Source organism: Halictus rubicundus, unplaced genomic scaffold (assembly GCF_050948215.1).
Source record: "Halictus rubicundus isolate RS-2024b unplaced genomic scaffold, iyHalRubi1_principal scaffold0033, whole genome shotgun sequence".
Lineage (NCBI taxonomy): Eukaryota > Metazoa > Arthropoda > Insecta > Hymenoptera > Halictidae > Halictus > Halictus rubicundus.
Window position 1 is genome coordinate 938,143 of NW_027488574.1, and position 72,089 is coordinate 1,010,231.

Below are 72,089 nucleotides of genomic sequence, written 5' to 3' on the forward strand. Positions count from 1 at the left end.
GATAAGATAGAGGATAGGATATAGGATAGGGTAGGATAGAGGATAGGATAGGATATGATAGGATAGAGGATAGGATAGGATAGGGTAGAGGATAGGATATGATAGAGGATAGTATAGGATAGCGGATAGGATAGGATGGAGTATAGGATAGGATTGAGGATAGGATAGGATGGTGGATAGGATAGGATAGAGCAGGCGATAGAGGATAGGATAGGATTGAGGATAGGATAGGATAGTAGATAGGATAGGATATAGCAGACGATAGTTGATAGGATAGGATAGAGGATAGGATATAGCAGACGATAGTCGATGGGATAGGATAGAGGATAGGATAGGATAGAGAATAGGATAGGATTAGATGATATTATAGGATAGAGGATAGAATATGATAGAGGATACGATATTATAAAGGATAGGATAGGATAGAGGATAGGATAGGAGAGAGGATAGGATAGAGAATAGGATAGGATGGAGGATGGGATAGGATAGAGGATAGGAGACGATAGAGGATAGGATAGGATGGAGGATAGGGTAGGATAGAGAATAGGAAGGGATAGATGATATTATAGGATAGAGGATAGGATAGGATAGCGGATACGATATTATAGAGGATACCATATTATAGAGGACACGATAGGATTGAGGATAGGATAGCAAAGAGGATAGGATAGGATGGGGGATACGATATTATAGAGGATACGATAATAGATAGGATAGGATAGGATAGAGGATAGAATAGGATAGAGGATAGGATAGGATAGAGGATAGGATAGGATAGAGGATAGGATAGGATAGGATAGAGGATAGGATAGGAAAGAGGATAGGATACGATGGAGGATACGATATTATAGAGAATACGATCTTATAGAGGATAGGATAGGATAGAAGATAGGATAGAGGATAGGATAGAGGATTGGAGAGGATTTGAGGATATTATAGGATAGAGGATTGGATAGGATAGCGGATAGGAAAGGATGGAGTAGAGGATAGGAATGAGGATAGGATAGGTTTGAGGATAGGATATGATAGAAGATCGGATAGGATAGAGGATAGGATAGGGGATTGGGTAGGATAGAGGACAGGAGACGATAGACGATAGGATAGGATAGATGATAGGATGGGATTGAGGATAGGATATAGGATTGGATATGATAGAGGATAGGATATGATAGAGGATAGGATAGGGTATTGGATAGGATAGAGGATAGGATAGGGTAGAGGATACGATATTATAGATGATAGAATACGATCGAGTATTGGATAGGACAGAGAATAGGATAGAGGATAGGATACGATAGAGGATAGGATAGGATAGGATAGAGAATAGGATAGGATAGATGATATTATAGTATAGAGGACATTATAGGACAGAGGAAACGATATTATAGAGGATAGGATAGGATAAAGGATAGGATCGGATAGAGGATAAGATAGGGGATTGGATAGGATAGAGGATAGGATTCGATAGAGGACAGGATTGGATAGGATGGCGGAAAGGATAGGATAGAGTATAGAATAGGACAGAGGATAAGATAGGATAGAGGATAGGATAAGTTAGAGGATAGGATAGGATAGAGGATAGGATAGAGGATTGGATAGGATAGAGGATACGATAGGATAGAGGATAGGATAGAGAATAGGATAGGATAGAGGATACGATAGGGGATTGGATCGGATACAGGATAGGATACGGTAGAGGATAGGATAGGATACGATAGAGAATAGGATAGGATAGAGGATAGGATAGGATAGAGGATAGGATAGGATAGAGGATAGAATAGGATAGAAGATAGGATAGGATAGGGGATAGGATACGATAGAGGATAGTATAGGATAGAGGATAGGGTAGGATAGAGGATAGGATAGGATAGAGGATAGGATAGGATAGGATAGAGGATAGGATAGGATAGAGGATAGGATAGGGGATTGGATAGGATAGAGGATAGGATAGGATAGGGGATTGGATAGGATAGAGGATAGGATATGATAGAGGATACGATATTTAGAGGATAAGATAGGATAGAGGATCGGATAGGATAGAGGATTGGATAGGATAGAGGATAGGACACGATAGATGATATAATACGATTTAGGATACGATAGGATAGTGGACAGGATAGGATACAGGATACGATATTATAGAGGATAGGATAGGATAGAGAAGAGGATAGGATAGATGATGTTATAGGATAGAGGATAGGATAGGATAGAGGATACGATATTATAGATGATAGAATAAAATCGAATATTGGATAGGATAGAGAATAGGATAGGGGATTGGATAGGATAGAGGATAGGATAAGATTGAGGATAGGATACAGGATAGGATATAGGAATGGATAGGATAGAAGATAGGATGGGATTGAGGATAGGATATCGGATTGGATATGATAGAGGATAGGATATGATAGAGGATAGGATAGGGTATTGGATAGGATAGAGGATAGGATAGGATAGAGGATACGATATTATAGATGATAGAATAGGATCGAGTATTGGATAGGATAGAGAATAGGATAGGGGATTGGATAGGATAGAGGATAGGATAGGATAGGGGATTGGATAGGATAGAGGATAGGATAGGATAGAGGATACGATATTATAGATGATAGAATAAAATCGAATATTGGATAGGATAGAGAATAGGATAGGGGATTGGATAGGATTGAGAATAGGATAGGATAGAGGATTGGATAGGATAGAGTATACGATAGGATAGATAGAGGACAGGATAGAGGATAGGAGACGACAGAGGATAGGATTGGATAGAGAATAGGATAGAGGATAGGATAGAGGATTGGATAGGATAGAGGATATTATAAGATAGAGGATAGGATAGGATAGGATAGAGGATAGGATACAATAGATGATATTGTAGGATAGAGGAAGGCTAGGACAGAGGATACGATATTATAGAGGATAGGATAGCATAGCGGAAAGGGTAGGATAGAGGATAGGATCGGGGATTGGATAGGATAGGGGATAGGATATAATACAGGATATGGTAGGATAGAGGATAGGATAGGATAGAGGATACGATATTATAGATGATAGAATAGGATCGAGTATTGGATAGGATAGAGAATAGGGTAGGGGATTGGATAGGATAGAGGATAGGATACGATAGAGGATAGGATAGGGGATTGGATAGGATAGAGGATAGGATAGGATTGAAGATAGGATAGGTTAGAGGTTAGGATAGGATAGGATAGAGGATGGGATATAAAACAGGATATGATAGGATAGAGGATAGGATAAGATTGAGGAATGGATAGAGGATAGGATAGAGAATAGGATAGGATAGATGATATTATAGTATAGAGGACATTATAGGACAGAGGAAACGATATTATAGAGGATAGGATAGGATAAAGGATAGGATCGGATAGAGGATAAGATAGGAGATTGGATAGGATAGAGGATAGGATACGATAGAGGACAGGATTGGATAGGATGGCGGAAAGGATAGGATAAGTTAGAGGATAGGATAGGATAGAGGATAGGATAGGATAGCGGATAGGATAGGATGGAGTATAGGATAGGATTGAGGATAGGATAGGATGGTGGATAGGATAGGATAGAGCAGAAGATAGAGGATAGGATAGGATTGAGGATAGGATAGGATAGTAGATAGGATAGGATATAGCAGACGATAGTTGATAGGATAGGATAGAGGATAGGATAGGATAGAGAATAGGATAGGATTAGATGATATTATAGGATAGAGGATAGGATAGGATAGAGGATACGATATTATAGAGGATACGATAGGATTGAGGATAGGATAGCAAAGAGGATAGGATAGGATGGATGATACGATATTATAGAGGATACGATAATAGATGGGATAGGATAGGACAGAAGATAGGATAGGATAGAAGATAGGATAGGATAGGGGTTTAGATAGGATAGAGGATAGGATAGGATAGAGGATCCGATATTATAGACGATAGGATAGGATAGAGGATAGGATAGGATAGAGGATAGGATAGGATAGGATAGAGGATAGGATATAGGATGGGATAGGAAAGGATAGAGGATAGGATAGGATAGCGGATAGGATAGGATGGAGTAGAGGATAGGAATGAGGATAGGATAGGTTTGAGGATAGGATAGCATAGAGGATATTATAGGAAAGAGGATAGGATATGATAGAGGATCGGATAGGATAGAGGATAGGATAAGATAAGATAGACGATAGGATAGGGGATTGGGTAGGATAGAGGACAGGAGACGATAGACGATAGGATAGGATAGAGGATAGGATAGTGGATAGGATAGGATAGAGGATCGGATAGGATAGAGGATAGGATAGGATAGAGGATAGGATAGGATAAGATAGAGGATAGGATATAGGATAGGGTAGGATAGAGGATAGGATAGGATATGATAGGATAGAGGATAGGATAGGATAGGGTAGAGGATAGGATATGATAGAGGATAGTATAGGATAGCGGATAGGATAGGATGGAGTATAGGATAGGATTGAGGATAGGATAGGATGGTGGATAGGATAGGATAGAGCAGGCGATAGAGGATAGGATAGGATTGAGGATAGGATAGGATAGTAGATAGGATAGGATATAGCAGACGATAGTTGATAGGATAGGATAGAGGATAGGATATAGCAGACGATAGTCGATGGGATAGGATAGAGGATAGGATAGGATAGAGAATAGGATAGGATTAGATGATATTATAGGATAGAGGATAGAATATGATAGAGGATACGATATTATAAAGGATAGGATAGGATAGAGGATAGGATAGGAGAGAGGATAGGATAGAGAATAGGATAGGATGGAGGATGGGATAGGATAGAGGATAGGAGACGATAGAGGATAGGATAGGATGGAGGATAGGGTAGGATAGAGAATAGGAAGGGATAGATGATATTATAGGATAGAGGATAGGATAGGATAGCGGATACGATATTATAGAGGATACCATATTATAGAGGACACGATAGGATTGAGGATAGGATAGCAAAGAGGATAGGATAGGATGGGGGATACGATATTATAGAGGATACGATAATAGATAGGATAGGATAGGATAGAGGATAGAATAGGATAGAGGATAGGATAGGATAGAGGATAGGATAGGATAGAGGATAGGATAGGATAGGATAGAGAATAGGATAGGAAAGAGGATAGGATACGATGGAGGATACGATATTATAGAGAATACGATCTTATAGAGGATAGGATAGGATAGAAGATAGGATAGAGGATAGGATAGAGGATTGGAGAGGATTTGAGGATATTATAGGATAGAGGATTGGATAGGATAGCGGATAGGAAAGGATGGAGTAGAGGATAGGAATGAGGATAGGATAGGTTTGAGGATAGGATATGATAGAAGATCGGATAGGATAGAGGATAGGATAGGGGATTGGGTAGGATAGAGGACAGGAGACGATAGACGATAGGATAGGATAGATGATAGGATGGGATTGAGGATAGGATATAGGATTGGATATGATAGAGGATAGGATATGATAGAGGATAGGATAGGGTATTGGATAGGATAGAGGATAGGATAGGGTAGAGGATACGATATTATAGATGATAGAATACGATCGAGTATTGGATAGGACAGAGAATAGGATAGAGGATAGGATACGATAGAGGATAGGATAGGATAGGATAGAGAATAGGATAGGATAGATGATATTATAGTATAGAGGACATTATAGGACAGAGGAAACGATATTATAGAGGATAGGATAGGATAAAGGATAGGATCGGATAGAGGATAAGATAGGGGATTGGATAGGATAGAGGATAGGATTCGATAGAGGACAGGATTGGATAGGATGGCGGAAAGGATAGGATAGAGTATAGAATAGGACAGAGGATAAGATAGGATAGAGGATAGGATAAGTTAGAGGATAGGATAGGATAGAGGATAGGATAGAGGATTGGATAGGATAGAGGATACGATAGGATAGAGGATAGGATAGAGAATAGGATAGGATAGAGGATACGATAGGGGATTGGATCGGATACAGGATAGGATACGGTAGAGGATAGGATAGGATACGATAGAGAATAGGATAGGATAGAGGATAGGATAGGATAGAGGATAGGATAGGATAGAGGATAGAATAGGATAGAAGATAGGATAGGATAGGGGATAGGATACGATAGAGGATAGTATAGGATAGAGGATAGGGTAGGATAGAGGATAGGATAGGATAGAGGATAGGATAGGATAGGATAGAGGATAGGATAGGATAGAGGATAGGATAGGGGATTGGATAGGATAGAGGATAGGATAGGATAGGGGATTGGATAGGATAGAGGATAGGATATGATAGAGGATACGATATTTAGAGGATAAGATAGGATAGAGGATCGGATAGGATAGAGGATTGGATAGGATAGAGGATAGGACACGATAGATGATATAATACGATTTAGGATACGATAGGATAGTGGACAGGATAGGATACAGGATACGATATTATAGAGGATAGGATAGGATAGAGAAGAGGATAGGATAGATGATGTTATAGGATAGAGGATAGGATAGGATAGAGGATACGATATTATAGATGATAGAATAAAATCGAATATTGGATAGGATAGAGAATAGGATAGGGGATTGGATAGGATAGAGGATAGGATAAGATTGAGGATAGGATACAGGATAGGATATAGGAATGGATAGGATAGAAGATAGGATGGGATTGAGGATAGGATATCGGATTGGATATGATAGAGGATAGGATATGATAGAGGATAGGATAGGGTATTGGATAGGATAGAGGATAGGATAGGATAGAGGATACGATATTATAGATGATAGAATAGGATCGAGTATTGGATAGGATAGAGAATAGGATAGGGGATTGGATAGGATAGAGGATAGGATAGGATAGGGGATTGGATAGGATAGAGGATAGGATAGGATAGAGGATACGATATTATAGATGATAGAATAAAATCGAATATTGGATAGGATAGAGAATAGGATAGGGGATTGGATAGGATTGAGAATAGGATAGGATAGAGGATTGGATAGGATAGAGTATACGATAGGATAGATAGAGGACAGGATAGAGGATAGGAGACGACAGAGGATAGGATTGGATAGAGAATAGGATAGAGGATAGGATAGAGGATTGGATAGGATAGAGGATATTATAAGATAGAGGATAGGATAGGATAGGATAGAGGATAGGATACAATAGATGATATTGTAGGATAGAGGAAGGCTAGGACAGAGGATACGATATTATAGAGGATAGGATAGCATAGCGGAAAGGGTAGGATAGAGGATAGGATCGGGGATTGGATAGGATAGGGGATAGGATATAATACAGGATATGGTAGGATAGAGGATAGGATAGGATAGAGGATACGATATTATAGATGATAGAATAGGATCGAGTATTGGATAGGATAGAGAATAGGGTAGGGGATTGGATAGGATAGAGGATAGGATACGATAGAGGATAGGATAGGGGATTGGATAGAATAGAGGATAGGATAGGATAAAGGATAGGATCGGATAGAGGATAAGATAGGGGATTGGATAGGATAGAGGATAGGATTCGATAGAGGACAGGATTGGATAGGATGGCGGAAAGGATAGGATAGAGTATAGAATAGGACAGAGGATAAGATAGGATAGAGGATAGGATAAGTTAGAGGATAGGATAGGATAGAGGATAGGATAGAGGATTGGATAGGATAGAGGATACGATAGGATAGAGGATAGGATAGAGAATAGGATAGGATAGAGGATACGATAGGGGATTGGATCGGATACAGGATAGGATACGGTAGAGGATAGGATAGGATAGGATAGAGAATAGGATAGGATAGAGGATAGGATAGGATAGAGGATAGAATAGGATAGAAGATAGGATAGGATAGGGGATAGGATACGATAGAGGATAGTATAGGATAGAGGATAGGGTAGGATAGAGGATAGGATAGGATAGGCGATTGTATCGGATACAGGATAGGATACGATAGAGGATAGGATAGGATAGAGGATAGAATAGGATAGAGGATCGGATAGGATAGAGGATAGGATAAGATAAGATAGAGGATAGGATAGGGGATTGGGTAGGATAGAGGACAGGAGACGATAGACGATAGGATAGGATAGAGGATAGGATAGTGGATAGGATAGGATAGAGGATCGGATAGGATAGAGGATAGGATAGGATAGAGGATAGGATAGGATAAGATAGAGGATAGGATATAGGATAGGGTAGGATAGAGGATAGGATAGGATATGATAGGATAGAGGATAGGATAGGATAGGGTAGAGGATAGGATATGATAGAGGATAGTATAGGATAGCGGATAGGATAGGATGGAGTATAGGATAGGATTGAGGATAGGATAGGATGGTGGATAGGATAGGATAGAGCAGGCGATAGAGGATAGGATAGGATTGAGGATAGGATAGGATAGTAGATAGGATAGGATATAGCAGACGATAGTTGATAGGATAGGATAGAGGATAGGATATAGCAGACGATAGTCGATGGGATAGGATAGAGGATAGGATAGGATAGAGAATAGGATAGGATTAGATGATATTATAGGATAGAGGATAGAATATGATAGAGGATACGATATTATAAAGGATAGGATAGGATAGAGGATAGGATAGGAGAGAGGATAGGATAGAGAATAGGATAGGATGGAGGATGGGATAGGATAGAGGATAGGAGACGATAGAGGATAGGATAGGATGGAGGATAGGGTAGGATAGAGAATAGGAAGGGATAGATGATATTATAGGATAGAGGATAGGATAGGATAGCGGATACGATATTATAGAGGATACCATATTATAGAGGACACGATAGGATTGAGGATAGGATAGCAAAGAGGATAGGATAGGATGGGGGATACGATATTATAGAGGATACGATAATAGATAGGATAGGATAGGATAGAGGATAGAATAGGATAGAGGATAGGATAGGATAGAGGATAGGATAGGATAGAGGATAGGATAGGATAGGATAGAGAATAGGATAGGAAAGAGGATAGGATACGATGGAGGATACGATATTATAGAGAATACGATCTTATAGAGGATAGGATAGGATAGAAGATAGGATAGAGGATAGGATAGAGGATTGGAGAGGATTTGAGGATATTATAGGATAGAGGATTGGATAGGATAGCGGATAGGAAAGGATGGAGTAGAGGATAGGAATGAGGATAGGATAGGTTTGAGGATAGGATATGATAGAAGATCGGATAGGATAGAGGATAGGATAGGGGATTGGGTAGGATAGAGGACAGGAGACGATAGACGATAGGATAGGATAGATGATAGGATGGGATTGAGGATAGGATATAGGATTGGATATGATAGAGGATAGGATATGATAGAGGATAGGATAGGGTATTGGATAGGATAGAGGATAGGATAGGGTAGAGGATACGATATTATAGATGATAGAATACGATCGAGTATTGGATAGGACAGAGAATAGGATAGAGGATAGGATACGATAGAGGATAGGATAGGATAGGATAGAGAATAGGATAGGATAGATGATATTATAGTATAGAGGACATTATAGGACAGAGGAAACGATATTATAGAGGATAGGATAGGATAAAGGATAGGATCGGATAGAGGATAAGATAGGGGATTGGATAGGATAGAGGATAGGATTCGATAGAGGACAGGATTGGATAGGATGGCGGAAAGGATAGGATAGAGTATAGAATAGGACAGAGGATAAGATAGGATAGAGGATAGGATAAGTTAGAGGATAGGATAGGATAGAGGATAGGATAGAGGATTGGATAGGATAGAGGATACGATAGGATAGAGGATAGGATAGAGAATAGGATAGGATAGAGGATACGATAGGGGATTGGATCGGATACAGGATAGGATACGGTAGAGGATAGGATAGGATACGATAGAGAATAGGATAGGATAGAGGATAGGATAGGATAGAGGATAGGATAGGATAGAGGATAGAATAGGATAGAAGATAGGATAGGATAGGGGATAGGATACGATAGAGGATAGTATAGGATAGAGGATAGGGTAGGATAGAGGATAGGATAGGATAGAGGATAGGATAGGATAGGATAGAGGATAGGATAGGATAGAGGATAGGATAGGGGATTGGATAGGATAGAGGATAGGATAGGATAGGGGATTGGATAGGATAGAGGATAGGATATGATAGAGGATACGATATTTAGAGGATAAGATAGGATAGAGGATCGGATAGGATAGAGGATTGGATAGGATAGAGGATAGGACACGATAGATGATATAATACGATTTAGGATACGATAGGATAGTGGACAGGATAGGATACAGGATACGATATTATAGAGGATAGGATAGGATAGAGAAGAGGATAGGATAGATGATGTTATAGGATAGAGGATAGGATAGGATAGAGGATACGATATTATAGATGATAGAATAAAATCGAATATTGGATAGGATAGAGAATAGGATAGGGGATTGGATAGGATAGAGGATAGGATAAGATTGAGGATAGGATACAGGATAGGATATAGGAATGGATAGGATAGAAGATAGGATGGGATTGAGGATAGGATATCGGATTGGATATGATAGAGGATAGGATATGATAGAGGATAGGATAGGGTATTGGATAGGATAGAGGATAGGATAGGATAGAGGATACGATATTATAGATGATAGAATAGGATCGAGTATTGGATAGGATAGAGAATAGGATAGGGGATTGGATAGGATAGAGGATAGGATAGGATAGGGGATTGGATAGGATAGAGGATAGGATAGGATAGAGGATACGATATTATAGATGATAGAATAAAATCGAATATTGGATAGGATAGAGAATAGGATAGGGGATTGGATAGGATTGAGAATAGGATAGGATAGAGGATTGGATAGGATAGAGTATACGATAGGATAGATAGAGGACAGGATAGAGGATAGGAGACGACAGAGGATAGGATTGGATAGAGAATAGGATAGAGGATAGGATAGAGGATTGGATAGGATAGAGGATATTATAAGATAGAGGATAGGATAGGATAGGATAGAGGATAGGATACAATAGATGATATTGTAGGATAGAGGAAGGCTAGGACAGAGGATACGATATTATAGAGGATAGGATAGCATAGCGGAAAGGGTAGGATAGAGGATAGGATCGGGGATTGGATAGGATAGGGGATAGGATATAATACAGGATATGGTAGGATAGAGGATAGGATAGGATAGAGGATACGATATTATAGATGATAGAATAGGATCGAGTATTGGATAGGATAGAGAATAGGGTAGGGGATTGGATAGGATAGAGGATAGGATACGATAGAGGATAGGATAGGGGATTGGATAGAATAGAGGATAGGATAGGATAAAGGATAGGATCGGATAGAGGATAAGATAGGGGATTGGATAGGATAGAGGATAGGATTCGATAGAGGACAGGATTGGATAGGATGGCGGAAAGGATAGGATAGAGTATAGAATAGGACAGAGGATAAGATAGGATAGAGGATAGGATAAGTTAGAGGATAGGATAGGATAGAGGATAGGATAGAGGATTGGATAGGATAGAGGATACGATAGGATAGAGGATAGGATAGAGAATAGGATAGGATAGAGGATACGATAGGGGATTGGATCGGATACAGGATAGGATACGGTAGAGGATAGGATAGGATAGGATAGAGAATAGGATAGGATAGAGGATAGGATAGGATAGAGGATAGAATAGGATAGAAGATAGGATAGGATAGGGGATAGGATACGATAGAGGATAGTATAGGATAGAGGATAGGGTAGGATAGAGGATAGGATAGGATAGGCGATTGTATCGGATACAGGATAGGATACGATAGAGGATAGGATAGGATAGAGGATAGAATAGGATAGAGGATAGGATAGGATAGAGGATAGGATAGGATAGGATAGAGGATAGGATAGGATAGAGGATAGGATAGGATAGAGGATAGGATAGGGTATTGGATAGGATAGAGGATAGTATAGGGTAGAGGATACGATATTATAGATGATAGAATAGGATCGAGTATTGGATAGGATAGAGAATAGGATAGGGGATTGGATAGGATAGAGGATAGGATAGGATAGGGGATTGGATAGGATAGAGGATAGGATATGATAGAGGATACGATATTTAGAGGATAGGATAGGATAGAGGATCGGATAGGATAGAGGATTGGATAGGACAGAGGATAGGACACGATAGATGATATAATACGATTTAGGATACGATAGGATAGTGGACAGGATAGGATACAGGATACGATATTATAGAGGATAGGATAGGATAGAGAAGAGGATAGGATAGATGATGTTATAGGATAGAGGATAGGATAGGATAGAGGATACGATATTATAGATGATAGAATAAAATCGAATATTGGATAGGATAGAGAATAGGATAGGGGATTGGATAGGATAGAGGATAGGATAAGATTGAGGATAGGATAGAGGATAGGATATAGGAATGGATAGGATAGAAGATAGGATGGGATTGAGGATAGGATATCGGATTGGATATGATAGAGGATAGGATATGATAGAGGATAGGATAGGGTATTGGATAGGATAGAGGATAGGATAGGATAGAGGATACGATATTATAGATGATAGAATAGGATCGAGTATTGGATAGGATAGAGAATAGGATAGGGGATTGGATAGGATAGAGGATAGGATAGGATAGGGGATTGGATAGGATAGAGGATAGGATAGGATAGAGGATACGATATTATAGATGATAGAATAAAATCGAATATTGGATAGGATAGAGAATAGGATAGGGGATTGGATAGGATTGAGAATAGGATAGGATAGAGGATTGGATAGGATAGAGTATACGATAGGATAGATAGAGGACAGGATAGAGGATAGGAGACGATAGAGGATAGGATTGGATAGAGAATAGGATAGAGGATAGGATAGAGGATTGGATAGGATAGAGGATATTATAAGATAGAGGATAGGATAGGATAGGATAGACGATAGGATACAATAGATGATATTGTAGGATAGAGGAAGGCTAGGACAGAGGATACGATATTATAGAGGATAGGATAGCATAGCGGAAAGGGTAGGATAGAGGATAGGATCGGGGATTGGATAGGATAGGGGATAGGATATAATACAGGATATGGTAGGATAGAGGATAGGATAGGATAGAGGATACGATATTATAGATGATAGAATAGGATCGAGTATTGGATAGGATAGAGAATAGCTTAGGGGATTGGATAGGATAGAGGATAGGATACGATAGAGGATAGGATAGGGGATTGGATAGGATAGAGGATAGGATAGGATAGAGGATAGGATAGGATAGAGGATAGAATAGGATAGAAGATAGGATAGGATAGGGGATAGGATACGATAGAGGATAGGATAGGATAGAGAATAGGATATAGGATTGGATAGGATAGAGGATAGGATGCGATAGAGGATAGGATAGGATAGGATAGAGAATAGGATAGGATAGATGATATTATAGGATAGAGGACATTATAGGACTGAGGAAACGATATTATAGAGGATAGGATAGGATAGAGGATAGGATCGGATAGAGGATAGGATAGGGGATTGGATAGGATAGATCATAGGATTCGATAGAGGACAGGATAGGATAGGATGGCGGAAAGGATAGGATAGAGTGTAGAATAGGACAGAGGATAAGATAGGATAGAGGATAGGATAAGTTAGAGGATAGGATAGGATAGAGGATAGGATAGAGGATTGGATAGGATAGAAGACACGATAGGATATAGGATAGGATAGAGAATAGGATAGGATAGAGGATACGATAGGGGATTGGATCGGATACAGGATAGGATACGGTAGAGGATAGGATAGGATAGGATAGAGAATAGGATAGGATAGAGGATAGGATAGGATAGGATAGAGAATAGGATAGGATAGATGATATTATAGGATAGATGACAGGATGGGATAGACGATAGGATATGATAGAGGATAGGATAGGATAGAGGATAGGATAGGATAGAGGATAGCATAGGATAGAGGATAGGATAGGATAGGATAGAGGATAGGATAGGATTGAGGATAGGATAGGATAGAGGATAGGATAGGATAGAGGATAGGATAGGATAGAGGATAGGATAGGATAGAGGATAGGATAGGATAGAGGATAGGATAGGATACAGGATAGGATAGGATAGAGGATAGGATAGGATAGAGGAGAGGATAGAGGATAGGATAGGATAGAGGATAGGATAGGATAGAGGATAGGATAGGATACAGGATAGATGATACGATAGGATAGAGGATAGGATAGAGAATAGGAAAGGATAGAGGAGACGATAGGGGATTGGATCGGATACAGGATAGGATACGGTAGAGGATAGGATAGGATAGGATAGAGAATAGGATAGGATAGATGATATTATAGGATAGAGGACAGGATGGGATAGAGGATAGGATAGGATAGAGGATAGGATAGGATAGAGGATAGGATAGGATAGAGGATAGCATAGGAGAGAGGATAGGATAGGATAGAGGATAGGATAGGATAGAGGATAGGATAGGATAGAGGATAGTATAGGATAGGGGATAGGATAGGATAGAGGATAGGATAGGATAAAGGTTTGGATAGGATAGAGGATAGGGTAGGATAGAGGATAGGATAGGATAGAGGATAGGATAGGATAGAGGATAGGATAGGATAGGGGATAGGATAGGATAGAGGATAGGATAGGATAAAGGTTTGGATAGGATAGAGGATAGGATAGGAAAGAGGATAGGATAGGATAGAGAATGGGATAGGATAGAGGATAGGATAGGATAGAGGATATGATAAGATAGAGGATAGGATAGCATAGAGGATAGGATAGGATAGAGGATAGGATAGGATAGAGGATAGGATATTATAGAGGATAGGATAGGATAGAGGATAGGATAGGATAGAGGAAAGGATAGGATAGAGGATAGGATAGGATAGAGGATAGGATAGGATAGAGGATAGGATAGGATAGATGATATTGTAGGATAGAGGAAGGATAGGACAGAGGATACGATATTATAGAGGATAGGATAGCATAGCGGAAAGGGTAGGATAGAGGATAGGATAGGGGATTGGATAGTATAGAGGACAGGAGACGATAGAGGATAGGATAGGATAGAGGATAGAATAGGATAGAGGATAGGATAGGATAGGGGATAGGATACGATAGAGGATAGAATAGGATAGAGGATAGGATAGGATAGGGGATAGGATACGATAGAGGATAGGATAGGATAGAGAATAGGATATTGGATTGGATAAGATAGAGGATAGGATACGATAGAGGATAGGATAGGATAGGATAGAGAATAGGATAGGATAGATGATATTATAGGATAGACGACATTATAGGACAGAGGAAACGATATTATAGAGGATAGGATAGGATAGAGGATAGGATAGGATAGAGGATAGGATAGGATAGAGGATAGGATAGGATAGAGGATAGGATAGGATAGAGGATATAATAGGATAGAGGATAGGATAGGATAGAGGATAGGATAGGATAGAGGATAAGATAGGATAGAGGATAGGATAGGATAGAGGATAGGATAGGATAGAGTATAGGATAGAGGATTGGATAGGATAGAGGATACGATAGGATAGAGGATAGGATAGAGAATAGGATAGGATAGAGGAGACGATAGGGGATTGGATCGGATACAGGATAGGATACGGTAGAGGATAGGATAGGATAGGATAGAGAATAGGATAGGATAGATGATATTATAGGATAGAGGACAGGATGGGATAGAGGATAGGATAGGATAGAGGATAAGATAGGATAGAGGATAGCATAGGATAGACGATAGGATAGGATAGAGGATAGGATAGGATAGAGGATAGGATAGGATAGAGGATAGGATAGGATAGGGGAAAGGATAGGATAGAGGATAGGATAGGATAAAGGTTTGGGTAGGATAGAGGATAGGATAGGATAGAGGATAGGATAGGATAGAGGATAGGATAGGATAGAGGATAGGATAAGATAGAGGATAGGATAGGATAGAGGACAGGATAGGATAGAGGATAGGATAGGTTAGAGGATAGGGTAGGATAGAGGATAGGATAGGATAGGGGATAGGATAGGATAGAGGATAGGATAGGATAAAGGTTTGGATAGGATAGAGGATAGGATAGGATAGAGGATACGATATAGGATTGGATAGGATAGAGGATAGGATAGGAAAGAGGATAGGATAGGATAGAGAATGTGATAGGATAGAGGATAGGATAGGATAGAGGATAGGATAAGATAGAGGATAGGATAGGATAGAGGATAGGATAGGATAGAGGATAGGATAGGATAGAGGATAGGATAGGATAGAGGATAGGATGGGATAAAGGATACGATATTATAGAGGATAGGATAGGATAGGATAGAGGATATGATCGGATAGAGGATAGGATAGGTTTGAGGATATTATACGATAGAATATAATAGAGGATACGATATTATAGGGGATACAATACGGTAGAGGATAGGATAGGGAATTCTATAGGATAGAGGATAGGATCGGATAGAGGATAGGATAGGGGATTGGATAGAATAGAGGATAGGATCGGATATAGGATAGGATAGGATAGAGGATAGGATAGGATAGAGGATAGGATAGGATAGAGGATAGGAAATAGGATTGAATAGGATAGAGGATAGGATATAATACAGGATATTATAGGATAGTCGATAGGATAGGATTGAGGATAGGACGGGATAGAGGAGAGGATAGAGAATAGGATAGGATAGATGATAGGATAGGCGATTGGATAGGATAGCGGATAGGAGACGATAGAGGATATGATAGGATAGAGTATAGGATAGGATGCAGAATAGGATAGGATAGGTGATAGGATAGGATAGAGGATAGGGGATTGGATAGGATAGAGGATAGGATATAATACAGGATATGATAGGATACAGGATAGGATAGGATAGAGGATAGGATAGGATAGAGGATAGGATGGGATAGAGGATAGGATAGGATAGAGGATAGGATAGGATAGAGGATAGGATAGGATACAGGATAGGATAGGATAGAGGATAGGATAGGCTAGAGGATAGGATAGGATAGAGGATAGGATAGGATAGAGGATAGTATAGGATAGAGGATAGGATAGGATAGAGGATAGGGTAGGATAGAGGATAGGATATAATAGAGGATAGGATAGGATAGACGATAGGATATGATAGACGATAGGATAGGATAGAGGATAGGATAGGATAGAGGATAGGATAGGATAGAGGATAGGATGGGATAAAGGATACGATATTATAGAGGATAGGATACGATAGGATAGAGGATATGATCGGATAGAGGATAGGATAGGTTTGAGGATAGCATACGATAGAATATGATAGAGGATACGATATTATAGAGGATACAATACGGTAGAGGAGAGGATAGGGGATTCTATAGGATAGAGGATAGGATAGGATAGAGCAGACTATAGGGGATAGGATAGGATAGAGGATAGGATAGTATAGATGATATTATAGGATAGAGGATAGGATAGGATAGATGATATTATAGGATAGAGGATAGGATAGGATAGAGGATACGATATTATAGAGGATAGGATAGTATAGACGATAGGATCGAATAGAGAATAGGACAGGGCATTGGATAGGTAAGAGGATAGGATAGGATAGAGGATAGGATAGGATAGAGGATAGGATAGGATAGAGGATAGGATAGGATAGAGGATAGGATAGGATAGAGGATAGTATAGAGGATAGGATATAGGATAGGATAGAGAAGAGGATAGAGGATAGGATAGAGGATATTATAGGAAAGAGTATAGGATATGATAGAGGATACGATATTATAGACGGTAGGATAGGATAGAGGATCGGATAGGATAGGATAGGATAGAGGATAGGATAGGGGATTGGTTAGGATAGCTGATGGATAGGATAGAGGATAGGAGACGATAGAGGATAGGATAGGGGATTGGATAGGATACAGGACAGGAGACGATAGAGGATAGGATAGGATAGATTATAGGATAGGATAGAGCATAGGATAGGATAGAGGATAAGATGGGATAGAGGATAGGATAGGATAGAGGATAGGATAGGATAGAGGATAGGATAGGATAGAGGATAGGAAGGGTAGGATAGGGGATAGGATAGGATAGGATAGAGGATAGGATAGGATACCGGATAGGATAGGATAGAGGATAGGAAAGGATAGAGGATAGGATATAGGATATAGGATAGTATAGAATTGAGGATAGGATTGGATAGAGGATAGGATAGCATAGATGATTGGATAGGATAGAGGATAGGATGGAGGATAGGGTAGGATAGAGGATAGGATAGGATAGAATAGAGCATAGTATAGGATAGAGGATAGGATAGGACAGAGGATAGGATAGAGTATAGGATAGAGGATAGGATAGGACAGAGGATAAGATAGAGTATAGGATAGAGGATGCAGGATAGGATAGGATAGAGTATAGGATAGGATACAGAATAGGATAGGATATAGGATAGAGAATAGGATATGATATAGGATAGAGAGTAGGATAGGATATGGGATATTATAGGATAGAGGATAGTATAGGATAGAGGATAGGATAGGATATTGAATACGATAGGATTGGGGATAGGATAGGATGGAGGATAGGATAGGATAGAGGATAGGATAGGATTGAGGATAGGATAGGATTGAGGATAGGATAGGATAGAGGATAGGATAGGATAGAAGATAGGAAAGGATACAGGATAGGGTAGAGGATTGGATGGGGTACAGGACAGGATACGATAGAGGATAGGATAGGATAGAGGATAGGATAGGATAGAGAATAGGATAGGAAAGAGGATAGGATAGGATAGAGGATAGGATAGGACTGAGGATGGGATAGGATTGAGGATAGGATAGGATAGAGGATAGGATAGAGGATTGGATAGGATAGAGGATAGGATAGAGTATAGGATAGAGGATGGAGAATATTATTGGATAGACGATAGGATAGGATACTGGATAGGAAAGGATAGAGGATAGGATAGAATAGAGGATAGGATAGGATAGAGGATAGGATAGAGGATGGGATAGAGTATAGGACAGGATAGGATAGAGGATAAGATAGGTTAGAGGATAGGATAGGACGGATGATAGGATTGGATAGAGAATAGGATGGGATATAGGATAGATAATAGGATAGGATAGAGGATAGGATAAGATAGAGGATAAGATATGATAGAGGATAGGATAGGATGGATGATAGGATATGACAGAGGATAGGATAGGATAGAGGATAGGATAGGATAGAGGATAGGATAGAGGATAGGATAGGATAGAGGATAGGATAGTGGATAGGATAGGATAGAGAATAGGATAGGATAGAGGATAGGATAGGATAGAGGATAGGATAGGATTGAGGATAGGATAGGGTAGAGGATTGGATAGGGTACAGGACAGGATACGATAGAGGATAGGATAGGATAGAGGATAGGATAGGATAGAGAATAGGATAGGAAAGAGGATAGGATAGGATAGAGGATAGGATAGGACTGAGGATGGGATAGCATTGAGGATAGGATAGGATAGGGGATAGGATAGAGGATTGGATAGGATAGAGGACAGGATACGATAGAGGATAGGATAGGATACAGGATAAGATAGGATAGAGAATAGGACAGGAAAGAGGATAGGATAGGATTGAGGATAGGATAGGATAGAGGATAGGATAGGATAGAAGATAGGATAGGATAGAGGATAGAGAATAGGATAGGATATAGGACAGAGAATAGGATATAGGATATAGGATAGGATAGGATAGAGGATAGGACAGGATAGAGGATATGATAGGATAGAGGATAGGATGGAGGATAGGATAGGATAAAGGATAGAGAATAGGATGGATGATAGGATATGATAGAGGATAGGATAGGATAGTGAATAGGATAGGATTGAGGATAGTATAGGATGGAGGATATTATAGGATTGAGGGTAGGATTGGATAGAGGATAGGATAGGATGGAGGATAGGATAGGATAGAGGATAGGATAGGATAGAGGATAGGATAGGATAGAGGATAGGATAGGATAGAGGATGCGTTAGTATAGATTATAGGATAGGATACAGAATAGAATAGGATATAGGATAGAGAATAGGATAGGATATAGGATAGAGAATAGGATAGGATATAGGATAGGATAAGATAGAGGATAGGACAGGATAGAGGATAGGATAGGATAGAGGATAGGATGGAGGATAGGATAGGATAAAGAATAGAGGATAGGATGGATGATAGGATATGATAGAGGATAGGATAGTGAATACGATAGGATTGAGGATAGGATAGGATGGGTAGGATAGGATAGGATTGAGGGTAGGATTGGATAGAGGATAGGATAGGATGGAGGGTAGGATAGGATAGAGGATAGGATAGGATAGACGATAGGATAGGATTGAGGATAGGATAGGATAGAGGATAGGATAGGATAGAAGATAGGATAGGATAGAGGATAGGATAGGATAGAGGATAGGATAGGATAGAAGATACGATATTATAGAGGATAGGATAGGATAGAGGATAGGATAGCATAGAGTATAGGGTAGAGGATATTATAGGATAGTGGATAGGACAGGTTTAAGGATAGGATAGTGTAGAAGATAGGATAGAATATAGGATAGGATAGTGGATAGGATAGGATAGAGGATAGAGAATAGGATAGGATATAGGATAGAGAATAGGATAGGATATAGGATAGGATAGAGGATAGGACAGGATAGAGGATATGATAGGATAGAGGATAGGATGGAGGATAGGATAGGATAAAGGATAGAGAATAGGATGGATGATAGGATATGATAGAGGATAGGATAGGATAGTGAATAGGATAGGATTGAGGATAGTATAGGATGGAGGATATTATAGGATTGAGGGTAGGATTGGATAGAGGATAGGATAGGATGGAGGATAGGATAGTATAGAGGATAGGATAGGATAGAGGATAGGATAGAATAGAGGATAGGATAGGATAGAGGATAGGATAGGATAGAGGATAGGATGGTGGATAGGATAGGATAAAGGATAGGATAGGATAGAGGATAGGATAGAATAGAGGATAGGGTAGGATAGAGGATAGGATAGAATAGAGGATAGGATAGAGTATAGGATAGAGGATGGAGGATAGGATAGGATAGAGGATGGGATAGGATAAATGACAAGATAGGATAGAGGATAGGATAGGATAGAGGGTAGTATAGGATAGAGGATAGGATAGGATAGTTGATACGATATGATAGAGGATAGGATAGGATAGAGGGTAGTATAGGATAGAGGATAGGATAGGATAGAGGATAGGATAGAATAGAGGATAGGGTAGGATAGAGGATAGGATAGAATAGAGGATAGGATAGAGTATAGGATAGAGGATGGAGGATAGGATAGGATAGAGGATGGAGGATACGATAGGATAGAGGATAAGATAGGATAAAGGATAGGATAGGATGGATGATAGGATATGACAGAGGATAAGATAGTATAGAGTATAGGTTTGGATAGAGAATAGGATAGGATATAGGATAGATAATAGGATATTATAGGATAGAGTATAGGATTGGATAGAGAATAGGATAGGATATAGGATAGATAATAGGATAGGATATAGGATATTATAGGATAGAGGATAGGATAGGATAGAGGATACGATATGACAGAGGATAGGATAGGATAGACGATAGAGGATGCGATGGATGATAGGATAGGATAGAGGATAGGATAGGATAGAGGATAGGATAGGATAGAGGATAGGATAGAATGGAGGATAGGATAGGATAGAGGATAGGATAGGATAGAGGATAGGATAGGATAGAGGATAGGATAGGATACAGGATAGGAAAGGATAGAGGATAGGATGGATGATAGGATATGATAGAGGATAGAATAGGATTGAGGATACGATTGGAAAGAGGATAGGATAGGATGGAGGATAGGATAGATGGTACGATAGAAGATGGAGGGTAGCGTAGGATAGAGGATAGGATAGGATAGGATGGAGGATAATACAGGATAGACGATAGAGGAAAGATGGATGATAGGATAGGATAGAGGATAGGATAGGATAGATTATAGGATAGGATAGAGGATAGGATAGGATAGAGGATAGAATAGGATTGAGGATACGATTGGTTAGAGGATAGGATAGGATGGAGAATAGGATAGGATAGAGTATAGGATAGATGATACGATAGAAGATGGAGGGTAGCGTAGGATGGAGGATAGTATAGGATAGGATGGAGGATAGTATAGGATAGGATGGAGGATAGTATAGGATAGACGATAGAGGAAAGGATGGATGATAGGATAGGATAGAGTATAGGATAGGATAGAGGATAAGCTAGGATAGAACATAGGATAGGATAGAGGATAGGATAGGATTGAGGACAGGGTTGGATAGCGGATAGGATAGGATGGAGAATATTATTCGATAGAGGATAGGATGTGATAAAGGATAGGAAAGGATAGAGGATAGGATAGAATAGAGGATATGATAGGAAAGAGGATAGGATAGGATAGAGGATAGGATAGAGTATAGGATAGAGGATGGAGGATAGGATAGGATAGAGGATAAGATAGGATATACGATAGAGGATGGGATGGATGATAGGTTATGATAGAGGATAGGATAGCATAGAGGATATGATAGTATAGGGGACAGGATAGGATAGAGGATAGGATAGGATAGAGGATAGTATAGGATAGAGGATAGTGTAGGATAGGATAGAGGATACGATAGAGGATATTATGGAGGAGTGGATAAAAGAGAGGATAGGATTGGATAGAGTATAGGATAGAGGATGGAGGATAGGATAGGATAGAGGATAACATAGGATAAAGGATAGGGTAGGTTGGATGATAGGATATGTCAGAGGATAGGATAGTATAGAGTATAGGATTGGATAGAGAATAGGATAGGATATAGGATAGATAATTGGATAGATAATAGAGTATAGGATTGGATAGAGAATAGGATAGGATATAGGATAGATAATAGGATAGGATATAGGATATTATAGGATAGAGGATAGGATAGGATAGAGGATACGATATGACAGAGGATAGGATAGGATAGACGATAGAGGATGCGATGGATGATAGGATAGGATAGAGGATACGATATGATAGAGGATAGGGTAGGTTGGAGGATAGGATAGTATAGAGGATAGCATAGGATAGAGGATAGGATAGGATGGAGGATAGGATAGGATAGAGGATAGGATAGGATAGAGGATAGGATAGAATAGAGGATAGGATAGGATAGAGGATAGGATAGGATAGAGGATAGGATAGGATTGAGCCTAGGATAGGATAGAGGATAGGATAGAATAGAGGATAGGATAGGATAGAGGATAGGATAGCATAGAGTATGGGGTAGAGGATATTATAGGATAGTGGATAGGATAGGATTGAGGATAGGTTAGGATAGAAGGTAGGATAGAGGATAGGATAGGATAGTGGATAGGATAGGATAGAGGATAGGGTAGGATAGAGGATAGGATGTAGGATAGAGAATAGGATAGGATATAGGATAGGATAGGATAGAGGATAGGACAGGATAAAGGATAGGATAGGATAGAGGATAGGATGGAGGATAGGATAGGATAAAGGATAGAGGATAGGATGGATGATAGGATATGATAGAGGATAGGATAGGATAGTGAATACGATAGGATTGAGGATAGGATAGGATGGAGGATAGGATAGGATTGAGGGTAGGATTGGATAGAGGATAAAATAGGATAGAAGATGGGGTAGGATGGATGATAGGACATGACAGAGGATAGGATAGGATAGACGATAGAGGATGCGATGGATGATAGGATAGGATAGAGGATAGGATAGGATAGAGGATAGGATAGAATGGAGGATAGGATAGGATAGAGGATAGGATAGGATAGAGGATAGGATAGGATAGAGGATAGGATAGGATAGAGGATAGGATGGAGGATAGGATAGGATAGAGGATAGGATAGGATTGAGCCTAGGATAGGAAAGAGGATAGTATAGAATAGAGGATAGGATAGGATAGAGGATAGGATAGCATAGAGTATGGGGTAGAGGATATTATAGGATAGTGGTTAGGATAGGATTGAGGATAGGTTAGGATACAAGGTAGGATGGAGGATAGGATAGGATAGTGGATAGGATAGGATAGAGGATGGGGTAGGATAGAGGATAGGATAGGATAGAGGATAGGATAGGATAGAGGATAGGATAGTATAGAGTATAGGATAGGATACAGAATAGGATAGGATATAGGATAGAGAATAGGATAGAACGTAGGATAGAGAATAGGATACGATATAGGATAGGATAGGATAGAGGATAGGACAGGATAAAGGATAGGATAGGATAGAGGATAGGATGGAGGATAGGATAGGATAAAGGATAGAGGATAGGATGGAATATAGGATATGATAGAGGATAGGATAGGATAGTGAATACGATAGGATTGAGGATAGGATAGGATGGAGGATAGGATAGGATTGAGGGTAGGATTGGATAGAGGATAAAATAGGATAGAGGATGGGGTAGGATGGATGATAGGTCATGACAGAGGATAGGATAGTATAGAGTATAGGATTGGATAGAGAATAGGATAGGATATAGGATAGATAATAGGATAGGATATAGGACGTTATAGGATAGAGGATAGGATAGGATAGAGGATACGATATGATGGAGGATAGGGTAGGATGGAGGATAGGAGAGGATAGAGGATAGGATAGGATAGAGGATAGGATAGAGTATAGGATAAAGGATGGAGGATAGGATAGGATAGAGGATAAGATAGGATATACGATAGAGGGTGCGATGGATGATAGGTTATGATAGACGATAGGATAGCATAGAGGATAGGATAGTATAGGGGATAGGATAGGATAGAGGATAGGATAGGATAGAGGATAGTATAGGATAGAGGATAGAGTAGGATAGGATAGAGGATACGATAGAGGATAGGATGGAGGAGTGGATAGTTTAGAGGATAGGATAGGATAGACGATAGGATAGAATGGAGGATAGGATAGGATAGGATAGATGATACGATAGAAGATGCAGGGTAGCGTGGGATAGAGGATAGGATAGAGGCTGGAGAATAGGATAGGATAGAGGATAAGATAGGATAGAGGATAGGATAGGATGGAAGATAGGATATGACAGAGGATAGGATAGTATAGGGTATAGGATTGGATAGAGAATAGGATGGGATATAGGATAGATAAGAGGATAGGATAGAGGACAGGATAAGATAGAGGATAAGATAGGATGGAGGATAGGATGAATGATAGGATATGATAGAGGATAGGATAGGAAAGAGGATAGGATAGGATAAATGACAAGATAGGATAGAGGATAGGATAGGATAGAGGGTAGTATAGGATAGAGGATAGGATAGGATAGTTGATACGATATGATAGAGGATAGGATAGGATAGAGGGTAGTATAGGATAGAGGATAGGATAGGATAGAGGATACGATATGACAGAGGATAGGATAGGATAGACGATAGAGGATGCGATGGATGATAGAATAGGATTGAGGATACGATTGGATAGAGGATAGGATAGGATGGAGGATAGGATAGATGATACGATAGAAGATGGAGGGTAGCGTAGGATAGAGGATAGGATAGGATAGGATGGAGGATAGTATAGGATAGACGATAGAGGAAAGGATGGATGATAGGATATGATAGAGTATAGGATAGGATAGAGGATAAGCTAGGATAGAACATAGGATAGGATAGAGGATACGATATGATAGAGGATAGGGTAGGTTGGAGGATAGGATAGTATAGAGGATAGCATAGGATAGAGGATAGGATAGGATGGAGGATAGGATAGGATAGAGGATAGGATAGGATAGAGGATAGGATAGAATAGAGGATAGGATAGGATAGAGGATAGGATAGGATAGAGGATAGGATGGAGGATAGGATAGGATAGAGGATAGGATAGGATTGAGCCTAGGATAGGATAGAGGATAGGATAGAATAGAGGATAGGATAGGATAGAGGATAGGATAGCATAGAGTATGGGGTAGAGGATATTATAGGATAGTGGATAGGATAGGATTGAGGATAGGTTAGCATAGAAGGTAGGATAGAGGATAGGATAGGATAGTGGATAGGATGGGATAGAGGATAGGGTAGGATAGAGGATAGGATAGGATAGAGGATAGGATATGATAGAGGATAGGATAGGATAGAGGAAAGGATAGGATAGAGGATAGGATAGGATAGAGGATAGGATAGGACAGAGGATAGGATAGAGTATAGGATAGAGGATGCAGGATAGGATAGGCTAGAGGATAGGATAGTATAGAGTATAGGATAGGATACAGAATAGGATAGGATATAGGATAGAGAATAATATATGATATGGGATGGAGAATAGGATAGGATATAGGATATTATAGGATAGAGGATAGGATAGGATAGATGATAGGATAGGATGGATGATAGGATATGATAGAGGATAGGATAGGTTAGGATAGAGGATAGGATAGGATAGACGATAGAGGATAGGATGGATAATAGGATATTATAGAGGATAGGATAGGATAGAGGAGAGGATGGGATAGAGGATAGGATAGGATAGAGGATAGGATAGGATAGAGTATAGGATAGAGGATGGAGGATAGGATACGATAGAGGATAATATAGGATAGAGGATAGGATAGGATGGATGATAGGATATAACAGAGGATAGGATAGTACAGAGTATAGGATTGGATAGAGAATAGGATAGGATATAGGATAGATAATAGGATAGTATATAGGATATTATAGGATAGAGGATAGGATAGGATAGAGGATACGATATGATAGAGGATAGGGTAGATTGGAGGATAGGATAGTATAGAGGATAGCATAGGATAGAGGATAGGATAGGATGGAGGATAGGATAGGATAGAGGATAGGATAGGATAGAGGATAGGATAGAATAGAGGATAGGATAGGATAGAGGATAGGATAGGATAGAGGATAGGATGGAGGATAGGATAGGATAAAGGATAGGATAGGATTGAGCCTAGGATAGGATAGAGGATAGGATAGAATAGAGGATAGGATAGGATAGAGGATAGGATAGCATAGAGTATGGGGTAGAGGATATTATAGGATAGTGGATAGGATAGGATTGAGGATAGGTTAGGATAGAAGGTAGGATAGAGGATAGGATAGGATAGTGTATAGGATAGGATAGAGGATAGGGTAGGTTAGAGGATAGGATAGGATAGAGGATAGGATAGGATAGAGTATAGGATAGAGGATGGAGGATAGTATAGGATAGAGGATAAGATGGGATAGAGGATAGAATAGGATAGAGGATAAGATGGGATAGAGGATAGGATAGGATAGACGATAGAGGATAGGATGGATGATGGGATATGATAGAGGATAGGATAGGATAGAGGATAGGAGAGGATAGGATACAGGATAGGATAGGATAGAATATAGGATAGGATAGAGGATAGGATAGGATAGAGGATAGAATAGGATTGAGGATACGATTGGATAGAGGATAGGATAGGATTGAGGATACGATTGGATAGAGGATAGGATAGGATGGAGGATAGGATAGATGATACGATAGAAGATGGAGGGTACCGTAGTATAGAGGATATGATAGCATAGGATGGAGGATAGTATAGGATAGACGATAGAGGAAAGGATGGATGATAGGATATGATAGAGGACAGGATAGTATTCAGGATAGGCTAGGATAGAACATGGGATAGGATAGAGGATAGGATAGGATGGATGATAGGATATGACAGAGGATAGGATAGTATAGAGTATAGGATTGGATAGAGAATGGGATTTGATTGGGATAGATAGATAGGATAGATAATAGAGTATAGGATTGGATAGAGGATACGATATGACAGAGGATAGGATAGGATAGACGATAGAGGATGCGAAGGATGATAGGATAGGATAGAGGATACGATATGATAGAGAATAGGATAGGATAGAGGATAAGATAGGAATGACGATAGAGGATCCGATGGATGATAGGTTATGATAGACGATAGGATAGCATAGGGGATAGGATAGTATAGAGGATAGGATAGGATAGAGGATAGGATAGGATAGAGGACAGGATAGAATGGAGGATAGGATAGGATAGAGGATAGGATAGGATAGAGGATAGGATAGGATAGAGGATAGGATAGGATACAGGATAGGATAGGATAGAGGATAGGATAGGATAGAGGATAGGATAGAATAGAGGATAGGATAGGATAGAGGATAGGATATAATACAGGATATTATAGGATAGAGGATAGGATAGGATTGAGGATAGGACGGGATACAGGAGAGGATAGATAATAGGATAGGATAGAGGATAGGCTAGGGGATTGGATAGGATAGAGGATAGGAGACGATAGATTGATATGATAGGATAGAGTATAGGATAGGATGGAGAATAGGATAGGATAGGTGATAGGATAGGATAGAGGATAGGGGATTGGTTGGATAGAGGATAGGATAGAGGATAGGATATAATACAGGATATGATAAGATAGAGGATAGGATGGGATTCAGGATAGGACGGGATAGAGGATAGGATAGAGGATTGGAGGGGATAGGGGATAGGGTAAGATAGAGGATAGGATGGGATAGAATATAGGATAGAGAATAGGATTGGATCGACGATATTATAGTGGATAGGGGATTGGATAGGATTGAGGATAGCATTGGAGAGAGGGTAGGATAGGATAAAGGATAGGATAGGATAGAGTATAGGATAGGAAAGAGGATAGGATAGGATAGAGAATAGGATATAATACAGGATATGGTAGGATAGAGGATAGGATAGGATTGAGGATAGGACGGGATAGACGATAGGATAGAGGATTGGATAGGATAGAGGATATTATAGGAAAGAGGGCGGGATATGATAGAGGGTACGTTATTATAGAGGATAGGGTAGGATAGAGGATCGGATAGGATAGAGGATTGGATATAATACAGGATATGATAGGATAGAGGATAGGATGTAATAGAATATAGGATAGAGAATAGGATTGGATAGAGGATATGTTAGGATAGAGGATACGATAGGATAGAGGATAGGATAGGATAGAGGATAGTATAGGATACAGGATAGGGTAGGATAGAGGATAGGATAGGATGGGTGATAGGATATGACAGAGGATAGGATAGTATAGAGTATAGGATTGGATAGAGAATGGGATAGGATTGGGATAGATAGATAGGATAGATAATAGAGTATAGGATTGGATAGAGGATACGATATGACAGAGGATAGGATAGGATAGACGATAGAGGATGCGAAGGATGATAGGATAGGATAGAGGATACGATATGATAGAGAATAGGATAGGATAGAGGATAAGATAGGAATGACGATAGAGGATCCGATGGATGATAGGTTATGATAGACGATAGGATAGCATAGGGGATAGGATAGTATAGAGGATAGGATAGGATAGAGGATAGGATAGGATAGAGGACAGGATAGAATGGAGGATAGGATAGGATAGAGGATAGGATAGGATAGAGGATAGGATAGGATAGAGGATAGGATAGGATACAGGATAGGATAGAGGATAGGATAGGACGGAGGATACCATAGAGTATAGGATAGAGGATAGGATAGGACAGAGGATAGGATAGAGTATAGGATAGAGGATGCAGGATAGGATAGGATAGAGGATAGGATAGAGTATAGGATAGAGGATGGCGGAGAGGATAGGAGGGAGGATGGGATAGAATAGAGGATAGGATAGGATAGAGCATATGATAGGATAGAGGATAGGATAGGATGGAGGATAGGATAGGATAGAGGATACGATATGATATGGGATTGGATCGGATAGAGCATACGATATGATAGAGGATAGGATAGGGTGGAGAATAGGATAGGAATGACGATAGAAGATGCGATGTATGATAGGTTATGATAGACGATGGGATAGCATAGAGGATAGGATAGTATAGAGGATAGGATAGGATAGAGGATAGGATAGGATAGAGGATAGTTTAGAATGGAGGATAGGATAGGATAGAGGATAGGATAGGATAGAGGATAGGATAGGATACAGGATAGGAAAGGATAGAGGATAGGATAGGATAGAGGATAGGATAGGGTAGAGGATAGGATAGAATAGAGGATAGGATAGGTTTGAGAATAGGATAGGATTTAGGATAGATAATAGGATAGGATATAGGATATTATAGGATAGAGGATAGGATAGGATAGAGGATACGATATGATAGAGGATAGGGTAGGATGGAGGATAGGATAGGATAGAGGATAGGATATTATATTGAATACGATAGGATTGAGGATAGGATAGGATAGAGTATAGGATAGAGGATGGAGGATAGGATAGGATAGAGGATAAGATGGGATAGAGGATAGGATAGGATAGACGATAGAGGATAGGATGGATGATGGGATATGATAGAGGATAGCATAGGATAGAGGATAGAATAGGATTGAGGATACGATTGGATAGAGGATAGGATAGGATTGAGGATACGATTGGATAGAGGATAGGATAGGATGGAGGATAGGATAGATGATACGATAGAAGATGGAGGGTACCGTAGTATAGAGGATATGATAGCATAGGATGGAGGATAGTATAGGATAGACGATAGAGGAAAGGATGGATGATAGGATATGATAGAGGACAGGATAGTATTCAGGATAGGCTAGGATAGAACATGGGATAGGATAGAGGATTGGATAGGATAGAGGATAGGACACGATAGATGATAGGATACGATTTAGGATACGATAGGATAGAGGGCAGGATAGGATACAGGATACGATATTATAGAGGATAGGATAGGATAGAGAAGAGGATAGGATAGATGATGTTATAGGATAGAGGATAGGATAGGATAGAGGATACGATATTATAGATGATAGAATAAAATCGAATATTGGATAGGATAGAGAATAGCATAGGGGATTGGATAGGACAGAGGATAGGATAGGATAGAGGATAGGATAGGATAGAGGATTGGATAGGATAGAGTATACGATAGGATAGAGGATAGGATAGAGAATAGGATAGGATAGAGGATAGGAGACGATAGAGGATAGGATTGGATAGAGAATAGGATAGAGGATAGGATAGAGGGTAGGATAGGATAGATGATAGGATAGGATAGAGGATAGGATAGGATAGAGGATAGGAAATAGGATTGGATAGGATAGAGGATAGGATATAATACAGGATATTATAGGATAGAGGATAGGATAGGATTGAGGATAGGACGGGATACAGGAGAGGATAGATAATAGGATAGGATAGAGGATAGGCTAGGGGATTGGATAGGATAGAGGATAGGAGACGATAGATTGATATGATAGGATAGAGTATAGGATAGGATGGAGAATAGGATAGGATAGGTGATAGGATAGGATAGAGGATAGGGGATTGGTTGGATAGAGGATAGGATAGAGGATAGGATATAATACAGGATATGATAAGATAGAGGATAGGATGGGATTCAGGATAGGACGGGATAGAGGATAGGATAGAGGATTGGAGGGGATAGGGGATAGGGTAAGATAGAGGATAGGATGGGATAGAATATAGGATAGAGAATAGGATTGGATCGACGATATGATAGTGGATAGGGGATTGGATAGGATTGAGGATAGGATTGGAGAGAGGGTAGGATAGGATAAAGGATAGGATAGGATAGAGTATAGGATAGGAAAGAGGATAGGATAGGATAGAGAATAGGATATAATACAGGATATGGTAGGATAGAGGATAGGATAGGATTGAGGATAGGACGGGATAGACGATAGGATAGAGGATTGGATAGGATAGAGGATATTATAGGAAAGAGGGCGGGATATGATAGAGGGTACGTTATTATAGAGAATAGGGTAGGATAGAGGATCGGATAGGATAGAGGATTGGATATAATACAGGATATGATAGGATAGAGGATAGGATGTAATAGAATATAGGATAGAGAATAGGATTGGATAGAGGATATGTTAGGATAGAGGATACGATAGGATAGAGGATAGGATAGGATAGAGGATAGGATAGGGGATTGGATAGGATAGAGGATAGGATAGGATAGGATAGAGGATAGGATATGATAGAGGATAGTATAGGATAGCGGATAGGATAGGATGGTGTATATTATAGGATTGAGGATAGGATAGAGCAGGCGATAGAGGATAGGATAGGATTGAGGATAGGATCGGATAGTAGATAGTATAGGATATAGCAGACGATAGTTGATAGGATAGGATAGAGGATAGGATAGGAGAGAGGATGGGATAGAGAATAGGATAGGATAGAGGATGGGGTAGGATGGAGGATAGGAGACGATAGAGGATAGGATAGGATGGAGGATAGGGTAGGATAGAGAATAGGATAGGATAGATGATATTATAGGATAGAGCATAGGATAGGATAGCGGATACGATATTATAGAGGATACGATAGGATTGATGATAGGATAGCAAAGAGGATAGGATAGGATGGAGGATACGATATTATAGAGGATACGATAATAGATGGGATAGGATAGGATAGAGGATAGGATAGGATATGGGATAGGATAGGATAGAGGATAGGATAGGATAGGGGTTTAGATAGGATAGAGGATAGGATAGGATAGAGGATCCGACATTATAGACGATAGGATAGGATAGAGTATAGGATAGGATAGAGGATAAGATAGGATAGAGGATAGCATAGGATAGAGAATAGGATAGCTAAGATGATAGGATAGGATAGAGAATAGGATAGGATGGAGGATATGATAGGATTGAGGATACGATAGGATAGAGCATAGGATAGGATAGAGGATAGGATAGGATTGTGGATAGGATAGGATTGAGGATAGGATTGGAGAGAGGATAGGATTGGATAAAGGATAGGATAGGATAGACAATAGGATAGCTAAGAGGATAGGATAGGATAGAGAATAGGATAGGATAGAGGATAGGATAGGATAGAGGATAGGATAGGGGATTGGATAGGATAGAGGATAGGATACGATAAAGGATAGGATAGGGGATTGGATAGGATAGAGGATAGGATTGGATTGAGGATAGGATAGGTTAGAGGCTAGGATAGGATAGAGGATAGGATAGGGGATTGGATAGGATAGAAGATAGGATACGATAGAGGATAGGATAGGATAGAGAATGGGATAGGATAGATGATATTATAGGAAAGAGGATAGGATACGATGGAGGATACGATATTATAGAGAATACGATCTTATAGAGGATAGGATAGGATAGAGGAAATGATAGAGGATTGGACAGGATAGAGGATATTATAGGATAGAGGATAGAATAGGATAGCGGATAGGATAGGATGGAGTAGAGGATAGGAATGAGGATAGGATAGGTTTGAGGATAGGATAGCATAGAGGATATTATAGGAAAGAGGATAGGATATGATAGAGGATCGGATAGGATAGAGGATAGGATAGGATAAGATAGAGGATAGGATAGGGGATTGGGTAGGATAGAGGACAGGAGACGATAGACGATATAATAGGATAGAGGATAGGATAGGGGATAGGGTAGGATAGAGGATAAGATAGGATATGATAGGATAGAGGATAGGATAGGATAGAGGATAGGATATGATAGAGGATAGTATAGGATAGCGGATAGGATAGGATGGAGTATAGGATAGGATTGAGGATAGGATAGGATGGTGGATAGGATAGGATAGAGCAGAAGATAGAGGATAGGATAGGATTGAGTATAGGATAGGATAGTAGATAGGATAGGATATAGCAGACGATAGTTGATAGGATAGGATAGAGGATAGGATAGGATAGAGAATAGGATAGGATTAGATGATATTATAGGATAGAGGATAGGATAGGATAGAGGATACGATATTATAGAGGATACGATAGGATTGAGGATAGGATAGCAAAGAGGATAGGATAGGATGGAGGATACGATATTATAGAGGATACGATAATAGATAGGATAGGATAGGACAGAGGATAGGATAGGATAGAGGATAGGATAAGATAGGGGTTTAGATAGGATAGAGGATAGGATAGGATAGGGGTTTAGATAGGATAGAGGATAGGATAGGATAGAGGATCCGATATTATAGACGATAGGATAGGATAGAGGATAGGATAGGATAGAGGATAGGATAGGATAGAGGATAGGATAGGATAGAGGATAGGATAGGATAGAGGATAGGATAGGATAGGATAGAGGATAGGATATAGGATGGGATAGGAAAGGATAGAGGATAGGATAGGATAGCGGATAGGATAGGATGGAGTAGAGCATAGGAATGAGGATAGGATAGGTTTGAGGATAGGATAGCATAGAGGATATTATAGGAAAGAGGATAGGATATGATAGAGGATCGGATAGGATAGAGGATAGGATAAGATAAGATAGAGGATAGGATAGGGGATTGGGTAGGATAGAGGACAGGAGACGATACACGATAGGATAGGATAGAGGATAGGATAGGGGATTGGATAGGATAGAGGATCGGATAGGATAGAGGATAGGATAGGATAAGATAGAGGATAGGATAGAGGATAGGGTAGGATAGAGGATAAGGTATAATAGAGGATAGGATAGGATATGATAGGATAGAGGATAGGATAGGATAGAGGATAGGATAGGATAGGGTAGAGGATAGGATATGATAGAGGATAGTATAGGATAGCGGATAGGATAGGATGGAGTATAGGATAGGATTGAGGATAGGATAGGATGGTGGATAGGATAGGATAGAGCAGGCGATAGAGGATAGGATAGGATTGAGGATAGGATAGGATAGTAGATAGGATAGGATATAGCAGACGATAGTTGATAGGATAGGATAGAGGATAGGATATAGCAGACGATAGTCGATGGGATAGGATAGAGGATAGGATAGGATAGAGAATAGGATAGGATTAGATGATATTACAGGATAGAGGATAGAATATCATAGAGGATACGATATTATAAAGGATAGGATAGAATGGAGGATAGGATAGGATAGAGGATAGGATAGGATAGAGGATAGGATAGGATAGAGGATAGGATAGGATACAGGATAGGATAGAGGATAGGATAGGACGGAGGATACCATAGAGTATAGGATAGAGGATAGGATAGGACAGAGGATAGGATAGAGTATAGGATAGAGGATGCAGGATAGGATAGGATAGAGGATAGGATAGAGTATAGGATAGAGGATGGCGGAGAGGATAGGAGGGAGGATGGGATAGAATAGAGGATAGGATAGGATAGAGCATATGATAGGATAGAGGATAGGATAGGATGGAGGATAGGATAGGATAGAGGATACGATATGATATGGGATTGGATCGGATAGAGCATACGATATGATAGAGGATAGGATAGGGTGGAGAATAGGATAGGAATGACGATAGAAGATGCGATGTATGATAGGTTATGATAGACGATGGGATAGCATAGAGGATAGGATAGTATAGAGGATAGGATAGGATAGAGGATAGGATAGGATAGAGGATAGTTTAGAATGGAGGATAGGATAGGATAGAGGATAGGATAGGATAGAGGATAGGATAGGATACAGGATAGGAAAGGATAGAGGATAGGATAGGATAGAGGATAGGATAGGGTAGAGGATAGGATAGAATAGAGGATAGGATAGGATTGAGAATAGGATAGGATTTAGGATAGATAATAGGATAGGATATAGGATATTATAGGATAGAGGATAGGATAGGATAGAGGATACGATATGATAGAGGATAGGGTAGGATGGAGGATAGGATAGGATAGAGGATAGGATATTATATTGAATACGATAGGATTGAGGATAGGATAGGATAGAGTATAGGATAGAGGATGGAGGATAGGATAGGATAGAGGATAAGATGGGATAGAGGATAGGATAGGATAGACGATAGAGGATAGGATGGATGATGGGATATGATAGAGGATAGCATAGGATAGAGGATAGAATAGGATTGAGGATACGATTGGATAGAGGATAGGATAGGATTGAGGATACGATTGGATAGAGGATAGGATAGGATGGAGGATAGGATAGATGATACGATAGAAGATGGAGGGTACCGTAGTATAGAGGATATGATAGCATAGGATGGAGGATAGTATAGGATAGACGATAGAGGAAAGGATGGATGATAGGATATGATAGAGGACAGGATAGTATTCAGGATAGGCTAGGATAGAACATGGGATAGGATAGAGGATTGGATAGGATAGAGGATAGGACACGATAGATGATAGGATACGATTTAGGATACGATAGGATAGAGGGCAGGATAGGATACAGGATACGATATTATAGAGGATAGGATAGGATAGAGAAGAGGATAGGATAGATGATGTTATAGGATAGAGGATAGGATAGGATAGAGGATACGATATTATAGATGATAGAATAAAATCGAATATTGGATAGGATAGAGAATAGCATAGGGGATTGGATAGGACAGAGGATAGGATAGGATAGAGGATAGGATAGGATAGAGGATTGGATAGGATAGAGTATACGATAGGATAGAGGATAGGATAGAGAATAGGATAGGATAGAGGATAGTAGACGATAGAGGATAGGATTGGATAGAGAATAGGATAGAGGATAGGATAGAGGGTAGGATAGGATAGATGATAGGATAGGATAGAGGATAGGATAGGATAGAGGATAGGAAATAGGATTGGATAGGATAGAGGATAGGATATAATACAGGATATTATAGGATAGAGGATAGGATAGGATTGAGGATAGGACGGGATACAGGAGAGGATAGATAATAGGATAGGATAGAGGATAGGCTAGGGGATTGGATAGGATAGAGGATAGGAGACGATAGATTGATATGATAGGATAGAGTATAGGATAGGATGGAGAATAGGATAGGATAGGTGATAGGATAGGATAGAGGATAGGGGATTGGTTGGATAGAGGATAGGATATAATACAGGATATGATAAGATAGAGGATAGGATGGGATTCAGGATAGGACGGGATAGAGGATAGGATAGAGGATTGGAGGGGATAGGGGATAGGGTAAGATAGAGGATAGGATGGGATAGAATATAGGATAGAGAATAGGATTGGATCGACGATATGATAGTGGATAGGGGATTGGATAGGATTGAGGATAGGATTGGAGAGAGGGTAGGATAGGATAAAGGATAGGATAGGATAGAGTATAGGATAGGAAAGAGGATAGGATAGGATAGAGAATAGGATATAATACAGGATATGGTAGGATAGAGGATAGGATAGGATTGAGGATAGGACGGGATAGACGATAGGATAGAGGATTGGATAGGATAGAGGATATTATAGGAAAGAGGGCGGGATATGATAGAGGGTACGTTATTATAGAGAATAGGGTAGGATAGAGGATCGGATAGGATAGAGGATTGGATATAATACAGGATATGATAGGATAGAGGATAGGATGTAATAGAATATAGGATAGAGAATAGGATTGGATAGAGGATATGTTAGGATAGAGGATACGATAGGATAGAGGATAGGATAGGATAGAGGATAGGATAGGGGATTGGATAGGATAGAGGATAGGATAGGATAGGATAGAGGATAGGATATGATAGAGGATAGTATAGGATAGCGGATAGGATAGGATGGTGTATATTATAGGATTGAGGATAGGATAGAGCAGGCGATAGAGGATAGGATAGGATTGAGGATAGGATCGGATAGTAGATAGTATAGGATATAGCAGACGATAGTTGATAGGATAGGATAGAGGATAGGATAGGAGAGAGGATGGGATAGAGAATAGGATAGGATAGAGGATGGGGTAGGATGGAGGATAGGAGACGATAGAGGATAGGATAGGATGGAGGATAGGGTAGGATAGAGAATAGGATAGGATAGATGATATTATAGGATAGAGCATAGGATAGGATAGCGGATACGATATTATAGAGGATACGATAGGATTGATGATAGGATAGCAAAGAGGATAGGATAGGATGGAGGATACGATATTATAGAGGATACGATAATAGATGGGATAGGATAGGATAGAGGATAGGATAGGATATGGGATAGGATAGGATAGAGGATAGGATAGGATAGGGGTTTAGATAGGATAGAGGATAGGATAGGATAGAGGATCCGACATTATAGACGATAGGATAGGATAGAGTATAGGATAGGATAGAGGATAAGATAGGATAGAGGATAGCATAGGATAGAGAATAGGATAGCTAAGATGATAGGATAGGATAGAGAATAGGATAGGATGGAGGATATGATAGGATTGAGGATACGATAGGATAGAGCATAGGATAGGATAGAGGATAGGATAGGATTGTGGATAGGATAGGATTGAGGATAGGATTGGAGAGAGGATAGGATTGGATAAAGGATAGGATAGGATAGACAATAGGATAGCTAAGAGGATAGGATAGGATAGAGAATAGGATAGGATAGAGGATAGGATAGGATAGAGGATAGGATAGGGGATTGGATAGGATAGAGGATAGGATACGATAAAGGATAGGATAGGGGATTGGATAGGATAGAGGATAGGATTGGATTGAGGATAGGATAGGTTAGAGGCTAGGATAGGATAGAGGATAGGATAGGGGATTGGATAGGATAGAAGATAGGATACGATAGAGGATAGGATAGGATAGAGAATGGGATAGGATAGATGATATTATAGGAAAGAGGATAGGATACGATGGAGGATACGATATTATAGAGAATACGATCTTATAGAGGATAGGATAGGATAGAGGAAATGATAGAGGATTGGACAGGATAGAGGATATTATAGGATAGAGGATAGAATAGGATAGCGGATAGGATAGGATGGAGTAGAGGATAGGAATGAGGATAGGATAGGTTTGAGGATAGGATAGCATAGAGGATATTATAGGAAAGAGGATAGGATATGATAGAGGATCGGATAGGATAGAGGATAGGATAGGATAAGATAGAGGATAGGATAGGGGATTGGGTAGGATAGAGGACAGGAGACGATAGACGATATAATAGGATAGAGGATAGGATAGGGGATAGGGTAGGATAGAGGATAAGATAGGATATGATAGGATAGAGGATAGGATAGGATAGAGGATAGGATATGATAGAGGATAGTATAGGATAGCGGATAGGATAGGATGGAGTATAGGATAGGATTGAGGATAGGATAGGATGGTGGATAGGATAGGATAGAGCAGAAGATAGAGGATAGGATAGGATTGAGTATAGGATAGGATAGTAGATAGGATAGGATATAGCAGACGATAGTTGATAGGATAGGATAGAGGATAGGATAGGATAGAGAATAGGATAGGATTAGATGATATTATAGGATAGAGGATAGGATAGGATAGAGGATACGATATTATAGAGGATACGATAGGATTGAGGATAGGATAGCAAAGATGATAGGATAGGATGGAGGATACGATATTATAGAGGATACGATAATAGATAGGATAGGATAGGACAGAGGATAGGATAGGATAGAGGATAGGATAAGATAGGGGTTTAGATAGGATAGAGGATAGGATAGGATAGGGGTTTAGATAGGATAGAGGATAGGATAGGATAGAGGATCCGATATTATAGACGATAGGATAGGATAGAGGATAGGATAGGATAGAGGATAGGATAGGATAGAGGATAGGATAGGATAGAGGATAGGATAGGATAGAGGATAGGATAGGATAGAGGATAGGATAGGATAGGATAGAGGATAGGATATAGGATGGGATAGGAAAGGATAGAGGATAGGATAGGATAGCGGATAGGATAGGATGGAGTAGAGCATAGGAATGAGGATAGGATAGGTTTGAGGATAGGATAGCATAGAGGATATTATAGGAAAGAGGATAGGATATGATAGAGGATCGGATAGGATAGAGGATAGGATAAGATAAGATAGAGGATAGGATAGGGGATTGGGTAGGATAGAGGACAGGAGACGATACACGATAGGATAGGATAGAGGATAGGATAGGGGATTGGATAGGATAGAGGATCGGATAGGATAGAGGATAGGATAGGATAAGATAGAGGATAGGATAGAGGATAGGGTAGGATAGAGGATAAGGTATAATAGAGGATAGGATAGGATATGATAGGATAGAGGATAGGATAGGATAGAGGATAGGATAGGATAGGGTAGAGGATAGGATATGATAGAGGATAGTATAGGATAGCGGATAGGATAGGATGGAGTATAGGATAGGATTGAGGATAGGATAGGATGGTGGATAGGATAGGATAGAGCAGGCGATAGAGGATAGGATAGGATTGAGGATAGGATAGGATAGTAGATAGGATAGGATATAGCAGACGATAGTTGATAGGATAGGATAGAGGATAGGATATAGCAGACGATAGTCGATGGGATAGGATAGAGGATAGGATAGGATAGAGAATAGGATAGGATTAGATGATATTACAGGATAGAGGATAGAATATCATAGAGGATACGATATTATAAAGGATAGGATAGGATAGAGGATAGGATAGGAGAGAGGATAGGATAGAGAATAGGATAGGATAGAGGATGGGATAGGATAGAGGATAGGAGACGATAGAGGATAGGATAGGATGGAGGATAGGGTAGGATAGAGAATAGGATAGGATAGATGATATTATAGGATAGAGGATAGGATAGGATAGCGGATACGATATTATAGAGGATACCATATTATAGAGGACACGATAGGATTGAGGATAGGATAGCAAAGAGGATAGGATAGGATGGGGGATACGATATTATAGAGGATACGATAATAGATAGGATAGGATAGGATAGAGGATAGGATAGGATAGAGGATAGGATAGGATAGGATAGGATAGGATAGAGGATAGGATAGGATAGAGGATAGGATAGGATAGAGGATAGGATAGGATTGTGGATAGGATAGGATTGAGAAAAGGATTGGAGAGAGGATAGGATAGGATAGAGAATGGGATAGGATAAATGATATTATAGGAAAGAGGATAGGATACGATGGAGGATACGATATTATAGAGAATACGATCTTATAGAGGATAGGATAGGATAGAAGATAGGATAGAGGATAGGATAGAGGATTGGAGAGGATTTGAGGATTTTATAGGATAGAGGATTGGATAGGATAGCGAATAGGATAGGATGGAGTAGAGGATAGGAATGAGGATAGGATAGGTTTGAGGATAGGATATGATAGCAGATCGGATAGGATAGAGGATAGGATAGGTTAAGATAGAGGATAGGATAGGGGATTGGGTAGGATATAGGACAGGAGACGATAGACGATAGGATAGGATAGAGGATAGGATGGGATTGAGGATAGGATATAGGATTGGATATGATAGAGGATAGGATATGATAGAGGATAGGATAGGGTATTGGATAGGATAGAGGATAGGATAGGGTAGAGGATACGATATTATAGATGATAGAATAGTATCGAGTATTGGGTAGGATAGGATAGGATAGAGGATAGGATAGGAATGAGGATAGGATAGGATAGAGGATAGGATAAGATAGAGGATAGGATAGGGGATTGGATAGGATAGAGGATAGGAGACGATAGAGGATATGATAGGGGATTGTATAGGATAGAGGACTGGAGACGATAGAGGCTAGGATAGGATAGAGGATAGGATAGGATAGAGGATAGGATAGGATAGAGGATAGGATAGGATAGAGGATAGGATAGGATAGAGGATAGGATAGGATAGAGGATAGGATAGGATAGAGGATAGGATAGGATAGAGGATAGGATAGGATAGAGGATAGGATAGGATAGAGGATAGGATAGGATAGGAAGGAGGATAGGATAGGATAGGATGGAGGATAGGATAGGATAGAGGAGAGGATAGGATAGAGGATAGGATGGGATAGAGGATAGGATAGGATAGAGGATAGGATAGGATAGAGGATAGGATAGGATAGAGGATAGGATATTATAGAGGATAGGATAGGATAGAGGATAGGATAGGATAGCGGATAGGATAAGGTAGAGTATAGAATAGGATAGAGGATTGGATAGGATAGAGGATACGATAGGAATGAGGATAGGATAGGATAGAGGATATGATAGGATACAGGATAGGATATTATAGAGGGTAGGATAGGATAGAGGATAGGGTAGGATAGAGGATGGGAGTGTATAGAGGATAGGATATAGGATTGGATAGGATAGAGGATATTATACGATAGTGGATAAGACAGAGGATTGGATAGAATAGGTGATATTATAGGATAGAGGGTAGGACAGGATAGCGGATAGGATAGGATAGAGGATAGGATAGGATAGAGGATAGGATAGGATAGAGGATTGGATTAGATAGAGGATAGGATATAGGATTGGATAGGATAGAGAATAGGATACGATAGTGGATAGGATAGAGGATAGGATAGGATAGGGGATAGGATAGAGGATAGTATAGGATAGAGGACAGGAGAAGATAGAGGACAGGATAGGATAGAGGATATGATAGGATAGGATAGAGGATAGGATAGGATAGAGGATAGGATAGGATAGAGGATAGGATAGGATAGAGGATAGGATAGGATAGAGGATAGGATAGGATAGAGGATAGGATAGGATAGAGGATTGGAGTGTATAGAGGATAGGATATAGGATTGGATAGGATAGAGGATAGGATACGATAGTGGATAGGACAGAGGATAGGATAGGATAGAGGATAGGATAGAGGATTGGATTGGATAGAGGATAGGATAGGATAGAGGATAGGATAGGATAGAGGATAGGATAGGATAGAGGATAGGATAGGATAGAGGATAGGATAGGATAGAGGATAGGATAGGATAGAGGATAGGATAGGATAGAGGATAGGATAGGATAGAGGATAGGATAGGATAGAGGATAGGATAGGATAGAGAATAGGATAGAGTATAGGATAGAGGATAGGATAGAGGATAGGATAGAGGATAGGATAGAGGATAGGATAGAGGATAGGATAGAGGATAGGATAGAGGATAGGATAGAGGATTGGATAGGATAGAGGATAGGATAGGATAGAGGATAGGATAGGATAGAGGATAGGATAGGATAGCGGATGGGATAGGATATAGGATTGGATAGGACAGAGGATAGAATAGGATAGAGGATAGGATAGGAATGAGGATAGGATAGGATAGAGGATAGGATAAGATAGAGGATATGATAGGATAGAGGATAGGATATTATAGAGGGTAGGATAGGATAGAGGATAGGGTAGGATAGAGGATGGGAGTGTATAGAGGATAGGATATAGGATTGGATAGGATAGAGGATATTATACGATAGTGGATAAGACAGAGGATTGGATAGAATAGGTGATATTATAGGATAGAGGGTAGGACAGGATAGCGGATAGGATAGGATAGAGGATAGGATAGGATAGAGGATAGGATAGGATAGAGGATTGGATTAGATAGAGGATAGGATATAGGATTGGATAGGATAGAGAATAGGATACGATAGTGGATAGGATAGAGGATAGGATAGGATAGGGGATAGGATAGAGGATAGTATAGGATAGAGGACAGGAGAAGATAGAGGACAGGATAGGATAGAGGATATGATAGGATAGGATAGAGGATAGGATAGGATAGAGGATAGGATAGGATAGAGGATAGGATAGGATAGAGGATAGGATAGGATAGAGGATAGGATAGGATAGAGGATAGGATAGGATAGAGGATAGGATAGGATAGAGGATAGGATAGGATAGAGGATAGGATAGGATAGAGGATAGGATAGGATAGAGGATAGGATAGGATAGAGGATAGGATAGGATAGAGGATAGGATAGGATAGAGGATAGGATAGGATAGAGGATTGGAGTGTATAGAGGATAGGATATAGGATTGGATAGGATAGAGGATAGGATACGATAGTGAATAGGACAGAGGATAGGATAGGATAGAGGATAGGATAGAGGATTGGATTGGATAGAGGATAGGATAGGATAGAGGATAGGATAGGATAGAGGATAGGATAGGATAGAGGATAGGATAGGATAGAGGATAGGATAGGATAGAGGATAGGATAGGATAGAGGATAGGATAGGATAGAGGATAGGATAGGATAGAGGATAGGATAGGATAGAGGATAGGATAGGATAGAGAATAGGATAGAGTATAGGATAGAGGATAGGATAGAGGATAGGATAGAGGATAGGATAGAGGATAGGATAGAGGATAGGATAGAGGATAGGATAGAGGATTGGATAGGATAGAGGATAGGATAGGATAGAGGATAGGATAGGATAGAGGATAGGATAGGATAGCGGATGGGATAGGATATAGGATTGGATAGGACAGAGGATAGGATAGGATAGAGGATAGGATAGGAATGAGGATAGGATAGGATAGAGGATAGGATAAGATAGAGGATAGGATAGGGGATTGGATAGGATAGAGGACTGGAGACGCTAGAGGTTAGGATAGGACAGAGGATAGGATAGGATAGAGGATAGGATATTATAGAGGATAGGATAGGATAAAGGATAGGATAGGATAGAGGATAGGATAGGATGGAGGATAGGATAGGATAGAGGATAGGATAGGAATGAGGATAGGATAGGATAGAGGATAGGATAAGATAGAGGATAGGATAGGGGATTGGATAGGATAGAGGATAGGAGACGATAGAGGATATGATAGGGGATTGTATAGGATAGAGGACTGGAGACGATAGAGGCTAGGATAGGATAGAGGATAGGATAGGATAGAGGATAGGATAGGATAGAGGATAGGATAGGATAGAGGATAGGATAGGATAGAGGATAGGATAGGATAGAGGATAGGATAGGATAGAGGATAGGATAGGATAGAGGATAGGATATTATAGAGGATAGGATAGGATAGAGGATAGGATAGGATAGCGGATAGGATAGGGTAGAGTATAGAATAGGATAGAGGATTGGATAGGATAGAGGATACGATAGGAATGAGGATAGGATAGGATAGAGCATATGATAGGATAGAGGATAGGATATTATAGAGGGTAGGATAGGATAGAGGATAGGGTAGGATAGAGGATTGGAGTGTATAGAGGATAGGATATAGGATTGGATAGGATAGAGGATATTATACGATAGTGGATAAGACAGAGGATTGGATAGAACAGGTGATATTATAGGATAGAGGGTAGGACAGGATAGAGGATTGGATTGGATAGAGGATAGGATAGGATAGAGGATAGGATAGGATAGAGGATAGGATAGGATAGAGGATAGGATAGGATAGAGGATAGGATAGGATAGAGGATAGGATAGGATAGAGGATAGGATAGGATAGAGGATAGGATAGGATAGAGGATAGGATAGGATAGAGGATTGGAGTGTATAGAGGATAGGATATAGGATTGGATAGGATAGAGGATAGGATACGATAGTGGATAGGACAGAGGATAGGATAGGATAGAGGATAGGATAGAGGATTGGATTGGATAGAGGATAGGATAGGATAGAGGATAGGATAGGATAGAGGATAGGATAGGATAGAGGATAGGATAGGATAGAGGATAGGATAGGATAGAGGATAGGATAGGGGATTGGATAGGATAGAGGATAGGAGACGATAGAGGATATGATAGGGGATTGTATAGGATAGAGGACTGGAGACGATAGAGGCTAGGATAGGATAGAGGATAGGATAGGATAGAGGATAGGATAGGATAGAGGATAGGATAGGATAGAGGATAGGATAGGATAGAGGATAGGATAGGATAGAGGATAGGATAGGATAGAGGATAGGATAGGATAGAGGATAGGATAGGATAGGAAGGAGGATAGGATAGGATAGAGGATAGGATAGGATGGAGGATAGGATAGGATAGAGGAGAGGATAGGATAGAGGATAGGATAGGATAGAGGATAGGATAGGATAGAGGATAGGATAGGATAGAGGATAGGATATTATAGAGGATAGGATAGGATAGAGCATAGGATAGGATAGAGGATAGGATAGGATAGAGGATTGGAGTTAATAGAGGATAGGATATAGGATTGGATAGTATAGAGGATATTATACGATAGTGGATAGGACAGAGGAGAGGATAGGATAGAGGATAGGATAGAGGATTGGATACAATAGGTGATATTATAGGATAGAGGGTAGGACAGGATAGCGGATAGGATATTATATAGGATTGGATAGGATAGAGGATAGGATAGGATGGAGGATAGGATAGGATAGAGGATAGGATAGGAATGAGGATAGGATAGGATAGAGGATAGGATAAGATAGAGGATAGGATAGGGGATTGGATAGGATAGAGGGTAGGAGACGATAGAGGATATGATAGGGGATTGTATAAGATAGAGGACTGGAGACGATAGAGGATAGGATACGATAGAGGAAAGGATAGGATAGGATAGAGGATAGGATAGGATAGAGGATAGGATAGGATAGAGGATATGATATTATAGAGGATAGGATAGGATAGAGGATAGGATAGGATAGAGGATAGGATAGGATAGAGGATAGGATAGGATAGGAAGGAGGATAGGATAGGATAGAGGATAGGATAGGATGGAGGATAGGATAGGATAGAGGAGAGGATAGGATAGAGGATAGGATAGGATAGAGGATAGGATAGGATAGAGGATAGGATAGGATAGAGGATTGGAGTGTATAGAGGATACGATATAGGATTGGATAGGATAGAGGATAGGATACGATAGTGGATAGGACAGAGGATAGGATAGGATAGAGGATAGGATAGAGGATTGGATAGAATAGGTGATATTATAGGATAGAGGGTAGGACAGGATAGCGGATAGGATAGGATATAGGATTGGATAAGATAGAGGATAGGATAGGATGGAGGATAGGATAGGATAGCGGATAGGATTGGGTAGAGTATAGAACATAATAGAGGATAGGATAGGATAGAGGATAGGATAGGATAGGAATGAGGATAGGATACGAATGAGGATAGGATAGGATAGAGGATAGGATAAGATAGAGGATAGGATAGAGGATAGAATAGAGGATAGGATATTATAGAGGATTGGATAGGATAGAGGATAGGATAGGATAGGATAGAGGATAGGATAGGATAGAGGATAGGATAGAGAAAGGGATAGGACAGAGGATAGGATAGGATAGAGGATAGGATAGGATAGAGGATAGGATAGGATAGAGGATAGGATAGGATAGAGGATAGGATTGGATAGAGGATAGGATAGGATAGAGGATAGGATAGGATAGAGGATAGGATAAGATAGAGGATAGGATAGGGGATTGGATAGGATAGAGGATAGGAGACGATAGAGGATATGATAGGGGATTGTATAGGATAGAGGACTGGAGACGATAGAGGCTAGGATAGGATAGAGGATAGGATAGGATAGAGGATAGGATAGGATAGAGGATAGGATAGGATAGAGGATAGGATAGGATAGAGGATAGGATAGGATAGAGGATAGGATAGGATAGAGGATAGGATAGGATAGGAAGGAGGATAGGATAGGATAGAGGATAGGATAGGATGGAGGATAGGATAGGATAGAGGAGAGGATAGGATAGAGGATAGGATAGGATAGAGGATAGGATAGGATAGAGGATAGGATAGGATAGAGGATAGGATATTATAGAGGATAGGATAGGATAGAGCATAGGATAGGATAGAGGATAGGATAGGATAGAGGATTGGAGTTAATAGAGGATAGGATATAGGATTGGATAGGATAGAGGATATTATACGATAGTGGATAGGACAGAGGAGAGGATAGGATAGAGGATAGGATAGAGGATTGGATACAATAGGTGATATTATAGGATAGAGGGTAGGACAGGATAGCGGATAGGATATTATATAGGATTGGATAGGATAGAGGATAGGATAGGATGGAGGATAGGATAGGATAGAGGATAGGATAGGAATGAGGATAGGATAGGATAGAGGATAGGATAAGATAGAGGATAGGATAGGGGATTGGATAGGATAGAGGGTAGGAGACGATAGAGGATATGATAGGGGATTGTATAAGATAGAGGACTGGAGACGATAGAGGATAGGATACGATAGAGGAAAGGATAGGATAGGATAGAGGATAGGATAGGATAGAGGATAGGATAGGATAGAGGATATGATATTATAGAGGATAGGATAGGATAGAGGATAGGATAGGATAGAGGATAGGATAGGATAGAGGATAGGATAGGATAGAGGATAGGATAGGATAGAGGATAGGATAGGATAGAGGATAGGATCGGATAGAGGATAGGATAGGATAGATGATAGGATAGGATAGAGGATAGGATAGGATAGAGGATTGGAGTGTATAGAGGATACGATATAGGATTGGATAGGATAGAGGATAGGATACGATAGTGGATAGGACAGAGGATAGGATAGGATAGAGGATAGGATAGAGGATTGGATAGAATAGGTGATATTATAGGATAGAGGGTAGGACAGGATAGCGGATAGGATAGGATATAGGATTGGATAAGATAGAGGATAGGATAGGATGGAGGATAGGATAGGATAGCGGATAGGATTGGGTAGAGTATAGAACATAATAGAGGATAGGATAGGATAGAGGATAGGATAGGATAGGAATGAGGATAGGATACGAATGAGGATAGGATAGGATAGAGGATAGGATAAGATAGAGGATAGGATAGAGGATAGAATAGAGGATAGGATATTATAGAGGATTGGATAGGATAGAGGATAGGATAGGATAGGATAGAGGATAGGATAGGATAGAGGATAGGATAGAGAAAGGGATAGGACAGAGGATAGGATAGGATAGAGGATAGGATAGGATAGAGGATAGGATAGGATAGAGGATAGGATAGGATAGAGGATAGGATTGGATAGAGGATAGGATAGGATAGAGGATAGGATAGGATAGAGGATAGGATAGGATAGAGGATAGGATAGGATAGAAGATAGGATAGGATAGTGGATAGGATAGGATAGAGGATAGGATAGGATAGAGGATAGGATATTATAGAGGATAGGATAGGCTAGAGGATAGGATAGGATAGAGGATTGGAGTGTATAGAGGATAGGATATAGGATTGGATAGGACAGAGGATATTATACGATAGTGGATAGGACAGAGGATAGGATAGGATAGAGAATTGGATAGAATTGGTGATATTATAGGATAGAGGGTAGGAGAGGATAGCAGATAGGATAGGATATAGGATTGGATAGGATAGAGGATAGGGTAGGATGGAGGATAGGATAGGATAGAGGATAGGATAGGAATGAGGATAGGATAGGATAGAGGATAGGATAAGATAGAGGATAGGATAGGGGATTGGATAGGATAGAGGGTAGGAGACGATAGAGGATATGATAGGGGATTGTATAAGATAGAGGACTGGAGACGATAGAGGATAGGATAGGATAGAGGATAGGATAGAGGATAGAATAGAGGATAGGATAGGGGATAGGATAGAGGATTGGATAGGATAGAGGATAGGATAAGATAGAGGATAGGATAGGGGATTGGATAGGATAGAGGATAGGAGACGATAGAGGATATGATAGGGGATTGTATAGGATAGAGGACTGGAGACGATAGAGGATAGGATAGGGTAGAGTATAGAATAGGATAGAGGATAGGATAGTGTAGCGGCTAGCGGGGCGCCGGAAGAGAAATCTTCAGCGCACCAGCACCAAGAAAGATTTATGGTTTGCACAGCATAAGACGCTATTTGTGAGAAAACGTCTTTAACGTTTTTGGCCACTTAGCGGACAGATGTGTCCTTGTAGTTCCTAGCGACGATCTCAATAGCGCAAGTGGACGCCATAAATTTTGGGTAGTCTAAGGGTCTCCAGCCTAGAGTGTCCCAGCGACGCGTGCCTGGTTTCTATCACCCGGGAAAGCTGGGCCCGTTGACGTAAGCCAGCAGTCACGTACCGCACTTAGCACGGGGCCCGGAAGACACCCCGCTGCATCACCAAAATTAGATTTTTAACAGAACGACACGCTCACCCTTCTCACGCACGAGAGGCGTGGAACGTGGGCGTGTTATGCAAAATGCACGGATTGGTGGAAGTTCCCCGCAAGGACTTCCACCAATCAGCCGACAAGCATTTTTGAAGATATAAGGCAGAGACTACCGACGCGAAAGGGAAGTCACGAAGTCGAGACTCAGCCGCGTATCCGCAGAGTGACTTAGAGTCTAGTCCGGTCGTTGCTAAGTTGCAATACAGTTCAACCGCGAGTCTAAGCAAATCGCCGGTTTTAGTTGAACCACCCCGGACGCTCTCGCGACATCACTCTTTATTGTAAATAAACGACTCAGTCACGTACACCTGATTTGAACACTTGTTCTAAGGCACCCGCCTTATATAACCCTGTTCCTCCATTGGTGACCCCGACGTGATCAGGGTGACTGAGTCGAATCACGCGCATATTTTTTTTCTCTCTCGAAGTGTGTGTAGTGCAGTGTTATTGAAATGGAGACAACGACACCAGAAGTCAGCAAGGTCGCCATCAAGATCCCACCCTTCTGGCCTGAGCAACCCGAGCTGTGGTTCCGCCAAATCGAAGCACAGTTCGCCCTAAACGGGATTACAGCTGACACGACAAAATTTTATTATATACTGTCGCAGCTCGAACCCAAATACGCGTTGGAGGTGCAGGATATATTTATAAACCCACCGGAGGCCAACAAATACGGGACACTAAGGTCCGAACTACTAAAGAGGCTGTCGGCGACCCAAGGGAAAAGGATTCGACAGCTGCTGGAGCAGGAGGAAATAGGCGACCGAACCCCGTCGCAATTCTTACGCCATATGCGGAACCTCGCAGGTACCACAGTCAGCGACGAGTTCCTGCGGACCCTGTGGTCAGGTAGGCTACCCAACGTGACCAGAGCGATCGTCTCGGCTCAGTCAGACCTGCCATTAAACAAGCTGGCCGAGATAGCCGACCACATCCACGCGGAGGTGCAGCCAACCCAGGTAGCCAGCACGTCGGCCCCAACGCAGTCCGACCGCCTGGCAGAACTCCTGATCGACCGATTGGAGAGACTGGAGCTTCGAGTCGCCGAAACATCCCGACCTTGCAGTCACAAGGGAAGCAGGACGCCCAGACGGAGTCGGTCTTCGTCCAGGTCATCGGGTAAGACGGAGAACGTCTGCTGGTACCACCAGAGGTTTGGGAAGGAGTCCACCAAATGCCGCCAGCCGTGTTCGTATGCGGGAAACGAGTCCCTCCGACACTGACCGCGGCAGCCAGTGACGGAACATCCACCTGCCGCCTCTTCGTCACGGACAAAGTGACGAAGACCGAATACCTAGTCGACACTGGCTCGGACCTTTGCGTGTATCCACGCACACTCGTCAAAGGCCGAGTCAGCAAGACGTCATACGAGATGGTTGCGGCAAACGGATCGACGATCGGCACCTACGGCATCCGCGTGATGGACCTCAACCTGGGACTACGGAGGGCCTTCCAGTGGAGGTTCATCATCGCCGACGTGGGAAAACCCATCATTGGCGCCGACTTCCTCACGCGCTACGGACTACTGGTGGACCTCAGGCGACGACGCCTGATCGACCAGACGACATCGCGGACGACAACGGGACGCACCGTCGTGGGTTTCACGGACTCCATCCGGACCATCGCGGGAAACTCACGCTACCACCAGCTGCTAGCCCAGTTTCCCGACGTGACCCGACCCACAGCGACTCCTAGGCAAGTCAAACACGATGTTGTACATCATATTGTGACGACTCCCGGCACCCCCGCGTATTGTAAGACCCGCCGATTGTCCACCGATATGTACAAGGTCGCTCGCGCAGAGTTCGAGGAACTGTTATCTCGGGGTCACATCCGTCCTTCTAAAAGCCAGTGGGCTTCTGCCCTACACATGGTGCAGAAGAAGGACAACGGATGGCGGCCCTGCGGCGATTACAGGACCTTAAACGCTCGCACGATCCCCGACCGGTATCCCATACCACATATCGAGGACTTCGCGCGAACATTAGCAGGGAAGACAGTGTTTACTACGTTAGACCTGGTCCGCGCGTACCACCAGATACCGGTAAACCCTCGCGATATTCCGAAGACCGCGGTAACGACGCCGTTCGGGTTGTACGAGTACACCGTCATGCCGTTCGGTTTGCGCAACGCGGCGCAGACGTTTCAACGCTTCATCGACACCGTCTTACGCGGTTTCGATTTTTGCTATGCGTATCTAGACGATATTCTAGTAGCGTCAGTCGATGAAGACGAGCATATGGAACATCTGCGTCAACTCCTCGAGCGGCTTAACGAGTACGGTGTCATCGTCAACCCGAGCAAATGCGTATTCGCCGCTACCGAAGTCAAGTTTCTCGGGTATATTGTGAACGGCAACGGCACGAGGCCTCTACCTGAAAAAGTAAAGGCCATAAACGAATTTCCGAAACCAGAGACCGCGAAACAGCTCCGTAGGTTCCTCGGTATGTTAAACTTTTATAGACGGTTCATACCTAACGCCGCGGCTGTACAAACACCGCTTCACCACCTGCTCAGCGGTCGGACGGCGAAAGGCAACGCCCCGATCCAATGGTCAGGTGAAGCGGAAACAGCGTTTCAAGCATCCAAAGATGCACTTGCCAACGCTACGCTACTAACGCATCCATCGAGTCGTTCGCATCTCGCGATTATGGTGGATGCGTCGGATTTCGCGATCGGAGCAACGCTGCAACAGCGACAAGGAAATTCGTGGAGGCCACTAGCCTTCCACACGAAATCCATGTCGCCCGCACAGCGTAACTACAGCGCATACGATCGCGAACTTCTAGCGATATATACAGCGGTTAAGAAATTCCGACATATGGTCGAAGGTCGTTCGTTCACGATATACACCGATCATAAACCTCTGACTTTCGCGTTCAACCAGAGATCCGACAAATGTTCCCCTCGACAGTTTCGGTATCTGGATTACGTAGGCCAGTTCACCACTGACATTCGGCACATCAGCGGCAAAGATAATGAGGTGGCGGACGCACTATCGCGAATCGAATCCATCGCGTCGACTATAGACTACGCGGAATTAGCTCGTTCGCAAGAAAACGACGAAGAAGTCGACAAGTTCTTAACCGCGTCCGACACCTCATTAACGCTCAAGCGCGTCAAATTAATCGACAGCGACGTCGAAGTCTATTGCGACGTGTCAACGAATGTCGCGCGCCCATTCGTAACAGCACCGTTTCGCCGACACGCGTTCTCAGCTGTCCATAACTGCGCCCATCCAGGTATCAAGGCCACCGCGAAACTCTGCAAACAGAGATTTGTTTGGCCGTCGATAGAACGCGACTGTCGCGCTTGGGCTCGCAGTTGTACCGAATGTCAGCGCGCTAAAACGAGTAGACATGTCTTCAGCCCGATATCGGAATTCAAAGCGCCGTCCGCCAGATTCGAGCACATCCATCTCGATTTGGTGGGCCCGCTACCGATATCAGACGGCAAAAGATACTGCCTCACATGCGTCGATCGCTTCACGCGTTGGCCCGAAGCCTTTCCGATCGCCAATATCGAGGCAGAAACGGTAGCGAAAGAGTTTGTCGCCGGATGGGTGGCTAGATTCGGTACCCCCATCCGGATCACAACGGACCAGGGTAGGCAGTTCGAATCGCAGTTGTTCAAACACCTGAGCAATTTGTTAGGCGCGAAGCATATTCGAACTGCAGCCTATCATCCGGCGGCAAACGGCATGGTCGAGCGCTTCCATAGACAGCTCAAAGCTGCCATAAAGTGCCACGGCACGCAACGTTGGACCGATGCGTTGCCCGTAGTACTTTTAGGTATTAGGGCAGCGTATCGGGACGACCTGCTGGCATCAACGGCAGAGCTCGTCTATGGCGAGAGCGTTCGGCTACCTGCCGAATTTTTTACCAACACGGCGAGCAACGAAGACCCCGCGAGCATGGTGAGGCAGTTACGCGAACACTTCCGCGACGTTCGCCCGGTGCCGGGATCGCGTCATGGTGGCAACAAAGTGTTTGTCTACAAAGACCTAGCGACCGCCTCCCACGTGTACCTTCGTACCGACGCAACGCGGACCCCATTGCAAAACGCGTACGAAGGACCTTTCCCAGTTATTTCGCGTAACGGGAAGAATTTCAAGATTCGAGTGCGCGGAAAAGACACAACGGTAACCATTGACCGCCTTAAACCCGCGTACACGGTAAACGGTGACGAGACCGTACGATACAAAGACTCGCAACCGACGACCGAGCCGACCCCCGCGCAGGTACCTGTCCACACGCGCTCAGGTAGACGCGTTAGGTTTCCTGACTACCTGCAGGTCGGAACGTGAGACAACCTTGCCACGTTGTATATATATTGTACATTTTGTAAATAGCCAGCTACAATAAGAATAGGTATAGATTACCCGGTAATTAGGATTAAGTTAGGATAGCGTTAGCACTGGTAAGGGGGTGATGTAGCGGCTAGCGGGGCGCCGGAAGAGAAATCTTCAGCGCACCAGCACCAAGAAAGATTTATGGTTTGCACAGCATAAGACGCTATTTGTGAGAAAGCGTCTTTAACGTTTTTGGCCACTTAGCGGACAGATGTGTCCTTGTAGTTCCTAGCGACGAACTCAATAGCGCAAGTGGACGCCATAAATTTTGGGTAGTCTAAGGGTCTCCAGCCTAGAGTGTCCCAGCGACGCGTGCCTGGTTTCTATCACCCGGGAAAGCTGGGCCCGTTGACGTAAGCCAGCAGTCACGTACCGCACTTAGCACGGGGCCCGGAAGACACCCCGCTGCATCACCAAAATTAGATTTTTAACAGAACGACACGCTCACCCTTCTCACGCACGAGAGGCGTGGAACGTGGGCGTGTTATGCAAAATGCACGGATTGGTGGAAGTTCCCCGCAAGGACTTCCACCAATCAGCCGACAAGCATTTTTGAAGATATAAGGCAGAGACTACCGACGCGAAAGGGAAGTCACGAAGTCGAGACTCAGCCGCGTATCCGCAGAGTGACTTAGAGTCTAGTCCGGTCGTTGCTAAGTTGCAATACAGTTCAACCGCGAGTCTAAGCAAATCGCCGGTTTTAGTTGAACCACCCCGGACGCTCTCGCGACATCACTCTTTATTGTAAATAAACGACTCAGTCACGTACACCTGATTTGAACACTTGTTCTAAGGCACCCGCCTTATATAACCCTGTTCCTCCAATAGGATAGAGGATAGGACAAGATAGAGGATCGGATAGGATCAGATAGAATATAGAATAGGATAGAGGATAGGATAGGATAGAGGATAGGATAGGATAGAGGATAGGATACGATAGAGGATAGGATAGGATAGAGGATAGGATAGGATAGAGGATAGGATAGGATAGACGATAGGATACGATAGAGGATAGGATAGGATAGAGGATAGGATAGGATAGAAGATAGGATAGGATAGAGGATAGGATAGGATAGAGGATAGGATAGGATAGAGGATAGGATAGGATAGACGATAGTATAGGATAGAGGATAGGATAGGATAGAGGATAGGATAGAATAGAGGACACGATAGGGGATTTGATAGGATAGAGGATAGGATAGACGATAGGATAGGATAGAGGATAGGATAGGATAGAGGACAGGATAGGATAGAGGATTGGATAGGATACAGGAAAGGATAGGATTGAGGATAGATGATAGGATAGGATAGTGGATTGGATAGGATAGAGGATAGGATAGGATAGAGGATAGGATAGGATAGGATAGAGGATAGGATAGGATATAGGATTGGATAGGATACAGGAAAGGATAGGATTGATGATAGATGATAGGATAGGATAGAGGATTGGATAGGATACAGGATAGGATAGGATAGAGGATAGGATAGGGGATTTGATAGGATAGAGGATAGGATAGGATAGAAGATATAATAGGATAGAGGATAGGATAGGATAGAGGATAGGATAGGATAGAAGATAGGATAGGATAGAGGATAGGATAGAGGATAGGATAGACGATTCTATAGGATAGAGGATAGGAGAGGATAGAGGATAGGATAGACGATAGGATAGGATAGAGGATAGGATAGGATAGACGATAGGATAGGATAGAGGATAGGATAGGATAGAGGATAGGATAGGATAGACGATAGGATAGGATAGAGGATAGGATAGGATAGATGATAGGATAGGATAGAGGATTGGATAGGATACAGGATAGGATATGATAGAGGATAGGATAGGATAGAGGATAGGAAAGGTCAGAGGATAGGATAGGGGATTTGATAGGATAGAAGATAGCATAGGATAGAGAATAGGATAGGATAGAGGATAGGATATGATGGAGGACACGATAGGGGATTTGATAGGATAGAGGATAGGATAGGATAGAAGATAGGATAGGATAGAGGATAGGATAGGATAGAGGATAGGATAGGATAGAGGACACGATAGGGGATTTGATAGGATAGGATAGAGGATTGGATAGGATAGAGGATAGGATAGGATAGAGGATAGGATAGGATAGGATAGAGGATAGGATAGGATATAGGACTGGATAGGATACAGGAAAGGATAGGATTGATGATAGATGATAGGATAGGATAGAGGATTGGATAGGATACAGGATAGGATAGGATAGGGGATAGGATAGGGGATTTGATAGGATAGAGGATAGGATAGGATAGAAGATATAATAGGATAGAGGATAGGATAGGATAGAGGATAGGATAGGATAGAAGATAGGATAGGATACAGGATAGGATAGATGATAGGATAGACGATTCTATAGGATAGAGGATAGGAGAGGATAGAGGATAGGATAGACGATAGGATAGGATAGAGGATAGGATAGGATAGACGATAGGATAGGATAGAGGATAGGATAGGATAGAGGATAGGATAGGATAGACGATAGGATAGGATAGAGGATAGGATAGGATAGATGATAGGATAGGATAGAGGATTGGATAGGATACAGGATAGGATAGGATAGAGGATAGGATAGGGGATTTCATAGGATAGAGGATAGGATAGGATAGAAGATAGGATAGGATAGAAGATAGGATAGGATAGAGTATAGGATAGGACAGAGGATAGGATAGGATAGAGGATAGGATAAACGATAGGATAGGATAGAGGATAGGATTGGATAGAGGATAGGATAGAGGATAGGATAGGATAGAGGATAGGATAGGATAGAGGATAGGATAGCATAGGATAGTGGATAGGATAGGATAGAGGATTGGATAGGATACAGGAAAGGATAGGATTGAGGATAGGATAGGATAGAGGATAGGATAGGATAGAGGATAGGATAGGATAGAGGATAGGATAGGATAGAGGATAGGATAGGATAGAGGATAGGATAGGATAGAGGATAGGATAGGATAGAGGATAGGATAGGATAGAGGATAGGATAGAGGATAGGATAGACGATAGGATAGGATAGAGGATAGGATAGGATAGAGGATAGGATAGGTTAGAGGGTAGGATAGGATAGAGGATAGGATAGGATAGATGATAGGATAGGATAGAGGATTGGATAGGATACAGGATAGGATATGATAGAGGATGGGATAGGATAGAGGATAGGAAAGGACAGAGGATAGGATAGGGGATTTGATAGGATAGAAGATAGGATAGGATAGAGAATAGGTTAGGATAGAGGATAGGATATGATGGCGGACACGATAGGGGATTTGATAGGATAGAGGATAGGATAGGATAGAAGATAGGATAGGATAGAGGATAGGATAGGATAGAGGATAGGATAGGATAGAGTACACGATAGGGGATTTGATAGGATAGGATAGAGGATTGGATAGGATAGAGGATAGGATAGGATAGAGGATAGGATAGGATATAGGATTGGATAGGGTACAGGAAAGGATAGGATTGATGATAGATGATAGGATAGGATAGAGGATTGGATAGGATACAGGATAGGATAGGGTAGGGGATAGGATAGGGGATTTGATAGGATAGAGGATAGGATAGGATAGAAGATATAATAGGATAGAGGATAGGATACGATAGAGGATAGGATAGGGGATTGGATAGGATAGAGGATAGGATAGGATTGAAGATAGGATAGGTTAGAGGTTAGGATAGGATAGGATAGAGGATGGGATATAAAACAGGATATGATAGGATAGAGGATAGGATAAGATTGAGGAATGGATAGAGGATAGGATATAGGATTGGATAGGATAGAGGATAGGATAGGATAGAGGATACGATATAGGATTGGATAGGATAGAGGATACGATAGGATAGAGGATAGGATAGGGGATTGGATAGGATAGAAGATAGGATACGATAGAGGATACAATAGGGGATTGGATCGGATACAGGATAGGATACGGTAGAGGATAGGATAGGATAGGATAGAGAATAGGATAGGATAGATGATATTATAGGATAGAGGACAGGATAGGATAGACGATAGGATATGATAGAGGATAGGATAGGATAGAGGATAGGATAGGATAGAGGATAGCATAGGATAGAGGATAGGATAGGATAGAGGATAGGATAGGATAGGATAGGATAGAGGATAGGATAGGATTGAGGATAGGATAGGATAGAGGATAGGATAGGATAGAGGATAGGATAGGATAGAGGATAGGATAGGATAGAGGATAGGATAGGATAGAGGATAGGATAGGATAGAGGATAGGATAGGATAGAGGATAGGATAGGATAGAGGATAGGATAGAGGATAGGATAGGATAGAGGATAGGATAGGATAGAGGATAGGATAGGATAGAGGATAGAGGATACGATAGGATAGAGGATAGGATAGAGAATAGGAAAGGATAGAGGAGACGATAGGGGATTGGATCGGATACAGGATAGGATACGGTAGAGGATAGGATAGGATAGGATAGAGAATAGGATAGGATAGATGATATTATAGGATAGAGGACAGGATGGGATAGAGGATAGGATAGGATAGAGGATAGGATAGGATAAAGGATAGGATAGGATAGAGGATAGCATAGGATAGAGGATAGGATAGGATAGAGGATAGGATAGGATAGAGGATAGGATAGGATAGAGGATAGGATAGGATAGAGGATAGGATAGGATAGAGGATAGGATAGGATAGGACAGAGGATACGATATTATAGAGGATAGGATAGCATAGCGGAAAGGGTAGGATAGAGGATAGGATCGGGGATTGGATAGGATAGGGGATTGGATAGTATAGAGGACAGGAGACGATAGAGGATAGGATAGGATAGAGGATAGAATAGGATAGAGGATAGGATAGGATAGGGGACAGGATACGATAGAGGATAGGATAGGATAGAGAATAGGATATAGGATTGGATAGGATAGAGGATAGGATACGATAGAGGATAGGATAGGATTTGGTAGAGATTAGGATAGGATAGATGATATTATAGGATAGAGGACATTATAGGACAGAGGAAACGATATTATAGAGGATAGGATAGGATAGAGGATAGGATCGGATTGAGGATAGGATAGGGGATTGTATAGGATAGAGGATACGATAGGGGATTGGATCGGATACAGGAGAGGATACGGTAGAGGATAGGATAGGATAGGATAGAGAATAGGATAGGATAGATGATATTATAGGATAGAGGACAGGATGGGATAGAGGATAGGATAGGATAGAGGATAGGATAGGTTAGAGGATAGGATAGGATAGAGGATAGCATAGGATAGAGGATAGGATAGGATAGAATATAGGATAGGATAGAGGATAGGATACGATAGAGGATAGGATAGGATAGGGGATAGGATAGGATAGAGGATAGGATAGGATAAAGGTTTGGATAGGATAGAGGATAGGATAGGATAGAGGATAGGATAGGATAGAGGATAGGATAGGATAGGATAGAGGATAGGATAGGATAGAGGATAGGATAGGATAGAGGATAGGATAGGATAGATGATATTGCAGGATAGAGGAAGGATAGGACAGAGGATACGATATTATAGAGGATAGGATAGCATAGCGGAAAGGGTAGGATAGAGGATAGGATAGGGGATTGGATAGGATAGGCGATTGGATAGTATAGAGGACAGGAGACGATAGAGGATAGGATAGGATAGAGGATAGAATAGGATAGAGGATAGGATAGGATAGGGGATAGGATACGATAGAGGATAGGATAGGATAGAGAATAGGATATTGGATTGGATAAGATAGAGGATAGGATACGATAGAGGATATGATAGGATAGGATAGAGAATAGGATAGGATAGATGATAATATATTATAGAGGACATTATAGGACAGAGGAAACGATATTATAGAGGATAGGATAGGATAGAGGATAGGATAGGATAGAGGATAGGATAGGATAGGGGATAGGATAGGATAGAGGATTGGATAGGATAGAGGATAGGATAGGATAGAGGAGAGGATAGGATAGGATAGAGGATAGGATAGGATATAGGATTGGATAGGATACAGGAAAGGATAGGATTGATGATAGATGATAGGATAGGATAGAGGATTGGATAGGATACAGGATAGGATAGGATAGGGGATAGGATAGGGGATTTGATAGGATAGAGGATAGGATAGGATAGAAGATATAATAGGATAGAGGATAGGATACGATAGAGGATAGGATAGGGGATTGGATAGGATAGAGGATAGGATAGGATTGAAGATAGGATAGGTTAGAGGTTAGGATAGGATAGGATAGAGGATGGGATATAAAACAGGATATGATAGGATAGAGGATAGGATAAGATTGAGGAATGGATAGAGGATAGGATATAGGATTGGATAGGATAGAGGATAGGATAGGATAGAGGATACGATATAGGATTGGATAGGATAGAGGATACGATAGGATAGAGGATAGGATAGGGGATTGGATAGGATAGAAGATAGGATACGATAGAGGATACAATAGGGGATTGGATCGGATACAGGATAGGATACGGTAGAGGATAGGATAGGATAGGATAGAGAATAGGATAGGATAGATGATATTATAGGATAGAGGACAGGATAGGATAGACGATAGGATATGATAGAGGATAGGATAGGATAGAGGATAGGATAGGATAGAGGATAGCATAGGATAGAGGATAGGATAGGATAGGATAGAGGATAGGATAGGATTGAGGATAGGATAGGATAGAGGATAGGATAGGATAGAGGATAGGATAGGATAGAGGATAGGATAGGATAGAGGATAGGATAGGATAGAGGATAGGATAGGATAGAGGATAGGATAGGATAGAGGATAGGATAGAGGATAGGATAGGATAGAGGATAGGATAGGATAGAGGATAGGATAGGATAGAGGATAGAGGATACGATAGGATAGAGGATAGGATAGAGAATAGGAAAGGATAGAGGAGACGATAGGGGATTGGATCGGATACAGGATAGGATACGGTAGAGGATAGGATAGGATAGGATAGAGAATAGGATAGGATAGATGATATTATAGGATAGAGGACAGGATGGGATAGAGGATAGGATAGGATAGAGGATAGGATAGGATAGATGATATTATAGGATAGAGGACAGGATGGGATAGAGGATAGGATAGGATAGAGGATAGGATAGGATAAAGGATAGGATAGGATAGAGGATAGCATAGGATAGAGGATACGATAGGGGATTGGATCGGATACAGGAGAGGATACGGTAGAGGATAGGATAGGATAGGATAGAGAATAGGATAGGATAGATGATATTATAGGATAGAGGACAGGATGGGATAGAGGATAGGATAGGATAGAGGATAGGATAGGTTAGAGGATAGGATAGGATAGAGGATAGCATAGGATAGAGGATAGGATAGGATAGAATATAGGATAGGATAGAGGATAGGATAGGATAGAGGATAGGATAGGATAGGGGATAGGATAGGATAGAGGATAGGATAGGATAAAGGTTTGGATAGGATAGAGGTCAGGAGACGATAGAGGATAGGATAGGATAGAGGATAGAATAGGATAGAGGATAGGATAGGATAGGGGATAGGATACGATAGAGGATAGGATAGGATAGAGAATAGGATATTGAATTGGATGAGATAGAGGATAGGATACGATAGAGGATAGGATAGGATAGAGAATAGGATAGGATAGATGATAATATAGGATAGAGGACATTATAGGACAGAGGAAACGATATTATAGAGGATAGGATAGGATAGAGGATAGGATAGGATAGAGGATAGGATAGGATAGAGGATAGGATAGGATAGAGGATAGGATAGGATAGAGGATAGGATATAATAGAGGATAGGATACGATAGACGATAGGATATGATAGACGATAGGATAGGATAGAGGATAGGATAGGATAGAGGATAGGATAGGATAGAGGATAGGATAGGATAGAGGATAGGGCATTGGATAGGTAAGAGGATAGGATAGGATAGAGTATAGGATAGGATGCAGAATAGGATAGGATAGGTGATAGGGTAGGATAGAGGATAGGGCATTGGATAGGTAAGAGGATAGGATAGGATAGAGGATAGGATAGGATAGAGGATAGGATAGGATAGAGGATAGGATAGGATAGAGGATAGGATAGGATAGAGGATAGGATAGGATAGAGGATAGGATAGGATAGAGGATAGGATAGGATAGAGGATAGGATAGGATAGAGGATAGAGGATACGATAGGATACAGGATAGAATAGGATAAAGGATAGGATAGGATAGGATAGAGGATAGGATAGGATAGAGGATAGGATAGGACAGAGGATAGGATAGGATAGAGGATTGGATAGGATAGAGGATTGGATAGGATAGAGGAAAGGATAGGATTGAGGATAGATAATAGGATAGGATAGAGGATAGGATAGGATAGAGGTTAGGATAGGATAGAGGATAGGATAGGATAGAGGATAGGATAGGATAGAGGATAGGATAGGATAGAGGATAGGATATGATAGAGGATAGGATAGGATAGAGGATAGGATAGGATAGAGGATAGGATGGCATAGCGGAAAGGGTAGGATAGAGGATAGGATCGGGGATTGGATAGGATAGGGGATTGGATAGTATAGAGGACAGGAGACGATAGAGGATAGGATAGGATAGAGGATAGAATAGGATAGAGGATAGGATAGGATAGGGGACAGGATACGATAGAGGATAGGATAGGATAGAGAATAGGATATAGGATTGGATAGGATAGAGGATAGGATACGATAGAGGATAGGATAGGATAGGATAGGGATTAGGATAGGATAGATGATATTATAGGATAGAGGACATTATAGGACAGAGGAAACGATATTATAGAGGATAGGATAGGATAGAGGATAGGATAGGATAGAGGATAGGATAGGATAGAGGATAGGATAGGATAGATGATATTGTAGGATAGAGGAAGGATAGGACAGAGGATACGATATTATAGAGGATAGGATAGCATAGCGGAAAGGGTAGGATAGAGGATAGGATAGGGGATTGGATAGGATAGGCGATTGGATAGTATAGAGGACAGGAGACGATAGAGGATAGGATAGGATAGAGGATAGAATAGGATAGAGGATAGGATAGGATAGGGGATAGGATACGATAGAGGATAGGATAGGATAGAGGATAGGATAGGATAGAGGATAGGATAGGATAGAGGATAGGATAGGATAGGGGATAGGATAGGATAGAGGATAGGATAGGATAGAGGATAGGATAGGATAGAGGATAGGATAGGATAGACGATAGGATAGGATAGAGGATAGGATAGGATAGAGGATAGGATAGGATAGAGGATAGGATAGGATAGAGGATAGGATGGGATAAAGGATACGATATTATAGAGGATAGGATAGGATAGGATAGAGGATATGATCGGATAGAGGATAGGATAGGTTTGAGGATAGTATACGATAGAATATGATAGAGGATACGATATTATAGAGGATACAATACGGTAGAGGAGAGGATAGGGGATTCTATAGGATAGAGTATAGGATAGGATAGAGCAGACTATAGGGGATAGGATAGTGTAGCGTCCGGTCGCACGCACACAAAAGAGTCTTTCCTTTCGTGCAAACGGCCAACGCAATTTACGACTCTCGTTCGACGAAGCTATTTTTGAGTGGACATTTTCCAGACCTAGTCGAAGTATGTTTATTAGAGTTTTGTCCCAAAGTCCTCAATAGCAAACTGAGACCGTCATAAATTAAGAGACGAACCGAAGGGCACTTGAAGCGGACCCAACGGTCTATCGACACTTGGGTCAAGCATGAGTGGCCCGGAGGAAAGTCTCATCATCTTCTCCGATCACCTCGCCGTTCCGAAAACAAACACGCCAAGGGCGGAAGGAACGGGGGTGAGACGAAGAAAGAACAGCTCTGATTGGAAGGACCCAAAGCGTGGGTTAGCCAATCAGGGTTGTTTAGGATTTTTACCAGGGCAAACGAAGGCGTTAGAATTAAGTTGTACAGGACTTTCGAAGAGTCAGCCAGAAGTCGTCGCGAGATACACTTCGCATAAAATTGTACAGTCGCGAACGATACGTGTACATATAGACAATAAAGTAAGTTCGCCAGCTAAGTGGAGTTCACGATAAATAGACCCTATCCACATTGGTGACCATCCGACGTGATCCTTGTGCTGTGCGAATTAGACATAGTGTTCGCGGACAATTTTTTAGTTAGTAGTGTAACATAGTTTTTAGTTTCTTTGGACACAACGTGCCGATAGACATACAATATGAATCCCGACAACGCGAATAACAACATTGCGATGCCGGAAGTGTGCCGCGTCGGTATTCGTGTGCCGCCGTTTTGGCCGGAACAGCCAGCCGTCTGGTTCCACCAGATAGAGGCGCAGTTCGCACTGAACGGCGTCACGGTAGACGCGACTAAGTTCTACTACGTGATGTCGCAGTTAGAACCGAAATACGCGTTGGAGGTGCAGGACATTTTTGCGACACCTCCAGCAGCGGACAAGTACGAGACGCTGAAGCGGGAGCTCATCCAGCGCCTATCCTCCTCGCAAAGCAAGAGGATTTTGCAGCTCCTGGAGAAGGAGGAGATCGGCGACCGTTCTCCATCGCAGTTCCTGCGCCACATGCAGAACCTCGCCGGGAAGACAGTGTCCGACGACTTCCTGAGGACGCTTTGGGCCAGCAGGTTGCCCGCGATGACCAGGGCCGTTGTCAACGCCCAAACGGACCTACCGCTCGCAAAACTCGCCGAGATCGCGGACCACATCCAGGAGGGGGCCGCGCAGAGTCAGGTGGCCAGCATCGCGACAACCAAGAAGGACCTCACGGAAATTCTGATAGACAGACTAGAAAAATTAGAGCTGAGCGTAGCCGAACTCAGCCGGTCGCGTTCTCCCCGGAGGCAAGGCGGATCCAAATACCGTGGTCGCTCGAAGTCCGGAAGGCGACGGCGAAGCGCATCGCCTAGGAACAAGGAGCACTGCTGGTACCACCAGGTGTTCGGTACGCGGTCGACGAAGTGTCGCCCACCGTGCTCGTTCCATTCGGGAAACGCGAGTGCCCTCCACTGAACGCGGCAGTCAGTGATGGCCCACGTACCTGCCGCCTTTTCGTGCTAGAGCGGACACGCAATGAGGAGTATCTCATTGACACCGGATCGGACCTCTGCGTGTACCCTCGAGCTTACATAAGGGGTCGGCAGTCCAAGGAGAAATACGAGCTGTCTGCTGCCAACGGGTCCGTGATAAACACGTACGGATTGAAGCCGGCGAACCTCGATCTGGGTCTTCGACGAACCTTCACCTGGAGATTCGTCATCGCAGACGTGTCGAAGCCCATCATCGGAGCCGATTTTCTTTCCCACTACGGACTACTGGTGGACCTCAAAGGCAGACGACTCCTGGACGAGACGACAACCTTGGCGACAACGGGGAGGATCGCCGCGGTGGATATGCCGTCGGTCAAGGCGATCGTTGGAGACTCGCGGTATCAAGACCTCCTGGCGGAATTCTCAACCCTTTGGCGCCCCAACATACGCAGCGAACGGCAAGTAACGCATAACGTGGTACACCACATAATTACGACACCCGGTCCCCCGATTTTTAGCAAACCGCGCCGGTTATCACCGGAACTGTTTAAGAGCGCCAAGGCAGAATTTGAGGATCTGTTAAATCTCGGCTACATCCGTCCTTCTAAGAGCCAGTGGGCTTCAGCCCTTCACATGGTGGCGAAGAAGGGCAACGGATGGAGACCTTGCGGAGATTACAGATTGCTCAATGCTCGCACAGTCCCCGACCGTTACCCGATTCCTCATATTGAGGATTTTTCGAGGATGTTATCCGGAAGGAAAATTTTTTCGACTATAGATTTGGTAAGAGCTTACCACCAAATTCCAGTCCATCCGGATGACATCCCGAAAACCGCGATAACGACGCCGTTCGGATTGTTCGAATACTTAGTCATGCCCTTCGGTTTGAGAAACGCTGCGCAGACGTTCCAGCGGTTTATAGATACCGTGATAAGGGGACTTGATTTCTGTTACGCATATCTCGACGACATTTTAGTGGCGTCGAGTTGTGAGGGGGAGCACAGAAATCACCTGCACGCGCTTTTCTCACGTCTTCAAGAGTATGGCGTGGTAATCAATCCGAACAAGTGCGTGTTCGCGGAATCGCGGGTAAAGTTTCTAGGTTATGAGGTCAGCGCCGAGGGTACCAGACCACTAGCCGAGAAGGTCAAAGCTATTCAGGAGTACCCAAAACCCACAACGGTTAAGCAACTGCGGGGGTTCTTGGGTATGGTAAATTTTTACCGTAGATTTATACCCGGCGCGGCTTCATTGCAGGCTCCGCTTAACCAGCTGTTGCGGGGAAGCAAGCTGAAGAGCAATGCTCCCGTCCAGTGGACGAGCGAAGCGGAGTCTGCCCTAGAAGGGCTTAAGACTGCCTTGGCGAACGCAGCATTATTGGCTCATCCGTCGGACGATTCGCGACTCGCGATCATGGTAGACGCATCCGATTTCGCGTTAGGCGCTACCTTACAGCAACGACAAGGCGGTTCGTGGCAACCGCTAGCATTTTGCACGAAAGCCTTGTCGCCGGCACAGCGAAAATATAGCGCGTACGATCGCGAATTGCTCGCCGTTTATACCGCGATTCGACATTTCCGTCACGCGGTAGAGGGTCGCGATTTCACGATATACACGGATCACAAGCCAATGGTGTTCGCGTTTAAACAGAAACCAGATAAAAGTACACCGAGACAGTTCCGATATCTCGATCTGATCGGACAGTTTACGACGGACATACGGCACGTCAGCGGGAAGGATAACGAGGTCGCAGATGCACTTTCGCGAATTGAAACGGTAACCGCGCCGCTGAATTACGCAGAATTAGCGGACTCGCAAAAGCGAGACGTACAGTTACAAGGTTTCTTGAATGCATCTGATACCTCGTTAGACTTAAAACTGATACGCATGATCAACAACGATGCACCCGTTTATTGTGACGTGTCCACCGGGAACCTGCGTCCGTACGTAACACCCTCCTTCCGACGCCAAGTTTTTGACGCCGTACACGGATTGTCGCACCCGGGAGCGAAGGCGACAGTCCGTCTGGTAAAACAGCGTTTTGTTTGGCCGTCAATGGAGAAGGATTGTCGAGATTGGTGTCGGAATTGTCTCGCTTGTCAACGAGCAAAAGTCGGTCGACACGTCTCGAGCGAGGTAGGCACCTTCGCGCCGCCGTCGAGCAGGTTCGAGCACGTGCACCTCGACCTGGTAGGACCACTACCTGTGTCCAGGGGCAATAAATACTGCCTTACCTGCGTCGATAGGTTTACGCGTTGGCCAGAAGCCTTCCCACTCGAGAATATCGAGGCCGAAACTGTGGCGCGCGCCTTTGTTTCGGGGTGGATAGCACGTTTTGGGACACCGGCGAGAATTACCACCGATCAGGGCCGGCAATTCGAGTCCCATCTTTTCAAGCAATTGAATTCATTGCTTGGGTGCTCGCACCTGAGAACTACCGCTTACCACCCCGCAGCAAACGGTCTAGTGGAACGCTTCCACCGACAGTTGAAGGCCGCGATAAAGTGTCGCGCCGACGATCGGTGGACCGATGCGTTGCCTGCCGTTCTGCTGGGTATCCGCGCCGCGCACCGCGACGACCTTAAGTCATCCGCGGCCGAGTTGGTTTACGGCGAAAACATACGCTTGCCAGCGGAGATATTCAGCGACGAGCCGATCGGAGTATCCGATCCGGCGGAATTAGTACGCCAGCTCCGCGAGCATTTTAGAGACATACGACCGGTGAACGGATCACGTCACGGACAGAGGAGGATTTTTGTATTTAAGGACTTAGAGACGACATCGCACGTCTTTATTAGAACAGACGCGGTGCGAACTCCTCTACAAAATCCTTATGACGGTCCATTCCCAGTCGTATGTCGAAACAAGAAAACTTTCGTAGTGCGGGTTCGAGGCAAAGAAACTACCGTCTCAATTGACAGGCTCAAACCCGCCTATATATTAAATAACGACGTAGACGAGAAACGCGACCAGAATCATGTCAAAGTTCCGGATAAACCACAAGCTGGTACGCGAGAATCTGTACATACTCGTTCGGGTAGGCGAGTATGTTTCCCCGACCGCTTACAGGTCGGATTCGAGATAAGTTTTTTGTATATAGTAGTTTTAGGTCTAAACGTAAGTTAGTTTATGTAGGATAAGTAGAATTAGGTAACGTTTGCACTGGTAAGGGGGTGATGTAGAGTCCGGTCGCACGCACACAAAAGAGTCTTTCCTTTCGTGCAAACGGCCAACGCAATTTACGACTCTCGTTCGACGAAGCTATTTTTGAGTGGACATTTTCCAGACCTAGTCGAAGTATGTTTATTAGAGTTTTGTCCCAAAGTCCTCAATAGCAAACTGAGACCGTCATAAATTAAGAGACGAACCGAAGGGCACTTGAAGCGGACCCAACGGTCTATCGACACTTGGGTCAAGCATGAGTGGCCCGGAGGAAAGTCTCATCATCTTCTCCGATCACCTCGCCGTTCCGAAAACAAACACGCCAAGGGCGGAAGGAACGGGGGTGAGACGAAGAAAGAACAGCTCTGATTGGAAGGACCCAAAGCGTGGGTTAGCCAATCAGGGTTGCTTAGGATTTTTACCAGGGCAAACGAAGGCGTTAGAATTAAGTTGTACAGGACATTCGAAGAGTCAGCCAGAAGTCGTCGCGAGATACACTTCGCATAAAATTGTACAGTCGCGAACGATACGTGTACATATAGACAATAAAGTAAGTTCGCCAGCTAAGTGGAGTTCACGATAAATAGACCCTATCCACAATAGGATAGTGGATAGGATAGGATAGATGATATTATAGGATAGAGGATAGGATAGGATAGATGATATTATAGGATAGAGGATAGGATAGGATAGAGGATACGATATTATAGAGGATAGGATAGTATAGACGATAGGATCGGATAGAGAATAGGACAGGGCATTGGATAGGTAAGAGGATAGGCTAGGATAGAGGATAGGATAGGATAGAGGATAGGATAGGATAGAGGATAGGATAGGATAGAGGATAGGATAGGATAGAGGATAGGATAGGATAGAGGATAGGATAGGATAGAGGATAGGATAGAGGATAGGATAGGATAGAGATAGGATAGGATAGAGGATAGGATAGGATAGAGGATAGGATAGGATACAGGATAGGATAGTATAGAGGATAGGATAGGCTAGAGGATAGGATAGGATAGAGGATAGGATAGGATAGAGGATAGTATAGGATAGAGGATAGGATAGGATAGAGGATAGGATATAATAGAGGATAGGATAGGATAGACGATAGGATATGATAGACGATAGGATAGGATAGAGGATAGGATAGGATAGAGGATAGGATAGGATAGAGGATAGGATAGGATAGAGGATGGGATGGGATAAAGGATACGATATTATAGAGGATAGGATAGGATAGGATAGAGGATATGATCGGATAGAGGATAGGATAGGATAGTGGATAGGATAGGATAGAGGATAGGATAGGATAGAGGATAGGATAGGATAGAGGATAGGATAGGATAGAGGATAGGATAGGATAGACGATAGGATAGGATAGAGGATAGGATAGGATAGAGGATAGGATAGGATAGAGGATAGGATATAATAGAGGATAGGATAGGATAGAGGATAGGATAGGATAGGATAGAGGATAGGATAGGATAGAGGATAGGATAGGATAGGGGATAGGATAGGATAGAGGATAGGATAGGATAGAGGATAGGATAGGATAGAGGATAGGATAGGATAGAGGATAGGATAGGATAGAGGATAGGATAGGATAGAGGATAGGATAGGACAGAGGATAAGATAGGATAGAGGATAGGCTAAGTTAGAGGATAGGATAGGATAGAGGATAGGATAGAGGATTGGATAGGATAGAGGATACGATAGGATAGAGGATAGGATAGGATAGAGGATAGGATAGGAGAGAAGGATAGAATAGGATAGAGGATAGGATAGGATAGAGGATAGGATAATAGAGAAGGATAGAATAGGATAGAGGATAGGATAGGATAGAGGATAGGATAGAGGATAGGATAGGATAGAGGATAGGATAGGATAGAGGATAGGATAGGATAGAGGATAGGATAGGATAGAGGATAGGATAGGATAGAGGATAGGATAGGATAGAGGATAGGATAGGATAGAGGATAGGATAGGATTGAGGATAGGATTGGTGAGAGGATAGGATAGGATAAAGGATAGGATAGGATAGACAATAGGATAGGAAAGAGGATAGGATAGGATAGAGAATGGGATAGGATAGAGGATAGGATAGGATAGAGGATAGGATAGGATAGAGGATAGGATAGGATAGAGGATAGGATAGGATAGGATAGGATAGAGGATAGGATAGGATAGAGGATAGTATAGGATAGAGGATAGGATAGGATAGAGGATAGGATAGGATAGAGGATAGGATATAATAGACAATAGGATAGGATAGACGATAGGATATGATAGACGATAGGATAGGATAGAGGATAGGATAGGATAGAGGATAGGATAGGATAGAGGATAGGATAGGATAGAGGATAGGATAGAGGATAGGATAGGATGGAGTATAGGATAGGATTGAGGATAGGATAGGGTTGAGCATAACATAGGGCAGAGGATAGGATAGTATAGAGGATAGAATAGGATAGATTATAGGATAGTGGATTGGGTATGATAGAGAACAGGAGTCGATAGAGGATGGGACAGGATAGGATAAAGGATAGGATAGGATAGAGTGTAGAATAGGATAGAGGATAGGATAGGATAGAGGATAGGATAGGATAGAGGATTGGATAGGATAGAGGATAGGATATGATAGAGGATAGAGTAGGATAGGATAGAGAATAGGATAGGGGATTGGATAGGATAGAGGATAGGATAGGATAGAGGATAGGATAGGATAGCCGATAGGATAGGATGGAGTATAGGATAGAATTGAGGATAGGATAGGGTTGAGGATAGGATAGTATAGAGGATAGAATAGGATAGATTATAGGATAGTGGATTGGGTATGATAGAGAACAGGAGTCGATAGAGGATGGGATAGGATAGGATAAAGGATAGGATAGGATAGAGTGTAGAATAGGATAGAGGATAGGATAGGATAGAGGATAGGATAGGATAGAGGATTGGATAGGATAGAGGATAGGATATGATAGAGGATAGAGTAGGATAGGATAGAGAATAGGATAGGGGATTGGATAGGATAGAGGATAGGATAGGATAGAGGATAGGATAGGATAGCCGATAGGATAGGATGGAGTATAGGATAGAATTGAGGATAGGATAGGGTTGAGGATAGGATAGGATAGAGGATAGGATAGTATAGAGAATAGGATAGGATAGGGAATATGATAATGTATATGATATTATAGGATAGAGGATAGGATATGATAGAGGATACGATATTTATAGGATAGGATAGAGGATCGGATATGATAGAGGATTCGATAGGATAGAGGGTAGGATCGGATAGAGAATAGGATAGTGCATTGGATAGGATAGAGGATAGGATAGGATAGAGGATATGATAGGATAGATGATAGGACAGGATTGAGGATAGGATAGGATAGAGGATAGGATAGGATAGAGGATAGGATAGGATAGAGGGTGGGATAGGATAGAGGATAGGATAGGATAGAGGATA